At 27.5% G+C, this 72,089-nt stretch overlaps 8 protein-coding genes and 1 pseudogene across 8 annotated transcripts; 4 read left to right on the top strand and 5 right to left on the bottom strand.

Annotated features, from left to right (window-relative positions):
• Positions 1 to 9,188: 9,188 nt before the first annotated feature.
• LOC124910760 lies at positions 9,189 to 9,800 on the bottom strand. The gene has a single exon (XM_047451440.1). The coding sequence runs from the start codon at positions 9,798 to 9,800 to the stop codon at positions 9,189 to 9,191; it is 612 nt and encodes a 203-aa protein (XP_047307396.1).
• Positions 9,801 to 11,363: 1,563 nt separating this feature from the next.
• On the bottom strand, positions 11,364 to 14,552 carry LOC124910748 (annotated as a pseudogene).
• An 11,037-nt stretch (positions 14,553 to 25,589) lies between these two features.
• On the bottom strand, positions 25,590 to 28,122 carry LOC124920130 (protein SODIUM POTASSIUM ROOT DEFECTIVE 3). Its single transcript, XM_047460547.1, has 4 exons — positions 28,021 to 28,122; positions 27,324 to 27,930; positions 26,957 to 27,032; positions 25,590 to 25,930 (listed from the first exon to the last, which is right to left on the bottom strand). The coding sequence occupies exons 2-4, from the start codon at positions 27,921 to 27,923 to the stop codon at positions 25,773 to 25,775; spliced, it is 834 nt and encodes a 277-aa protein (XP_047316503.1). The 5' UTR covers positions 27,924 to 27,930; positions 28,021 to 28,122; the 3' UTR covers positions 25,590 to 25,772.
• Positions 28,123 to 45,642: 17,520 nt separating this feature from the next.
• Positions 45,643 to 47,789, top strand: LOC124920129 (ankyrin repeat-containing protein At5g02620-like). The gene is made up of 2 exons (XM_047460546.1): positions 45,643 to 46,728; positions 46,822 to 47,789. Exons 1-2 carry the CDS (start codon positions 45,988 to 45,990, stop codon positions 47,701 to 47,703), a joined length of 1,623 nt encoding a protein of 540 aa, XP_047316502.1. The 5' UTR covers positions 45,643 to 45,987; the 3' UTR covers positions 47,704 to 47,789.
• A 1,953-nt stretch (positions 47,790 to 49,742) lies between these two features.
• LOC124920128 (protein CANDIDATE G-PROTEIN COUPLED RECEPTOR 7-like) lies at positions 49,743 to 51,296 on the top strand. The gene has a single exon (XM_047460545.1). It carries the CDS (start codon positions 49,803 to 49,805, stop codon positions 51,129 to 51,131), a length of 1,329 nt encoding a protein of 442 aa, XP_047316501.1. The 5' UTR covers positions 49,743 to 49,802; the 3' UTR covers positions 51,132 to 51,296.
• A 2,219-nt stretch (positions 51,297 to 53,515) lies between these two features.
• LOC124915082 lies at positions 53,516 to 55,369 on the bottom strand. Its single transcript, XM_047455737.1, has 4 exons — positions 55,052 to 55,369; positions 54,425 to 54,600; positions 54,056 to 54,251; positions 53,516 to 53,985 (listed from the first exon to the last, which is right to left on the bottom strand). Exons 1-4 carry the CDS (start codon positions 55,140 to 55,142, stop codon positions 53,753 to 53,755), a joined length of 696 nt encoding a protein of 231 aa, XP_047311693.1. The 5' UTR covers positions 55,143 to 55,369; the 3' UTR covers positions 53,516 to 53,752.
• Positions 55,370 to 56,913: 1,544 nt separating this feature from the next.
• LOC124910732 (pathogenesis-related protein 1C-like) lies at positions 56,914 to 57,884 on the top strand. Its single transcript, XM_047451414.1, has 2 exons — positions 56,914 to 57,213; positions 57,318 to 57,884. Exons 1-2 carry the CDS (start codon positions 56,914 to 56,916, stop codon positions 57,882 to 57,884), a joined length of 867 nt encoding a protein of 288 aa, XP_047307370.1.
• Positions 57,885 to 60,256: 2,372 nt separating this feature from the next.
• Positions 60,257 to 61,308, top strand: LOC124920127 (E3 ubiquitin-protein ligase SGR9, amyloplastic-like). The gene has a single exon (XM_047460544.1). The coding sequence runs from the start codon at positions 60,269 to 60,271 to the stop codon at positions 61,115 to 61,117; it is 849 nt and encodes a 282-aa protein (XP_047316500.1). The 5' UTR covers positions 60,257 to 60,268; the 3' UTR covers positions 61,118 to 61,308.
• Positions 61,309 to 66,435: 5,127 nt separating this feature from the next.
• On the bottom strand, positions 66,436 to 68,789 carry LOC124920126 (probable serine/threonine-protein kinase PBL7). Its single transcript, XM_047460543.1, has 4 exons — positions 68,567 to 68,789; positions 67,816 to 68,009; positions 67,541 to 67,730; positions 66,436 to 67,445 (listed from the first exon to the last, which is right to left on the bottom strand). The coding sequence occupies exons 1-4, from the start codon at positions 68,667 to 68,669 to the stop codon at positions 66,724 to 66,726; spliced, it is 1,209 nt and encodes a 402-aa protein (XP_047316499.1). The 5' UTR covers positions 68,670 to 68,789; the 3' UTR covers positions 66,436 to 66,723.
• Between the last annotated feature and the right edge of the window lie 3,300 nt (positions 68,790 to 72,089).

Below are 72,089 nucleotides of genomic sequence, written 5' to 3'. Positions count from 1 at the left end.
TAATTTAAATGAATTGATTTAAATTATACATTTGGATCAAATTTCACCCTTTAATTCACGTTTGAATTTCATGTGAATTTGATTTAATTTTATTACACACATTCTAATTTTCATTATTAATGTAATTTATAGAACTAGTTTAAAAATTCCAACAATAACTAGTAACCTGTCTTTTCTATTACTTGGAATAACGAGTAATACACCTGGGCTGCTTGTTGCGCTAATATAAATGGTTCATATTTATTGTACGGCTGCATAGGATTTATGTCAACTAATTTATATTTTTGTATGAACATTGACTCCTCTAATAAGGTGAAATCAATAACATTTAAATAACACTACATGAAGATATAAGCATAATAACATTTAAATAACACTACACGAAGATATAAGCATAATAACATTTAAATAGCACTACACGAAGATATAAGCCTAGGTACTTCAATTCAACAATTTCATCTAAAAAGCCATAATAATCATTATTAGAATGCACATGTACTCCATTATTCATTCTAGATTTATTTGATCAATATTCTCTAGTGTGCTAAACAAATTCATTAATAAAATACATGTGTCAACTAGTCGCTACACACTTTAAGGGATCCAAGGTTGCATTAGCATCATCCCAAAGCCCACAAAGAACATTCGACGTCACCCCCTACAAAGGCCATTTTCACAAGAAGATTGTAGCAGAGAAGATTCATGCTAAGGTTTGAAAATTCGATTAGAAAGAAAGTGAATAATGAGAATGCAGCATGAAAATTTTCTATTGTGTTTGCATAAATAGTTGAGTTCCGCAGGTGTGCAACACCCCAACATCTGACCGGTTTCACACAATTTTTTGCCTTCGCAAGACATACAATCTGGTATCGACCTTATTTCTAAACAATCTTGAAAATTCATTGTCAAGTCATAATTCATTTCGAAACACCCCTCGCATAGCTTGCATTGCGTTTTCCGTTTGATGGTTTCTTTCGACTTGAGATGACTAAGGGAAATGGAGTAGGATTTCCGAGTTCTTTGGTTTTATGATATTTTGTTTTCGAGATTGGACCACTCTTAAGATTTGGCCATACCTTATTTGGTGTATTATTTCCATTGAAAAGAAAAAAAAATGAGAAGATTATATTTTCATTGGAATGATTGTGAAAAGAAGACATGTGTATTGGAGAGAAAAATAAAGAGTACATGCAATATGATAATAAGACCAATATGAGAGAAAGAGGAACATGAAATAAACTTAATTATATAATTATATAAATTGGTGAAATGTTAATTATATCTTCAACACTGGTTTTATTTTAACTTTTTTGATAAGATTATTTTTTTATTAATATATATATTTATAATATATCTACTGAAATATTTATATAATATTATTATTTAAAAAAAATATATAATTTAAAATTATTAATCTTATTAAAAAAATAAAATAAAATAAATATCTAACTAAACCATATAACTAATGATAATATGAAATAAAAAAGTTTCAGATAATAATTTATTTTGAAATATTTCAATATTAATAATTTTAATTTATATATAAAATAAAAAATTATTTTAAATTAAGATTATATAAATATTTAAATAGTTATTCTAATTAAATATATTATAAATAAAAACTATTAATTATTTTTAAAATGAGATCGTTTTTTTATTATTTTAAAATAAAAAAAAATATTATAAATATATTATATATACTATAATTATTAATCTAATTAAAAAAATTAAAATAATTAAAAAATTATAAAAAAAAGTAATATAGGGAAGCCAATGGACAGAAAAAGTGTAACATATAAATAATTTGAATTTGGTGGAAAATTAATGAATAGTTTAGGTATATAGAAAATATCTTAAGTTATATATATATAAAAATGTGTATAATACCATAATACCTATATAAAACACATATCAAAGTTATAGGTACAACAAAATAATGTTTCATTGGTTGGACAAATATGTATAACAATATTGATATAGTAATAAATTATATCAATATTTTATTATTTTTATAATTTTATATCTTCGTACAAAATAGTAACTAGCCTTCATAAATACAACACTATTCTTATATTACTTAATTTTTTTAATTATCATTATATTTTTTATTAATATTATATATAACTTATTATTGTATAATATATTAAATATATTTTATTTAGTTTTAATATTATTATTATAAATTATTTATATATATATATATATTTAAATAATTTAATAATTTAAATAAAATTTATTTATTTTTATAACTATTATTTTATTATTTATGATTTTCTATATTTACTTATATAATAAATAATAGAAAGAATATTAAATTTACCTTAAATTTATCCCTAATTTAAAATTTTCTTGTTTATTTACTTAAAGTTGATATTTTTTTTCAAATTTATTAAATTAACTGTAATTAAATGACTTGTTAAATTATTATACACGTGGCTTTATTTATTTTTCAATTAAATTTATTTACCATACATATCCTAACCTAAGTCAACCAGCGTATCTCTTACCCACTTACCTCCTCATCTCCCATGGTGGCTCTTTCCGGCTGGTATCGTTTTTGGCATTATAGTGAACCCATCGCAAGCGTATTATTTCTTCAACGTTTCAGAACCAATGCTTATTCTCATACCACCATAGGTAAAGACATGAGCGGAGCTGGGATTTGAAATCCACCCGGGCTAATATTTTTATACAAAATCTATCCGGGCTATCTTGATAATAATATCAAGTTTTAATATGAATGTTATCTTTTAACGACGGGAAACTCGTCAATAACGACGGGGAAATACCGTCGTTATTGTAAAAATCATACAAAGTATTTTAGGCTATCCGGACTACATTCCAGTAGCTTTGTACATGGATCTGCCCCTGGGTAAAGATCATGTTTGTGAAGTTAAATGATCTTATTTCTTCTAGAATGGTTTAGGTACAGTTGATTGTTGGGATATATTTCTTAAATCGAAAATAGTTTGTGGACAAAAACAGAGTTCTCTATTTTTTTTTTTTTTTTCTGGATATTAGTTTAGTTGTAGATCCTTTAGAGAAGAAGGTGTGTTTGTTAATTTGTTGGGGACCAAATTCATATAAATTGTTTCAAATATATTGCATATCTGAAACTAAGGCGACTACCCGAGCTAATGATAGAGGCAAGAACACTTTCCGGCCAAGTCCCATTGGTCAAGTAAACTGTTTTGGAATAATATTTGATCATTTCTGAGATCAGATTATATTCACAAATCATATCAAATTATCAATGACATACTATTGAGATAAGTACATTTATTTAATTAATTATTAGTTTATACTAATGATCTTTATTTTCTTATAATGACAGATTTAACACTTACAATTTCAAACAAGACTTTATAAAGTTTATTTATCTTTTTTATGTTGTAATATTAGTTCAAGGACCTATTTGTATTTTTACAATATGAGGGATCAGGATATGTCCCGATCCCCAATTCTAACATTTGCAATGCAACCAACACATTTGGGTTTTTGATCTATCAATATACACCGATCGTTCTTCGTCTTTCTTTCTTCTTGTTTCAATTTCTTGATTAGAGTTCAACACATACATTTATGTGGGATTCAACAAGATAATCATGAGATTGAATGTTGGAGGAATTTCAATTCATCGTCCGTTCAAAAGTGATGACTTTTTCGTGATTGGTTCCTCAATCACCTACGGTTTCAGGGAAGAAAACCCTCCAAAAGAAAGAAGAAGAAAGATATGAAAAGAAGAGAGGAAGAGATAGAGAAATAAAGAGGTTAATTATTATGATGAAGAGATAGAGAAATAAAGAAGTTAATTATGTTAAGGGTCTGTTTGATACATAAATTTAATTAGTAATTATTGAAAAATAAATAAAGTCACGTGTAGAAACGTAATTGAATTATCGTTAATTTAATAAATTTGAGAATTTTTATCAACTTTAAACCTATAAACAACCTTTTTTAAGTTATGGATAAATTTAAGAAATGATCACATACATCATGGATAAATTTAGTATTCGTCCTAATAAATAATATTATTTATTTTATATATTATTTTTATTTTAAGTTTATTCTAATATAATTATTAATAATATTTAAATTAAATAAATATAATTTACCTTCTATAATATAATTAATTTTTTAAATTTTAATTAAAATGACATATATTATTAAATAATAACAATATAATAATAAATAATATTATTTTAATATAAAATAAAAATAATAATAATTTTAAATTCATAATATATAACACTTGTACAATTTCTTATCATTTATATATATAACTTATAATACCCTATACTATTTATACTTTTATACAACTTATACTTTTAATTATTTGTACCACTTACTAAACTCTACGTAAATTTAATATTGATATATTAAAATATTTTTAAGTACCAAAATAATATTTATAAACTAATATATATATATATATATATATAATATTTATTAAGAAATAAATAAATTTAATAATAATTTAATTATATAAAGTAAATTTTTGAAAATCAAATAAAAGTATAAATATATTATAATTTTATTCAATATATTATAATATTAAGAAAAGATTCAACCAAATTTTTTATTTCTTTAAGTGGTGAAAAAAAAGTAAAATTAAATGTCAATCTTTACTATTATTATTAATGATAATTTTGGAATTTCACCATCAACTATTATTTATGGGTCTCTTTTAGCTTAGTGCACATTTGATGAACTAAAATGAGAAGAATTCAATATATAGAAATATTTTAAGAACTTGAATTCTTCAACAAAATGACAAATTAAAAAAGTAAAAGTTTTTTTTATTGATTAAGTCTAAACTAACTAATATTTATTATTATTATTTAATTTGAATTATATTATTAATTTATAAATAAAATTATAGATGCTATCCAAGACCTTTTTGAATCTCCTTTCATTTTCTTGTATTTATTTTAGTCTCACTTAAAAAAATGACAAATTAAAAAGAGTAAAAGTTTTTTTTATTGATTAAATCTAAACTAACTAATATTTATTATTATTATTATTTAATTTGAATTGTGATGCTATGGAAGACCTTTATGAATCTCCTTTCATTTATTTTATTTATTTTAGTCTAACTTAAAAAAACTATATTTATGTTTACTCTAATTAACTTTAATTTTTGTAACTAAATTTAATTTTTAATTTTCGTTAATTTTTAAAAATGTTGAGTTAAAAAAAAAAAATTTATAATAAATATCTTTAATTTTGTGTAACTTGTTTTAAAACTGATTATGTAGATTAAAATAAATAAATTAATAATTACTTTTAATATATTTTTTTTTGTCTTTAAGTTTATAAACTTGACACGGTCTTGTCGTATACATAGATATAATCTCAGCAATAAATTGACAATTTCAAAGTCTAATTATGTTTTTTTTGTAATTTTAATAAAAAGATTGAAGATAAGACAATGTCATCCTTACTTCGTAATTGGTTATTTTCTACCGCATTATAATTTATATATAATAATAAAGATAATTATAATATAGAGTTAGATAAAATTAGCATAGAATTCATTTATGGTTGAAATAATAAATTGGGACTTTTTATTAGGAATTAATTATAATTTGAGACTTTTTCTTTTGAACCTTACCATTTAAGGCTTCTTATTGAAAGTCCATTGCAATTTAGGACCTCTTCTTTCGAACCTCACAATTTAAGTCTCCTTATTGGAATCAACTGCAATTTGGGACCTCTTATTTCGAGCCTCGCAATTTGAGACTCCGCATTGTCATGTTTATATAAAATAGAGTTTTGTCCTAAAGGACACGAACTTTCGTAAAAAGAAGTATTACGTGACCACGTTAGTATTATTTAGAATTAAATGTCACTATTATTATTTTTAATTATAAAAGTCACGTAATACATTTTTTTTATGGACATTCATGTCCGTTAGGGTAAAATCTCATTTTGTACAAATCTGACAATGTGGAGCCATAAATTATGAGATTCAAAATAAGAGGTCCCAAATTGTAATTGGTCTCAATAAGGAGCCCCAAATTGTGAGGTTCAAAAGAAAAGGTCTCAAATTACACTTCAATATGAGCCCCAAATTGTGAAGTTCAAAAGAAGAGGTTTAAAATTACAATTGCCCCCAATAAGGAGCCCTAATTTGTTATTTCATCCATTAATTTATATAGAATTTTTGGAGAGATGTCCTGCTATATGTGTTTGTATTTTTCCAATAATAATTATAATTTTAACCCTCAAGTTGACCAAAGTCTAGCCTAGGGCTGAGTCGAGCTCGAGTAGAGGTCTACTCGAGCTCGAGCTCGAAAAAATTTCAACGGCTCGAACTCGAGCTCGAGCTCGATCGAGTATCAAAATTAAAGCTCGAGCTCGAACTCGAACTCAAAACAAGTACTCGAGCTCGACTCGAACTCGACTCGATTAGCTTGAATTTTACCGAGCTCAAGAGCTCGGCTCGAGCTCGACCTGATTAGTTCGATTTATAGCTCGAGCTCGAGCTCGAACTCGACTCGAAACATACAAAATTAAAACATATCAACTAAATAGTTTCACACTTTCAATATATCAAAAGATCACAACAAAATGAATAAACATATAGAATTATTCATTTCACCTAAAACATAAACATTCCATCAAAATCAAATAGAACACACAACATTACACATTAAAACATTCAACTTAAAACATAACCATTCTAACTAAAAATATCTAAAATCCAAAGTCCAAACATACAATATATTAAATTAGTCCAACATAAAACAACCAAACTTACTTAATCAAAACTCCAAAGTTCCCAACATTCCAAAGTCCAAACTTACTTAATCCAAACTTCCAAAGTCCAAACTAAAAAATAACACCTTATTTGGATTCCGGAAGACAAATTTCTTGATAAGTTTTATCTCTCTGAAAAAAACAATATATAGTTAAATTAATGTTCAAATAATAATATATGTTAACGTAAAATAAAAAATATTAAATTTCACTTACCCTCGTATTTTTTTCACTCCATGCAAATGTCGAAGCCAATCTCCTCCACATAGAAGAACTTGCACCGTCTCTGGGGAAAGTGATGAACGATAAGAATCAATGACCCTCGTCCCAGCACTAAATGTTGCTTCGGAAGCTACCGAACTTACTGGAATAGCTAAAATATCAGCGGCCATTTTTGATAACACTAGATATTGTAGTCTATTCATTTTCCACAAATCTAAACATGAAAAATCTTTAGGCTTCTCTCAAATTTATCTTCTTTTTTATGCAGTTTGTACTGTGTCGCAAAAGACTTGTTGTAGACCCTTTGCATATTGATAAAAAAGAAGAGCAATGCTTGCACTTTGCCTTTTTACTTCCATCCGCCACTGTAACCGATTCAAAATCATTCCAAACACTTGAAGTTTTTCTTTTTTTATTAATACGGAAACCTTCTTTCTCATGTTCTTCTGGATCTTGATTTTTTTGTGATTCTTCCCCAGCATGCGAAACAATTGTTTCATCTTGTTGAAGTTCATCACCAATTTCATTGCTCTCAATTTCATCTACAGCTGCTACACCATCTACGGACATAATTGATCTAAAAGCCACCAAAAAATTCATAATATATGATGAGTTAGAATTATATCATATGACAAGGACGTAATGCAAAAACATACTTTCTAATTGTAAATATAAACGAAGCAGCATGAGAGATTACCTGTTGAAAGACCGAATATCTGTAAAAGGAACCTCACGAATGGTGTAAAGATTCTTATTTGTGTAATATTAGAAAATTTCATTAAATGCAGTATTACAGACCTTTGATTTGGGACAGTATTATAGTATTACAGAAGTGGTCTTTAGGGATTTAGGTATTACAGAGTACAGACTTAAATGCAGTATTACAGTATTCATATTAGCAAGATTCCTAAATGCATATATTAAATTGAAGAGAATCTAGTTCTTTGTTGACAGATCGGAAGTATAACATATCGAATCTATGCAAGATCAAAAGAGAATAAAGAAGAAATTAAAATGAAAATAAAAAAGGGGAAAACGATAAAAACCTTTCGGTGCTTTGCATTGAGCTCCTTGGTGATGTTTGCTTTCTCGTTTGATGAAAACCTAGTTCTTTGTTGGCGGCTGTCCGAATGAACTATGGAGGAGAAGAGGTTAGGGATTTTGGAGGAGAAAGGTTAGGGTTAGGGATTTTGGACTTTGGAGGAGAACTGGAGAAGAATGAAGAGGGAGGGTGCCCGTTAGGGATTTAGCCATTTAGGGTATAAATTTATATTTTATATTTTAATACTCATATTTTATATTTAATTAAAGTATTACAATTTTTTATATTATAAAAAGTAAATATAAAATATAAAATATAAATTAAAAAATATATATAAAATATAAAATATAAATTAAATATAAAATATATTAATATAAATTATATATATTCGAGTAGCTCGTCGAGTACTCGAGCCGAGTATATAACTACTCGAACTCGGCTCGATTATATAACGAGTCGAGCTCGAGCATGCTCAAGCTCGAGTTTGACCGAGCTCGAGTCGAGCTTTGACCGAGCTACTCGCGAGCAGCTCACGAGCAGCTCGTCTCATTTTCAGCCCTGACTCTAGCCCACTTAAATTGCACTAGACTAGAAGGAATAAAAATTGGACAACGAATTAAACACATAATACACAAACATACTCAATTAGGCACCCAAGTGTTACCTACCTCAAGAGGCCCCGAGTTTTGGGTTGTCCAAAAAAGATTTTATATGTTTTTATCTTGAAATATTATGAATTAATATTTTAAAAATAGAGTATATTTAACTATCTTATTTTTTTTTTATTAAATGTGCTGTTTTAAAAGTGGGCTGCCATAGTTTTATATATGTTTTTTTTTTACAAATAAATTGTCTTAAATAAACATATATTTATAATTCACTTACATATTCCTAATTTATAACTATTAAAGTCAAAACATCATTTAATCAATGACATGAAAATGTACATAGGTTTTTTTTTACGAGGGTTATTGCTCAAAGTTGTTAAATTTATAAGATAACAATAATGATTGGGAAAATACTTGATAACCAAAATACTAAATTCATTGCAAAAGAAAATAGTAAAATGAAAGATAAGTACCCATTCCATTAATATAAAACTGTGAAAATAAATAATAACTTGATCAAAAATAGAAATGAAGAGCTTATGATGCATTAATAGTCATGAACTAAAAAGTTGACGAGGTTGGAACTGATTGCAAAGGGTAAGATAACTGATATACAAAACACGATCTTTAGCACCACTTCGATGTTTCCGATAATGTTTGCATAAATACTTAAGCTCCTTAAGTGTGCAACACCCCAACATTTGTCCAAGCAAAAGAAACAACCAATTGATCTCACTTATCTCCTTTGTCTTCACCGGTTTCGCACAATTCTCCGTTTGACAAAACTCGCAGTTGGGTAAAACCGGCTTCATCCATTCTTCGGCTGCCCTCCAGTACATATTAGCTTTATTCCTTGCAATGAACTTCTCCACAATTTCAAAATTGTTTTTCAAGTCAAACTCTACTTGAAAAATTTTCTCACAATGTTTGCATTGTACTTCACCTTGGATGGTCTTGATTTGTTTGAATTTTAAATAGCTATATGAATGAACTATACCTGGCAAAGCCTTTGGTACTGGATTATTTCCAATGGAAAGAGAAAGAGACAGATTTAGATGATCATCATTGATTATACCTGGCAAAGCCTTTGGTGGATTATTATTTCCAATGGAAAGTGAAAGAGACAGATTTAGATGATCATCATTCATAATGTCCAAAGCTGTCATTATTGAGATCTCAAAGAATACAAAACAAAGACATATAGATAAATCTATCTATATATATATATAAAGATAGATGACTAATTCATACTTTGTGTAACGTTATTTTTGGCTAACGCAACAACAAAATAAAAATTACGTGTTAAATCATAAAAAAAAAAAAAACCTGTTCAACCATCCAAAACAATTATTAATTAAATATATAATTGATAAATAATAATATTATTAATTTTAATTATAATATTTTTTAATTTGGAAAAGAAAAATAGTAATAATTTTAAAAATATTTTAAATGTATTAATATATAATAATAAAATCAAAATAATAATTTTAAATATTGAATATTTTAATATCTTAATTAATAAATTAAGTCATAATATATAATAAAGGGAGTAAAATGATAGTTTATTAATTTTGATTATTTAAATAATTTAAACTTAAAAAGTTACCGATTTAAAATAATAGGCAAATTGTCTAAATAACCCTCAAATTACTTCGATCGTTTACTTTTAGCCTTTAAAATATTTTTGAACACAAATCGCCCCTAAAATTTTAGAAAGGGACACTAATGGTCCTTCTGTCAATTTTTTCGTGAAACATAACGGTTCTAACTAAAAGCCCTCCAAATATTATGATAATTTACTTTTAGCCCTCCAACTATTTTGATGGTTGATTTTTAACCTTTAAATTACTTCTTCCAAAACTATCAACATATTCAATTTGGACTCTTTTTTATTCTGTTTTATGACCAAATTTGAAAATAATTTGTTCTATTACAATCTTTAAATATATATATATTTTTAAATATTGATAAATTACAAGTTTTAAATAATTGCAACTTCCTATTCTAAGTTTTTTTGATTTATACAATAATATCAAATAAGATAAAAATGTGAATGTGATTAAATAATTGCAACGTCAATGTCAGACTAATAATATTCATTAAAAATACTAAAAACATCAATAATTATCTTTTACTTAACTGTAATTAAAATTGTAAAAAACTATTGTTTAAAACATATAAAGAGTAGTAACACACTGCAATTAAGAAGACATGCTCTTGTAATTTATAATATTTTTGTACTAAGCCTTAAAATATTAATTTTTCAATCATATATTTCATCCTTTGCTTTTGACTAGTCACTGCAGTTAAAAATACTACAGTTAAAAAAATAAAAAATCTACCATATAATGTGAATACATTCAACAAATCAAAGAAATATATTTAGGTATACAACAACAAGTACTTACCGTATACTCGATTGGAACCAAAATTGTAATTTTTAGGTTTAATCATCCAAGCCATTGCTCTGATACTATAAGCTTTATCTCTTGTCTTTCTTTAACCCTCTAGCATACCCTTCTCTCGCACCGATCTCAAGAACTCAAGCAACTTATGACTTCTCTAGTAGACCCTTTTTTCTCAACTAAGGTTTCTCCTTACAAAGAATGATGCAAAGATATGAAAAAGAAGAAACACTATATTAGGTAGGTAGGTTTTATGGTTTGGACTAAAAGATACGACCAAAATGGATGGATTCATAAATACACAATCACAATAATCATTAATTAATCAATGTCAAGGAATTTCATTCTCCTTCTCATTGTATATCTGAAGTTTCTCTTTCCACCTTTTGCCCCTTGTTATTTCTGAAACTGAAACAAAGGTCATGTGAGGAGGAAGTTCTTCTTTTTCTAAATCCATTTCGCCAATTAGAACCACATTCTCCCCTCGAATAATATATAGACATAGAGGAATGTCACACTAAATATCACCAACTATAACTCGCTCACAAGCACCTTCCAGCACCGCATTTGCAAATTGGTCAAAGGAATAAAGTATGCCCATAAGCTTTCTTCTATCTCTCAACAATACAATTAACTACTTATCAAGATAGCTTGCAAGATATGTTGACAATTAAAAATCTTTTGGTTCTGCCCAAGAAAATTTAGCAATGTCCTATAGCAACAATATAGATTTGTATTTGATCGAGGATGGCTTTTGAGGTAATTTTGTACTGGAGCGATGATTGATTTGAAGGTAGATTTGTGCTCGATTGAGAGAAGATGGATCTTAAGACTCCTACGGGATCTTTAGCAAAAGATGAGACTAAGAACTAGGAACAGTTTCCCAAACTAACCTTGTTTGGCGTTCTCTTTCCCAAACTAACCTAGTTTGTTCATTTATTCCCAAACTAACATAGTTTACTATTTAAACTCAGTTTTTTTATTTTTTATTTTTTATTTTTTTTACATTTCAAATTTATTATATATAGATATATATATTTAAATTATTATTTATATAAACTAAATTATTTATATTTTGATATATATTTTAAATTATTATTTTTATAAATTTGATTATTTATATTTTGATATATAATTTACATTATTTTTTTATAAATTTAATTATTTATATTTTAATATATATATATTTACATTTCAAATTTATTATATATATATATTTACATATATACGTGGCAGTATGATTTTCATCCCCATAAATTTATTTATTTTACTATTCAAATTATTATTTATATTTATTGGGTTGTCTTTTATTAAAATAATTTTGACAACTTTTCATTCAAATTATTATTTATATTTATTGGGTTGTCTTTTATTAAAATAATTTTGACAACTTTTCATTGTGATATAATTTCACAATAAAAAATTTATCAATTTTTATTGTGTTGTATTCCTAAAAATATGTCTTAAGTTAATGAACCATTAAATATTTATATTAAAATATAAATAATTTAATTTATAAAAAAATAATTTAAATTATATATCAAAATATAAATAATTAAATTTATAAAAATAATAATTTAAAATATATATAAAAAAAAACTGAGTTTGAATAGGTTTGGGAATAAATGAACAAACTAGGTTAGTTTGGGAAAGTGAACGCCAAACAAGGTTAGTTTGGGAAACTGTTCAAGAACTAGAGCAAAGGAAAGAGATGGTTCTGTATTTTTCTTCTGTAGATTTGTAGAGAGAAAGAGAGAATGATGTTGAAATGAGGGTTTTAATTAGAAGTCGTTGTGTTGTAACGAAAAAAATTGACAGAATGGACTCTGGTGACCCTTTTTAATAGTTTGAGGGTCATTGGTGATCTTTCAAAAAGTTTAAGGGGTAATTTGTTTTAAAAAAATGCTTTGAGATTGAAAAAATAAGCGATCAAAGTAACTTGAGGGTCACCTAGGTAATTTGTCCTAAAATAAATAATATAGCAAAATTTTAAAACATGAACAAATAAGATGTGAATAAGTCAGTATCTTTAGTAACCTAATATACCGGTAAAACAATTATAACTAGGTAAGATACTATGAGTTTGCACGGTTATAATTATAAAATAAAGATAAATAAGACATAAATAAAAAATAAATTTATAAAATTATTTTATTCATAAATAATTATAAAAAAACAATTAAAAACATTACATATACCTTAAAATTTATCTTTCACATTATAAAAAAATAATTAGAATGTTAACATAATTTTCAAAATCATAATATACTTTCATTTAAGACCTTAATGTGAATCAGTAATTAGTAATTGATGTCTTAACCCGACTTTTAACATTTTAGCTAACATAATTAGTTTAGTTAAGTAATTTTTTTTAGGAATAAAATAACATATTTTTAAATATAAAAATAATCATTATTCTTCAAATATTCAAACTTTTGATATATATATATATATATATATATATATATATATATATATATATATATATATATATATATATATATAATATGATTAAAGATAAAAAAATATATATAAATTGATTATGAGAGATAAGACAATCTATATAATAATTAAGAGTAAATTTATGAGACAAAATTAGTATGATGAATGACTTGTATAAAGCTCTAATTTTATGACATGTTATAGAAGTCCAAAATGTATAATACACTGTGTTAGGTAGAGAATCATATGTATAACTCGAAACTCATTTATTTTCCCATAAATAAATATATGTTTTTATATATTTGTTATTGTTGTGTATCTCCATACATTTATTCTCATTAAAGTGTAAAATTTATATTCTCTAAACATGTCTTCATTTTTATGTTCATTACTTAACTTTTTTTTTTTTTTGAAAATTCACAGATAAAAATATAAATAAAATATTATTTATATATAAATGTTTTTGAAGAAAACTAATATTATTCAAATTTAATTAATTTTGAATTGATTTAATTTTTACAAAAATTAGTTTTAATTAAAATATAATATTAATATATATTTTTAAATTTATCAAATATCTAAAAATATAAAATTCCATTTATATAAGTTTGAAATTTATTTTTTTCAAATATTAAGTTTTAGATAATATTACCAATTAAATTATATAAAATTTTACTTTGATATGATATTACTCCGTGTTGATTTACTTATTTAGAAAAAAAAACAAAAAAAAAACACATGTTGAGTTTATTTGTGTTTTTTATAACTATATTAATTTTAACTATTTAGTGAAAATTGATATTTAACAACAAAAAAAAATTAATAAATAAATATAATTAATTAATTAATTATTAAATATATAGTTAGACTGGGTAACTCGAGCATCAACTCCTGGAACTCCTTCACATACTCCTTGATGATCCCTTTGTGCACAAGTTGACTCAGCCTTTTCCTAGCCTCGTACTCGGCATTCTCTGGAAAGAATTGACGTTTGAACTCGGTCTTGAAGTATTTCCATGTTTCCATCCTCAAGGTCCCTCGTTCAATATCTCTCGCCTCATCCACCATAGTAGTGCCATCTTTTGTAGGAAGAAAAATGTTGTCTCCAACTTGTCATGAATAATAAATAAGTCTCAAATTTTCTTTATCATTTTAAAACTTAACATGATTAGTTAAATATATTTTCAAACATATATAATTTTTAATTTTTTTATTATTATTTAACTTAAGTTATTTTTACTTTTTATAATTCTTTTTAAGATTTTTTATTTAATTTTATTTATTTAATAATATATTAATATATATATAATTATTAATTTTATATTAAATAATAACATTAATTATTATTTTTATTTAATGAAAACAATTTTATAGTATAATACTTTTATTAAAATTATACAAGACAACTATAAATTAAAATAACAATTTTTTATTTAAAATTTAAAATATGTCAAAATATATTTTTTAATTTAATTATTTAATAATATATATTACATATTTATTATATTATATATATATAATTAATAATTTTAAAATATGAATATTAAAAGACAAAAAAAAATAAGTTAAATATATTTGAAAGAAAAATAATATAAATAATTTTTAATTTTAAAAATATTAATATTAATTCCCTTCTATTTTAATATTATTATTTTATCAAACATTATACTCCAAATTTTAACTTTTTTTTTATTAATCAAACATCTCATTTCACATTTATTCATAAATTTAATCAATTTTTTGTCTAGTATTCTTACTCAAACCAACTCATTGAATTTATATATTTTAACCACTAATATATTTTCACGTAACACTTTAAATATTTTTAATAAAGTTGAATTTATGTTTAACATAAACAAAAAAAAAAATTCTGAAAATAATCATAAATTTTAGAAAACTTATTAAAATAAACATTCTCATAATTAAAATAAATAAATATCTACAAAAATAGGAAATAATGAGTATTATGATCATTAGTAGGGGATAATGAGTATTATGATCAATTTTAGATATAAAATGTTAAAACAATTATTTTTTGACCTAAAAGATATTATAATTTAGCATATTAAAAACAAATAAGTGCATAATGAAAAAAAATAAAAAATAATTTAATACATAAGTTAAAATGACAGTATTCTATTAGATGACTCAAGGTTTAATTTGGACCATTCATCTTCACAATTACACTTTAGGGTAATTCGACTAAAAACTATAAAATGTGTAAATATTTGCATAGATTCTTCACTAACCGGTGTATGAAGATTTAAAAAATATGCATAAATTATTTAAAAATAATATGATCATTATTAGGAGATAATGAGTATTATAATCAACTTTAGATAATGTCAAAAACATTATTTGTTGAACAAAAGATATTATAATTTAGCATATTAAAAATAAATATATGCATAATGTCAAACAAATTTTAAAACGAATAAAGAATAATTGAATATATAAGTTAAAATGACAAAATTTTATTAGATGACTCAACTTTTAGTTTGGAAAAATCATCTTCACAATAAGTTCTTAAGATAATTCGCCCGAAATGTGTATAAATTATTTAAAAAATAATAATGGAAAAAAAGTGTATTTTGTTATCCTTAATTCTATTTTAGGATAATTCGCCATGAAACTTGCATTATGTTGGTTTTTTTATATAATGATATCTAAAAAAACTGTAAGAAAATTTATTGACGTAAAAGTCTTTTACCATTCGATCTGCAAAATTGTCACAAATATTTAAGCTTTTTAATATTTCCAAATTTAATCAGCTCTTCTATAAAAGTAACGAAGATTGAAAACGTGGACCTATATTATAGAAGAAAAAATAATTGTAATATCGTTAAATACGTTAAATCAAGTGACATATTAAAATATAATCAAACACGTGAAACTGACAATCTTTTAATGTTTTCTAATCTTCATACAATCATATCTGATAATAATGATAAATCAATAGAAAAAAATGAATGATCTTAAATTTTACCAATTTAGTAATGTAGTCAAGATTTACGGATGCGAATCGAAAGAGTTCATTATAAAAAATATTTCATCGTCATCATATATTTCTCACTCCCTTACAAATTACGATTTACTGCAACACCTTATATTATAGGAAAAACAATATCTTTATATTATATAATTTTAGACTCGCATGTCAATAATAATTTTATCTACTTAAGTTATTTTATAAACAAACTGAAGTGGAAAACCAAATAAAAATAATTTAATCAAAAAAAAAATTGTTTAATGATTTTTCTAAGAGACACATTTTATCACATTCTCATATACAACCACTATTATCATTTTAATCTTATCTCCTCTTTTAATTTGTTATCCCCATATATATACCTTGACCAATGATCATTGTCATTTTAGTCTTATATCACCTATATATATATATATCCACCATAATGACCATTGTCATTTCAATCTTATACTAAGATATCACCTTCAATTTCTTCTTTTTATATATATATATTCACCATAATGACCATTTTTATTTTAATCTTATACTAAGAGATATTTTATTCTCATACATATACGACCACTATTTTCAAATTCGTATTAGGTAACCCTTTGACAGCTAGACCAATGTAATTTCAATTTAAAATTTTGTGTATACATATATATATTTTAGTTAAGTTTTTAAACATAGAATTTAATATATAAAGAGAGAAATGTATATATATATATAATAATGTTAAAATATACAATAAATATATATTGATATAAAATTATATTAAATTGTATTATATATATATATATATATATATATATGATAAGAGAGAAAATAAAAAAATATATAAATGAAAGAGAAATGCAAGTTAATATATATATATATATATATATTATAATTTATATATATATATGATAAAGAAAAAAATTAGAAGTAATAGATTACAAAGGAGAATATATATATATATATATATATATATATTATAAGGATAAAATATATAAAAAAATTAAAATAAATAATTTATAATAAATATGAAAAGAATTTAAAAAATATATTAATAAAAATAAAAATATATGAGTTAATATATAAAATTAATTATAAAATGTATTATAGACATGAAGAGAGATAAAATATATAAATTAGTTATGAGAGATAAACATTTATATATATATAAATAAATAAGATGAGAGAGAAAAAATAATAATTAAGAAGGAAAATTAATATATAAATGAGGAGGGATAGCATAAAAAATAAATTAATTATAACAAAAAATAAGATAAGAGAAAACAAAATAAATTAGTTACGAAAGAAAATTAATATAAAAATGATGAGTGATAATATAAAAATATAAATTAATTATTAGAGATACAAAATTAATTTTATATATATATATATATGAAAGAGAAAATAAAAACAAAAATTAATTAGAAAATATATTATATATAGGAAAGAGAAATGCATATTAAAAAAATTAATAGTAATTGATTAGAAGGGAGAAAAAAATATACTATACAATATGAAAGAGAAATTTATAATTTTATTATGAGTATTAAACGTTATTATATATTATTATTAATATGTATATTATAAATATTTATATAAAAAATAAATAAATATTTAATATTAAATATAAAAATAAATAAAGATTTAATATTAAAATGATTAATAAATTTATATAAAATTAATGAAGAAAAAAATATATATGTGAAAGATAAAATAATAAAAATATTAATTAGGAAAGAGAAATTAGTAATTATTGAAGAAGAGATAAATTAGTAATTATTATGAAAGAGAGTTTAAAAATTATTATTATTTATATTACATATAAAAATATAGAGAAATGATTGTGAGGGAATTTGATGAGGGAATGACTTGGGGCATGCTTGATACGTGGTTTTTATACTCAGGAATGGGAAAGTGAATGAAATGAGATGTTTAGTTTGTGGTTTTGATTCCAGGATATTGATTTGATTCCCGGATACTCAGGATTCATCCAATCCTCTCTATATTGTGAGTAATGAATCCCATTCCGTAGCGATACATTTTCTCTCTCATTATCTCCACCCTCCTATTTTTTCTCTCATAATTATAATTATAATTATAATTTTAATATCATATATATTTTATAATTATATTATACGTTATTTTATAATTAACATAATAATAAATTTTTATTTATTTATGAATAAATAATTTCAATTATTTAAATAATATTAAAAAATTATTTAAAATAAAATTTCAGTGATAATTACAATAACTAATAATAATATAATTAATTTTAAATATTATATATTAATAATAAAATTAAAATATAAAAATATAAAACTAAAAATAAAATAACAATTTATATAAAAAATATTAAAAATTAAATATGAAATATTTTAATAAAAAATATTATTAAAAAAATTATACATGTTAAAATATATTATTAAATAAAATATTATATTTAATTTAAAATATATAATATTTGAAAGACTTTTTCTTATATTATTTATATTTAATATATAATTATTTATTTATAATTAGTAAAAAATTGAAACATTCAACATTTGTTTTGTTAGAAGTATTTTTATTTTTATTTTTAAAAAATATAATTAATATGAAAAAATATTAGATATTTATATTTTATTAAATTATGTCACTTAAATATTTTATATATTTTAAACATTACAAAAATAATAATATTTTATTTTTTTAATTTAATAAAATAAAATTAAAATTAATCATAATTTTAATAACAAAATTATATTTATAACTTTTCTCTTATAAATCCAAACGTTATCAATGAGAATGAGAATGATTAAAACTCTTAATCAAACACTACACTTCTATCAATCATACCCATTCCACACATCTATCAATCCCAATCCTATTCTCATTCCTTTATTTGAACCAAGCACCCACTTGGTATAGCTGAAAAAATCAAATAATTTCCCTTTTTTTCTCTCTTTTCTCTCACTTTTACATTTTCCAACCAATGAAGGTGATGTCAAGTCATTTCCTAACCAAATTTCCTCTCTCTATCACTCCTCATAAAAATAATATAAAAATTAATATTTATTTATTAATAAGATAATATATATTTTATATAATTTGTGTTAAAAAATATATTTATATAAAATTAATGAAAAAAGAATATATTTATATGAGAGATAAAATAAAATAAAAATTAGAAAAGATAAATTAATAATTATGATAGAAAATATAAATTAGTAACTAAGACAGGAGAGAGAAACTCATCTAAAATATATAAATAAATTAGTAAAGAGAATGTGTTCTAACATAATTTATGGATGATTGTGGAGAGAGTATATTCTACCCCTACAACATTTTAAATTATGCGTCATTATATATAGATAACAGCTCGTTAATATTATATTGCCATAAAAGTATTAGTTTAAACAATATAAAAGTCATGTGATATTATGAGTTTGTATTAAATAAACGGATGTACATTTCTCAAACAAACCCTTTTATATTGAAAAATTTAATACTATTAAGATAGTATGCAGAATTGGTGAAGACAGTTTTTATCTACCTTTCAAACATTTTTTCTCATTATATTCATCTTTTTACTATACATTTCTCTCTCTAAATAATTAATTAACCTATTAATTATATATCTTTCATACTCAATTAGAGGTCAAACGGGTCAACCCATGGCGGGTAGGCTTACATACCAAAACTTATCGTTTGACGGGTCGACGACGGACCGACCCACCATCCCGAGGCTGAAAATCTCCAACCCAAAGTGGGTTGCGAGTTAGACGGGTCAGCCCGCGGGTTGTCTCACTACAAATAAAAATAAATAAATATCAATAATAGTTCTAGAAAACATAAATTCAAGAACATTACCAAATAGTTATAATACACACCAAACTAGAGTTTTATCTATCATTACACATTAATTGACCAAATAGTTTAACAAAATAACTAAAATTTGAAAATTTCATAAAATAAAATTTTCAGTAAAGTCAACATTCTTTAAATATCATCAATCTAGATATAATCAATGTCAAATCATTCTCCTTCATCGCATTTCTCTTCAATGTCTGCATCAGCATCGTAGAAAACATTTTATCCTTGCTTGGACAATATTAATGTAATTATTATGTTGTCTTCTTCAGTTTTATCTACATATGAAATACACAAAAATGAAGGCAATTAAAAATTCAAATCAAAATAAACTAATATATGAAGTCACAAGTCACAAATAAGTTAAGAACATAATTAAAATTTTGTAAATAAAATTACCGATAGCATATCTATGTAACCAATTGCGAGTACAAATAAGAGAAATAAAGCAGAACAAATAAGTAGCCGGCGATCAATCGGCGAAGTATTGAGTAATGACTGTTGTAGTCTGGACCAAGAACGAAGAGAATAAAGGCGGAACAAATAAGTAGTTGGTGGTCGATGAGTAAAGTATTGAGTATTGACTATTGCAGTGCTGACGGGAAGAGAAAAAACTAGGGTTATGCGGCATATGCCTATAAGGCTTAGGCTATGAATTAGATTAGATTTTTTTGTCAACCGCGGGCCAACTCAAGCTCGACCCGCCTAGGCCCGTGACCCGAGCGGGTTGGCCCGTATAGGCCCACTTCCAAATGGGTTGTTAATATTTTCAACTCAACCTGTCTAAATTGCTTGGCATGTCGGGCAACCCAACGGGCCTAACCCAGATTGACGGCTCTACACTCAACTCATTAATTACTTTATTATATAAAAATAAATATATATAATTAAAATTAATAATGCATATATTAAATAAAATATATTATATAAATATTAATATAACACATATATTATATTTTTACTTAATTTTATAAATAAAATATATATAATTAAAACTAAACATTATAAATAAAATAATTCAAATAAATATTATAAACTAAAATAAAATAAATTAAAATATTACATAAACTTTGATATTATATATTAAAATAAAATATATTATATTATATTAATATTAAAATAAAATAAATTACATAAATATTAAAATAACACATATATTTTATTTTTACTTAATTTTATAAATATAATATAGAAAATTAAAATTAATTATTCTAAATTAAATAATTCAAACAAATATTATAAAATAAAATAAAATACATTACATACAACTTTAAAATTATATATTAAACTAAAATATATTTATTAATAAGATAATATATATTTTATGTTTACTTCATTTTATAAATATAATATATATAATTAAAATTCAACATTCTAAATTAAATAATTCAAATAAATATTATAAACTAAAATAAAATATTTTTAACCCCCGGAGATGGTTCTCTCATAGTTTAACACGTGTTTGGACGACACGAGGGAAGACTCGAGGTTCGATGCACTTCAACCTTGGTTTTGAAAAAATATATCTAAAAGTTTAGAAATTTATCCTATAAAAATAATTAATTTTATTCAATTTTTAATTATCTGAGACCAAATAACAATGTAATTAAAACTTAGTTTAAATTAATCAAACATAATTAATTTAAAAGATTATTTATATGAAAACAGAGTATACGTACTTTATATTCGAGTTTGGGGTTTGTTTTTTGGTTACGCTTTGCGCTATGTTCTTCGCCCGTCAAAAGACAGTTTTATTTCTTAAGTAAAAGTCTGGTTATTGAAAGATTTATTTATAACATTTATTTTTTCTTTTAATTAGTATGGATCATAACTCCTATCCCTAATCACAATCAATCGATCTCTACACAGATCAATTTCTCAAAACTGTTTTTAGGATAAAATTTGAGATCTTTTGAATTAGGCCAACGCATAGCCAAATTCTTGTTCTAATAGCTTTGAAATGATGATTATAGTCAAATACAACCAAAACAAGAACATCATTCAAACTCTATAATAACTTTTAAAACTGAAATTTAAACTTTTTTTTAAAAATTTCAGTTGGATCAAACATGATCGGGATGTTGATTTTATAATTTAGAAATTATCTTAACATGTTTACAATGATGTTATGCAACTATTTGATTCAAAATTTAAGCCAAAAATTTCAAGAACACGATTTTCAAAATTTTCAAATTTTAAAATCATATTTGAGTTTTTTCTATTTAGATTGAATTGATCAAATCTCTTTCGACAGAAAGATTATAAATCATCTAGGGAATGATTTATAACAAAGAAATCACACAATTGAACCCTAAATGTGATCAACCCGATCAAACTTGAAAAAAAAAACATTTTCAAATCACAAATCTTATTACAACGGGTCTGGAAGCTTATCAACGATTGTTGAACATTCCAATGATGTGTAGGAAGCTTTCCCAAGTCCTGGATCGAAGCTTTGATCGTCAAAAAAGATTTTACAAAAATCCAGTTCGCTAGAGTTCATTGATTCTTCGATTACAACTGTAATATTTGGCGATCGTTTGATGGATTGGAAGCTTAAGACTTATGTAGTATTTATACTTAGCTAGGTCGGTTAATTGAAGTCAAATTCCACTTCGATTCTTCTATTGAAGCTCTTCTTCTTCGTTTCTCTTTTGTTCTTAGTAACCTAGGTTAGTATAGGACTTGACTTGGCGAGGATAAGACGTGCACATGGTTATTTTTTTTAGGGATAAGGATGGTTGTAGCCGGAGACCAGGTTTTTGGAAGAAACGTCGGTGTCGATCGTGTTTTCGACGATCTCCTGCATCGGTGAAAAAGAAGGGTAAAACGACGTCGTTTCGTTTAACCGAAACGTGGAATTTTGGCATTTCGTCCGCGTCTAAGCGTTTTCGGCTAACGGGGTTGACGTCCCGTTAGTTGATCTCTTGTGGCCTCAGGCGCGCGTTCGCTTGGTTACAACCGACTACAAGGATGATTTTGGCGCGTTGGATGACGTTCATTTGATGGATGCGGCTCCTACTATATCTAATTTTTCTGGTTTCGTCCACACCATATCATCAATTTTTATTTCTATAAAAAGATTATTTGAAAACGAATTTTAACCATTTCTTTTATTTTTCTTCACCAAAAATACCACAAAAAATAATTTTGAAAACATAATAAAAATTATGTTTATTATTTTGTTTTTGGGTATTTTGAGTATTTATTTAATGATTTTAAGCCATATATTATAAATAAATTAGGTTTAAAATCATAATTAAATAATTTCAATTTTTTGAAGTTAATTTGGGTAAAATAAATACAATATTTTAACCTTAAATTATTTTTGAATTTTATTTAATTATTTTTGTTAAGATTTAATTATTACAATTATTAATAATTAACACTAATTTGATATTTAATCTCTTTTAAAGTTATTTTGAATTAAAAAATTCAAAATATTATTTTAAATTATGATAAGTATGCTAAAATAATATAAACTACATAAACTTTTATATTATATTATATAAATATTAAAATAACATATATTATATTTTTATTTAATTTTATAAATATAATATATATAATTAAAATTAAACAATTCAAATAAATATTATAAAATAAAATAAAATAAAATACATTACATAAACCTTTAATATTATATATTAAAATAAATATATTATATTATATTATATAAATATTAAAATAATACATATATTACATAAATATTAAATAACACATATTTTTATTTTTACGTAATTTTATAAATATAATATATATAAATAAAATTAAACATTCTAAATTAAATATTTCAAATAAATATAATAAACTAAAATACACTAAAATAAAATATATTACATAAACCTTTAATATTATATATTAAAATTAAATATATTGCATAAATATTAAAGTAACACATATATAAAATCCTAATATAAAAACAAATTTATATTTATATATTAAAAAATATTATTTATTTAAATAAATTAATATAATTAATTTTATAAATATAATTTTTCTGAGTGTTATTAACTTATTATTATTTTTATATTTAAATATATATAATTTTAAAATTTTTAAGTATAAAATATTTAATTATATATAAATTAATAATATATAACTAACCTTTTTCAAATTAAATTATTATCCAAAATAGTTATATTTGTTTTATTTTCTATGGATGGTATTACAGCCTAACCTCTCAGAAAAGAAAAGTGAAGGTTACAAAAATATCCAAATTTCAAACTGAGATTAAATTCAGAGATAATGTTTCAAATGGGCTCTGATGAAAAAAAAAAGTAAAGAAAAAGAGGCCCGTTTATTTATAGTTTGATGGTATTGTTATAACTTATAAATGAAAAAAAAAAAAAGAGACTTGTATTTTTTTAAATTTCAACTTAATCAAATATATTTCATTAATTCTAATAAATTCAATTCATTAATACAAATATTAAAATATCCTATATATTAAAAAATATTATTATATAATTATATATTAATATTTTTTTAAATATTTCTATAAAAATAACTCATTTAATCAAAATTACTGCCAATCAAAAATCTTAAAATAAATCACTTTATTTTAAAAAAAATATTTGCCAACTTATCATTGAGATTTCTTATTAGAGTAGATGGTGATTTTGGACTAATTCTTTTAAATCTCACCATTTAAAATTATTTATTATTAAAATTATAATAAAAATAATACTTGTTTTAAAAGTTTTAAACATTATTAACTTATTATTTATGTGTTATTTATAAATTAATAAATATTCATATCCACGTTGTAAATTTTGACTATCAAATATTGAGAGTTGTAAGACTTCATTTGTTTTCAAACATTTTTTTTTTCAAACACCCAATATAAATTGAGTAACCATAAAATATCCAACTTTTAAAAATACATAATTGTTTGTAATTATTTCAATATTGAAATTGATGCTAATTATATTCTTTTGGTAACGAATGATCACTCACTATAACTTTTGTTATCATAAATTTTTCATTTTATGGCTCAAGCCAAACGATAGTTTTCAGATTGGTACTAATTGTAACATGTAATTCTCCAACAATAAAAACTATTTGTAACTTCTAATTACTAATTGCATATCAGATGCTAACCCTTTTTTTTCTAAAAAAAAAAATTACACTCTTTAGTGTTTGATTAATAAAAGCAATAGAATCCACCTTATAATCAACCAAAACTTATGTTTAAAAAAATTGACTCAACCTATTAATCATTTAAACCCTAATTTAATTGATCCATCTATGATCTATCCCAAGAAACTAGCCAATGCAAGTCTTGAATGGAATACATAGAAGGGAAAAGACAAATGGATCAAATGCCCAAGTTTCTTAATCCACATTTAGTCAACAAGAAAAATAAGAAACATTCCTCCAATCCTAACACAATAATTTACCAATAATTAACAACAACCAACAAGTTATGCTAATCCATCTAGAATTGATATTTATTATTTCTTCACATCCAATTATAAGATGGGTCCTGCCGTCGTTGTTGTCATCATCGGAGTCCACAATTGCGCGTTCTTCATCACCTTCGCAATGCTCTCCACCATTCCCATCGGAGTCACATCCCCTACCACAGTTACTTTCTTCGCCGCAAAGTCTATGTTAAAAGAGGTAACACCTATTCATAGTTCAAACCCACAAAATCAAAATTAGGTCAATTTATTGAAAATTATTATATAAGACAGCTTGTGAAAACTCGAACACATATGAGTTTTGGCGGTGAAGACTCGAACCCATCAACTAAAAATATGAGTTTTGGTTGTGAAGACACGAACCCATCAACTTAAAATTATGAGTTTAAATTGTGAAGACTAGAACCCATATAACTTAAAATTATGAGTTTTGGTTACAAAGACTTGATCCACTTAAAGTTATGAGTTTTGTTTGTGAAGACTCTAACCCATCAACTTAAAATTATGAGTTTTGGCTATGAAAACTCGAACGACTTAAAATTATGAGTTTTGGTTATGAAGAGTCGATCAACTTAAAATTATGAGTGTTGGTTGTGAAGACTTGAACCCATCAACTTAAACTTATGATTTTTTGTTATGAAGAGTCGATCAACTTAAAATTATGAGTTTTGGTTGTGAAGACTCGAACCTATCAACTTAAAATTATGAGTTTTGGTTAGGAAGAGTCGATCAACTTAAAATTATGAGCGTTGGTTGTGAAGACTCGAACCCATCAACTTAAAATTATGATTTTTTGTTATGATGAGTCGATCAACTTAAAATTATGAGTTTTGGTTGTGAAAACTCGAACCTATCAACTTAAAATTTAGAGTTTTGGTTATAAAGTCTCAAACCGATCAACTTAAAATTATGAGTTTTGGTTGTGAAGACTCGAACCCATTAACTTAAAATTATGAGTTTTGGTTGTGAAACTCGAACCCATCAACTTAAAATTATGAGTTTTAGATGTGAATACTCGAATTCATAAACTTACCATTACCAATGAGCTTGACTTCATAACTAAACTAAAAGTCTATATACCCAAGATAACAATATTTTGGGTTTTGGGGGTCAAATTTACAATTTGTAGTGGACCATGTTATATTTATTTACAGTTTCTAAATATACTTATTTGTTGTGAATATATATTTATAGAGAGACATAAAAAAGAAAAAGAATTTAATGGTCCTGACCTTGCATTCTAGAGATATGCTTCTTCAGCTTGCCTACACATCCCCTACAGTGAAGTGAAACCCTCAAGACAACGACCTGCCAACAAACCTCAGTTATAACTTTTGGATCCATCTTTCTTTCTTTCTTAGCCAACACAGACAAATACTAATGGTGAAAGTCATGTATGTATGGCATCCATGGAGGCAGAGCAACCCATCAAACACTTAAGAATGTTAGATCAATAATGAATTCAAACCTATTTCAAGAAAAATCCTTCTAATATATACATAAAACAGACATGAATCATGTAAATTGAGCATCTAGACTCCAATTTCCATTCCATAATCTATCAAATCTATAATGAAGATAGTGAAAAAGAATCAAGACCTGGTCAGGGGCGCGAGAAGGAGAAGAAGAAGATGATGACGATGAAGAAGAAGAAGAGGAAGGCAGTTTTGGTACAACTACTGCAAGTAACTCGTCGGGTTTCACCACCTTCTTCTCCGGCGGAAGCAACGCCGGAACAGAGTTGAAATCCATCACACCATCATCCAACAAACCGGAATCATCCAACAGATATCTCGATGAAGTTGGAGGACTGATAAACTTATTTGTCTTAACAATTGCCTTCTCATCATGATCTTCAACATTCTTCTCCTTCTTCTCCTTCTTCTTCTTCTCATTAGTCAAATTCGAGCTCTTCTTTCTCCCTTTCTGAAGTTGATTATAGGGTCTTGGATTAATAGGAGATTGTTGAGAAATGCAAGGAGTAAGAGATTTTCCGATCCTTCTAGCTCCGTCGCGAATAATGGGATTGTGACGGTCAATTGCTCTGCCTCCTCCAGCGTCTTCGGTTCCAGCGAGTAAGGTTATGGCTGTGGCCGAGGAAGACGATGAAGTTGTAGACGATGAAGGAGAGATTTCATCAGTTCCTATGAGAATGGCGGTTGATGCTTGTGAAGCGCAGAACAAATCGATTCCTTTCATGGGTGGTCTGCAATGTTTTTGAAAGACAAATCTCAAATTGAATTGTTTACAGAATCTCTGTATTCATCTTAAAGAGAGAGAGAGAGAGAAAGCTTACTGTTTGTATGTACTCCCTTTCTTTATGGTGTAACAGACATGAGAGAGAGAGAGATTGTAGAGAGAGAAAGTATGAAACGGAAAAATGATAGAGATGAGTGATGACTGAGGGCTTGTTTGATCTTTGGTTATTAGGGTTTTTTCTGGGTTTTGTCCTAAAAAACCTTGTTTGATGAAATTTAAAAAAAACTAGTTTTTAAAGTTAAAAAGTCAAAAATATCCTTTAGTTTTAAATATAAATTAATTTTATATAATTAAATAAAGGGTAATTTTGGTATTTATATATATAAAATGATTGATTAGATAGTTGAAATATGGATGAAAGGATGTTTGGGTTTTAGGATAAAATCCTGGAAAAACCCAAAAAACCAGTTCATCAAACGAGCTCTGAGAGAGAGGTCCACTGAACTTCTCTACTTCACGTGGTTACTTGTGTCAACACTTCTCTCTTCATTCTTTTCATAAAAACACTTTCAAATTCTATATAACAAATTAAATTATTCTATATATATATATTTTTTTAATTAAAATAAAATAGCCGTTTAAACTCAAAACACTTTCAAATAAACGTGAATTTATAATATTTTGATCTTTTAAATTGATTTTTATCACGAATTATCTTGATGGGTTATAACAAATTAATTTATTAAAATTAAATATAACAAACTTTCACTAAAACTGTATTAAATTGAACTGAGATTTACTTATCTTGTGTTGTGTTAGTGTTAGGGTTAGCTTGATTTAGTTTATACTCAAGTTTATTTATCTTGTGATAATATTAAGTATGTTTGATAAGATTCAACTTATACTTAACTTATTTATCGTCTAATAGAATGTTTAATAATATTCAGTTTATTTAATTAATAGTTAATGTTTAGTAAGTTTGAGTTGGATTATAAGGTCAACTTATTTATTTTGTATATTTATAATATTATTTAATTATTAATATTATATATATAATATTATATATATTTAATAATTTGATTTTAATATTAATAATTTATTTAAATTAAATAAATATATATATTAAAATAAATTATATGAATATATTAATTTTTATAATTTTTTATTAATATATATATTAATATGAGTATATTTTTATTTTGAAAATATATATTAAAAATGATGAAAGTCGTTTAAGTAACACAACAAAAAAAAAAAAAAAAAGTAAAAAATGTTAATAAATAGGTTATCAAGCTCGTAAATTTTTGAGACAAACGATTATCTCTAACGAATTCTACCGATTTTCAAGAATAAATCTCAAAAAATCATTATAATAACATTATAAATTATATGTATCGGACGACTACGATCAGTGAAATTTCAACGATTTTCTCAATCAGATAATCCGACAAAAAATAATTAGAATGGTAACACAATTATATAGTCTGCCATATTCATATTAGCCCTATAATCAAAATTTGTCAATTATGAATGTATTCTTGTTTAAGAATTATAGTGATATTATGGTTGGGTTTGGTCTCATTTACACCCATAAACATTATATATATATATATATATATATATATATATATATATATAAAAGTTAAGTTTTTTTGGGAAAATATAATTAAGTTATGGTTTAAATTATTATCTCATATAAATTAATAGGTATTTGAAAAGAAATCATTAAAAAAAATTAATGAACAAGTGAATATATATATATATATATATATATTAATAATTTTATATAAATATATAAAAATTAGAAAGATTGAATAAAAATATTAAAAATAAATAAATAGATAAGAGATAATGAATAAAGTAAATAATAAAAAGCGATAAACAAAATATTGAGATCATAAGTTTGATGAAAGATGTAGAGAAAAAATGTGTTTAAATGTAAAAGATATTTAATTATAATTTTTGCGTTAAATTTAAAATGCTGAATCAAACTAGCTTTAGTCTGTTAAGATGTTAATCTTTTATTTGAAAAAAAAATAGATTATATTATTAGTTAATATTCGGAGTGATCTGACATGAGTAATTAAAAATGTTAAAAACAATTACTACTTATGAATTGAGATTTGACCGTTTGTTCTTACCCATGACCACAAAAGTGGGAAAGTGTCCTATTCTTTCAGAAATTTTAATTTATTAATAACAATTAATTATTACTAAGATACAGGAATCACTGACATTTTTAATTAACCATTATTATAATCTATAATTAATTAAGAACCTGATGAATTAGTACATTAGTAGTTTATATGTTGGTATTTATGTAACGTATATATATTTACTTAAGATATTATTAACGTGATTAATGAGAGCATGTTCCTATCAGTTTCAAAATTTCTCTATAGATTTTGTCAAGAGTTTAAAAATGTACAAAGTTGAAGGTTAATATTCAAGGGCCATTTATTTATTTAATTTGTTATAGTTTATGTTATATTAAAACACTAGCATTTAGCCCGTGCATTTGCACGATTAATAATATAAAAAATCGTGAAAAAAATTAAGGATAATATTGTTAATTTTATTTTTAACCGTTTTAAGTTTATGGGTGGGTCAACCCACAATCCGACCCAAGTATCAATTTACTCAACATCATATTTTATATATATATATATATATATATATATATTTTGTGTTGAATTTAAAATATAAAGTCTTTACATCTTAGTTGGTTAAAGAGTTTTACTTGTTTTTGTTAGGTTGCAAGTTTGAAACATACCTCTAGCATTTTTAATTTTATTTTTAACCGTTTTAAATTTAAAGGCAAGTCAACCCACAATCCGACCCAAGTATCCAAATTAACCACAGCTCTCGACCCGGCAATCCGGACACTTTAAAAATTAAGCATCATTATATATATAGATTAGTTAGTTAAAAAGTTGAACCTATATTAATATTAAAACGTCCCGCGTTTATCAAATTTTGGTGTTTAATTTAAAATATAAAGTTTTTGTAGCCTAGTTGGTTAAAGAGTTGTACTTGTTTTGTTAGGTTGCAAGTTCGAAACATACCTCTAGCATTTTTAATTTTATTTTTAACCATTTTAAATTTAAAGGCGGGTCAACCCACAATCCGACACAAGTATCCAAATTAACTACAGCTCTCGACCCGGCAATCCGGACACTTTAAAATTTAAGCATCATTATATATATATAGATAATAATAGTTTTGTATTATGTTTAACAAACAATATGTGATATAATTGGTTAAATATATTATGTTAAAACTTAAGGGTTGTCTAGACATTTTTTTTAAAGATTTGTTAATTATAATACAAAACTATTTTATATTTTCAATATAACATATAATATGAGAAGTTAAATAAAATTATATTGAAAAACAACTCCAGAAATTTAATCTTGAGTTTGAGACTTGTTAAAGACAAAAACCTCAACTTAGAATAGAAGATGAAGCTTTATCAACAAAAAAGAAGCTAAGTTAGAGACGGAACTTAAATAGAATATAAAATGAGACAGGAATGTAAGATGGACTAAGATTGTAACAATAATATTTATTGAATTTTTGATATGAAAAAAAGGCTGTGAGTGATTTATTAAGCAAAGAAAATATGTTATTCACGTATGACTATGATGAGCTTGATTGAAGCAACGAAAACATATATTATTTCTAAATACATTTCATATTAAGGTGGAGAAATTTACCAATATTATAAGTATATTGAAAATATCATATCGTAATATATCGAAAATATCGATTTTTAAGGTACACCAACAAAAAGATAAGGTATGGTACCAATATCGAAATTATTGTTACGGTAAAAGTATGAAATTTTTAAAATTTTAGTATATCAAGCTATACCGAAATAGTATTTATAAATTAAAATATATATATATATATATATATATATATATATATATATATATATATATATATATAATACTTATAAGGAAATAATTAAATAAATTTGATATTAATTTCATTATAAAAATATAATTTTGAATAATATTAAAATATAATTATAATGAAATATTATTCATGCAATCTCTACTTTACCGAGAGATTGATTTTTTAAAGTTAATATATTTTTTATGTATTAAAAGTATAATACCTACCGAAATAAGGGTATATCGAAATCAAGATAAGGTAAATGTATGAATTTTTTGTATACCGAAATTAATTTATATCGAAATTAAGGTATACTGAAATCAAGGTAAGGTAAATATATGGATTTTTTGTATATCAAAATTTTAGTAATGTATAAGGTATGGATAAAACATTAAGGTATACCGTACCGACTCAACCTTACATATTATGCATTCACTATAGGGACGGATCTATATAGGGCTCGGCCTACCCCGATTTTTTTTTTCTTTTACGATAAAGATGTTAAATTACGCCCTAATTTTTTTTAAATAATTCAATGTATGTTTATCTAATTATTTAAAAAATGGTCAAGTTTACCTTTAACTATTTGTTTTATTCAATAAAAATAAAAATTGTTATTTTTTTAAGTCCAATTTAAAACTATTTTAAGCTCAACCAAATTCTGAATATTGGATCTGTTCGTGTGTGTACACTATTGAATAGTAATCATGTAATAATAATTTTGAAAAATATGATCTATCTTAGATTAATAACTTTGAAAAATATGATCTATCTTAGATTAATAATTTTCTATCTTACTTCCAATTTAGTGATGAATTTTCTTTGTGAAATAATGATTTAGTAAATCTTCTATTTTTATTTATTCTTCTTATGCTTGCTTAATGGTATTTCAATTCTTCAAACACTATCATCAACATCTCTTTTACCGGCTTCAAGGGTGCTATAGGTGGAAAATAATTTATCATAATTTAATATTATAATTAATTAAAATAGTCTAGTTAAAATATTTATTATGATTTTTGTTGGACACCATAGTAATAAATGTTTTTAATTTTTGGTAGGGTATATAGTTGCCTGACTCCTCCCCCCACAGTAGGCTAATTTTCAACTAGACAATACAATAAAATACAAAAAAATAAAAATAAAAATTATGATAATATATTTTTTGTTCGGGACGAAACCAGTTCGAGTTTCGAGTTGTTTAACCTAACTAATAAGTAAGTAGAGACAAAGTAAACCCGTCAATTTATTTATAATTTTCGTAAAGAGAATTATGGTGAGGGTAGCTACATCACCATTGATGAAACAGTGGGTAAGAAAATAATTGATTTTCTGATGCCAATATCATTTCCATGGTCCCCACGATACGGTCATCAAACTCAATGTTCATCTTATGAAGTTAGGAATAACATTTATTATTATTAACTATATATGATCAAACTTTTTTCAATTTTAAATTTTGTGGGATATTGATGCGGTGCGAGTCGAAGAGGCGTTTATGCGAAAGTTGCAGCATCCGAAAATATCTCGCAAGTGTCAGATTTCGACGATTGCCTAGTGTTTTTCGGGCGAAAACGTTTAGGGGCTCAAAATCGCATTTTTTATTAGTTTCGGGTGTTTTTTGCAATTTATTAAAAGTTGTTTATTTCTTTTGCAAGCTAGGGTTTGAGTATTTAAAGGATCTTAAAAACACTTTGTTAGAGGAAGATTATTAATCAGAAAACGAGGTTTCCTCAATATCTATCGACTTTCGGTATTCGTAAGAATCAACGAATCTTGATAAAGGTTCATCCTAGCCACGCACGCTGCATCAGTTGGTATCAGTTTCCAGTCGACCCTGAGGTATGCCGCCCCGAAGACAGCCGCGCAACCCTACCCCTGGTGCTGATGATGGTGACCTTGCTGAGTTGCGACGTGAAAACGCTGAGTTTCGCCGTGATAACGACGATTTGAGGCGACAGGTTGAATGGTTGACGCAACGGATGGATGCATCTATGCACATGCACCACCCTGAAGATGATGTTACGGTGACAGATGAAAACCCTCTCGGTGGTCTTCGGAATCGATCCCCTGAACGCCCCAATCATCGCTGGGAGCAGGCTTTCAGGGTGGACATCCCTAAGTTCGATGGTAGTCTACCACCAGAAGAGTTTATTGATTGGCTTTCTCAGGTTGAAGAGATTCTGGATTTCAAGGAAGTTCCTGCAGATCGTCGTGTACCCCTTGTTACGACCCGCTTACATGATCGTGCACAAGCATGGTGGCAACAGTTGAAACAGACACGTGTTCGTCATGGTAAGGCAAAGCTCACGAATTGGGACAAATTCAGGAAGCATATTAGGGCTGCGTTTCTACCATATAATTACGAACGTAACCTGTACCAACGGTTCCAGAATCTTCGTCAGGGTTCTCGTTCTGTGGATGACTATTCCACTGAGTTTTACACCTTTGTGGCTCGTGTTGACCTGTCTGAGTCCCCTCTCCAGTTGGTTTCTCGCTATATTGGTGGCCTTCGCTTCCAATTGCAGGATATTTTGAATATGTTTGATCCCTTGACTGTTTCTGAGGCACATCAGCGTGCTTCACAGGCTGAGAAACAGCTAGCCAGGCGCGGTTCGGGTAGCTTTGGAAAACAGGTTGTCCCCACTAGTGGCATTGGTTCTTCTTCCCAGCCGGCCCATCCCACCCTAGCCCCCCCTCGCGGCACTACAGCCCCCCACAGGGACGTCCCGGTGGCTTGCGTTGTTTCAATTGTGGTGAAGTTGGCCATCGCCAAGCAGAGTGTCGCAACCCAAAGTCCACCAATCGTGGTCTTTTTACTGAGGTGGATGATCCTGACTCTGCTCTTCCTTCAGATTCAGCCCCAGTGTATGATGTTTATGATGATGAGGCAGCGGAGGAGTATGTTTCTGGTGATGTTGGCCCCCTTTTGGTGATTCGTCGATCATGTTTAACCCCTTGTGCTCCTGACAACGAGTGGTTACGCAATAATCTGTTCCATTCCACTTGTACCATCGGTGGCAAAGTTTGCACCTTCATCATTGATGCTGGGAGTTGTGAGAATGTGATTTCTGAGGTTGCAGTTTCGAAGCTGGGTCTGTCCACTGAACCTCACCCCAAGCCTTATCGCCTGTCCTGGCTGAGTCAAGATTGTGTTGATGCCAAATCAGCCCAAGAAGGGTGCTGCCCCCACTCATCATGCGTCCCCCCTGCCACCTTGTTGTCTCGGGGTCCTTTTCAGACCGCCATGGTTGAATCTGGCATGGTGTTTGCTCTATTTTGTTCGCTAATTACCTGTGGTGCTAGTTCTGAGGTTCCTATTCCAGTGCAGCCGCTGTTACAGGAGTTTGCAGATGTTTTTCTTGAGAATCTGCCTTGTGCCTTGCCTCCTTTGCGTGATATCCAGCATCACATTGACTTGGTTCCAGGTGCTGCCCTACCCAACCGTCTTCATTACCGCATGAGTCCCAAAGAACATGACGAGTTGCGTAGACAGGTGGAGGACTTGCTGGCTAAGGGACACATTCGAGAGAGCCTTAGTCCCTGTGCTGTCCCGGCCCTTCTTACCCCAAAAAAGGATGGGTCTTGGCGTATGTGCATTGATAGTCGTGCTATCAACAAGATTACAGTGCGTTATCGGTTTCCTATTCCCCGGTTGGATGACTTGTTGGATCAGTTGGGTGGTGCTTCTGTGTTTAGCAAACTGGATTTTGTCCTTGGGCTGCCACGTAACCAGCGTGGTTCTGATTCGATTTTTGTGGTGGTTGACCGATTCTCGAAGATGGTTCATTTCATTCCCTGCAAGAAAACCTCTGATGCTGTGGCTGTTGCACAGTTTTATTTCAGGGATGTGTATCGCCTTCATGGACTTCCTGCCTCCATAGTTTCTGATCGGGACACTCGCTTTGTGAGTCACTTTTGGAGGAGTCTTTGGCGTTTGGTTAATACTCAGCTGAATTTTAGCAGTGCCTATCACCCGCAAACTGATGGCCAAACTGAAGTTGTTAATAGGTCTTTGGGGAACCTTCTGCGCAGTTTAGTTGGGGATCATCCTAAGGCTTGGGATCTGAAGCTGCCTCAGGCCGAGTTTGCTCACAATCATGCTGTTAATCGCTCCACTGGTTTCAGTCCTTTCCATGTGATTTACGGGCTGTCTCCGCGTGCTCCTCTTGATTTGTTAGCGCTGCCCAGCAAGGTGCGTCCTCATTCCACTGCTGCGGATTTTGTTGGTCAGTTGGCTCAGGTTCATCAGACCACTCATGACCGCTTGGTTGCTGCTACTGCCAAGTACAAGGAGAAGGCTGATTCGAGAAGGCGTGCTGTTGATTTTGAAGTTGGTGACTTTGTGTGGGCTATTCTGACTAAGGATCGTTTTCCAGCTCATGAATATAGCAAACTTGCTGCTAAGAAGATTGGTCCTGTTGAGATTGTGGAGAAGATCAACCCCAATGCTTATCGTTTACGCCTTCCCAGCCATGTGCGTATCTCTGATGTGTTCAATGTGAAGCATCTTGTTCCTTTTGTGGATGAGTCTTCTTCTGATGAGGATGATGCGGTTCCAGATTCGAGGACGAATCTTTTCTACCCTGGGGGGAATGATGCGGTGCGAGTCGAAGAGGCGTTTATGCGAAAGTTGCAGCATCCGAAAATATCTCGCAAGTGTCAGATTTCGACGATTGCCTAGTGTTTTTCGGGCGAAAACGTTTAGGGGCTCAAAATCGCATTTTTTATTAGTTTCGGGTGTTTTTTGCAATTTATTAAAAGTTGTTTATTTCTTTTGCAAGCTAGGGTTTGAGTATTTAAAGGATCTTAAAAACACTTTGTTAGAGGAAGATTATTAATCAGAAAACGAGGTTTCCTCAATATCTATCGACTTTCGGTATTCGTAAGAATCAACGAATCTTGATAAAGGTTCATCCTAGCCACGCACGCTGCATCAGATATTGACTTTGATACATACATATCTTTGTAATACATATCAGATATATAAACCCTAACAAATGATCATGATGATGATGATGTAGATGAAAAAAAGCGACAAAAAAAAGGGGGTTGAGAATCATTGAGGAATTAGATGCAGATTCTGAAGAAGGAATAGATGCCCATTTATAATTTCTTTTTTTCTATCTATTTGAGAAAGAATTAAAGGTTTTAAAGCTACTTTGGTTCTATCATGTATATGGCGGCCGCCAATAGTCATACAGAATCAGATGCCTCTAACAATTCACTTTTGAATAATTTACCCTCTTATTTATTTTAATTGTAATTTCAAAAAGCAAAGAGAAATAAAAATATAATTTTAGGTTCGATTTCTAGAAACAAATTGAGGTGGGTTTGTGGGCCATTCTTCTGAAAAATAAAATAATTAAATTGCAAAAAAAAATGAGGTTTTGCACCAACCATCTTAGGTTCTAGAATAGAATGATATACTATTAAGAGCTTGTTTGATTTTTGGGTTTTTAAGTTTTTTAAAAGATTTATATGTAAGATGTATTTATTATTTCATTTATTTTTTTTATCTATTAAAATATCAAAAATATATTTTATTTATATTTAAAATTATTTTATCACTTTAAAGAGAAAAAAATAATTTAAAGTATTTTGGTATTTAGATTATTTTAATCAACAGCATTCTTAGAAAAGAAAAGAAAAAAAAGCTCAATATTTGAGTTTTTTTTTTTTAGTTTTACCCAAAATTCAATATTTTTTTCATTTAACTTTATTTATATCATAATTCGTTTTATCTATTAAAATAGCAAAATAATGTTATTAAATTGTCATATTTCTATCTCAATTATTTAAAATGTATAATATTAAATCAAATAAGAATTTAACCTAAAAGCTCTATTAAAACCAACAAACTCATACAAACTCTAAGCTAGTTTGGTGTGAGTTTTTTTTATAAAATATTAGATTTTATTTGTTTTTTTATAATTTTTTCTCTATTATGATCTTTATCAATTTAACAATAAAATTATTCAATTCCATCAATTAATATACTAAAATTTGTTAATTTATATATAAAATTTTAATTTTAAACATAAAAATACAGTATAATAATTAACCTACTTCTTAATAAATTTGAACAAAATTTTAAAAACTCTCAAATTTCCTAAATAAATATGCCCCCTTCAATTAGTTGTGTCTAGATTTACAATTAATTGTCTAAATAAGAAATTCGTTTGGATCTTTTATTAATTTAAGTATAATTAACTATTTATAAGAAACATATATAATTGAAGTATATATCACAGTTTAGTGTTAAACCCATATGATTGTGACATAATCCAGTAATACTAATAATTAAGGCAATAAATCAAATTTAATACCCAATTAACTATTTTTTTTTCTTTTTTGGCTGAATACCAAATTAAAGACTAGTATCATTTCAAACTACCAAATTGTGATTGGCTTCTTTTTCCTTATCTCTCTCACTTTATTTTACACAAATTTGATTAGATCATTTAGGCCATGTTCATTTAGTCTGGGTTACTTGAATAAGCAACTAATTATTTGAAAATAATGTTGTTTGATGCATCCTTTTAAATAACCAGCTGATATTTTAGGTATAATGACACTATATTATCCTTTATAAAGTTTTTATTTAAAATAATCTAACTCAATAATGTAATAAATAGTTTTAAATTAAAAAAAAATGAAAGATATTTTTCAAAATAAAACAATTGATAGAATAATAATTATTTAAAAATAATTTAAAGCCTTGTTCAATAAAAGTTCATAATCAAATCAATAAAGTAAATTTATTGACAAGAAATTCATTATATTCAAAATATTCTCTATTTCTTTTTTGTTTTTAATATTTTTCACAAAATATTTTTAACTTTTCATAACTCAAACGAAAGAAATTATTTAAATAATCTCAATCCAAACAAGTCTAAGACCACCTCCAATTCAAAAACTAATTATCAAACTCAAAATCTCAAAATCGTTAAATGTCAAATTAAACAATAATTCATTTTCAACTCAAAAATTTATTTTTAAACTCAAAAGAATATTATCGAAATATTTTTTTAATACCAACTTTTTAACTTTTTTAATACTACCTATTTATTTATCAATTTTACAAATTAAACCTCCAATATTATTGGAACTCACACACATTAAACAAATTAATTATAAATTAATCATTTAAACAAAAAGTAAACATATAAAAAAAATTAAATATCTATAAATTATATAAAAAAATTAAACATATACAAAAATTAAATATATACAAAATAATTATATAAAAAAGTTAAGTATTTAAATTAACATAGTCTAACAATTATATCAAAACAATCATTAATTTTCATATCATGTCAATAGAAGTCATTTAAAAGGCATAAATGTCTTTTATTTCTTCACCAAAGAGTAGGTGAGCTTTGAAATATGATTAAAACTTAGATTTTAGCTTAGTTTTTATAATTAATATTAATTCTTTAAAGATTCATTTAGCTTGAAATTTCTTTGACAATTTTTCTTTAAAAAAATGTTACTTTACTTACTTTTCTTTCTCCATAAAATTGTAAGTATTTTTGTCAAGACTCAAGATTGGGCCATATTTTAGAAGAGAAAAGTGGGCTTTATGCTCAAAGCCTTTTGCATATTGGACATAATCTTAAGTTTCTCTATGGTATGCGTTTTTAATTAATTACTATTAGCTTGTTAATCTAGCTAAATGAATTGGCCCAATTTTAAATAATCACTAAGTCATTTATTTTATTTATAGTTAGACTACATCTATCCAAGCCTACAAAATAAAAAATGTACTTACCATCGGTCTTCACTTACAAATTCTTAAAATCAAAAGTTACTTTAAATTCTAAAAAGTTTATTTAAAATAATACTAAATTTATATATATATATATATATAATTAAATATAAAATTAATTTTAAAAAATAAATAATGACACTAAAAAGAATAATAGTTACAAAAAAATTACATGAGTAAATAATAAATTATTTTTGAATTTATAAATATAAAATTCACAAAAATAAAATAAAATATAAACTCATCTGATCCTTAAATTTTAAATAGTAAATTTTAATTGGTAAACTTTAACTAGCTTAAGGTCTTGTTCTCTTTGGGTTTTTTAAAAAATCTAACAAAAATCAGTTTTCCAATTAATCACTCCTCAACAATCACATCACTCATTTCATTAACCAAAATACTAAAATACCCTATATTTTAAATTATTATTTTTTATTTTATTCATATATATCAATACCCTTTAAGTCTTTTTACCAAAAATAATCATCATCTCCTCAAAATCATCACTCATCATTATTTTTTTCTCCCTCTAGGTTTTTTAAAAAACCCCAATCCGAACAAGACCTAAGAGTTTCTCCCTCGTCAATTTTTCAATATTAAACTTTTTAATAATAAATTTCAAATTTTAAATAAATGATGATCACACAAAATAATAAAAATATTATTTCATCAGATTTCTGAAAAAAAAAATATCGATCATTTCTGTTTGAATATAATGAAGGACATCATGACTAGTTGAATCTGACATTTTGTGTTTTTTTTTTTGTAATTTTGTTTTTTAGTTTTCATTTTATGGATATTTTTTTCTTATATAATATTGAGCATATTTATAAAAGTCTATATAAAGTAGAGTGGATAGTGGAATTTATTTTCATTTCACAACTAAATTATCCTGTGATTATTGTTAGTATAGGAAGATATTTTAATATATTTTTTAAGTTTAGCATTGTGTTTAGTTAAATCGGTTTTATATCTCTAATATTTATATTCCGAATAATATCTTTAATCGTTGGTGAGTCGTTAGTTGCTCATATCTTTATCTTGTGGGTGATTCTTTCTCAAATTTGTGTCCATCAAATTTTAGCAGCAAATGAGACAGAATAATCGAATATAAAGTTATTTTTCATTTTCTCAATAAACAGTAATTAATTTAATATTTAATATGGATAACTTCTTACCACTATCATCTCGTTTGTATAAATTTTTCACTATTTCAGTCATATATGTAGATGGTCTATTTTTATTTGATATGATGACATTTTCTGACGTCGTTTACCAATAATCGACTAAACATAATTTGAAGTGTCAATCATAATATTTGGTAGTGATTTAATAAATTCGTTTTTTTCTAAGAACTGTGGACAAAAATAATAATCGTTTGATTATTTCCCGAGTTTGTAAATTATTTATATATTTTGATATCTAGATCATCGATTTTTTTTATTATTATTTTGATTTGTAAATGATATGTATTGTTTTACTAATGAACTTTTTAGATGTAAACAATTTAATTTATATATTGAAAAGTAAATAAATATTTTAAATAATAATCAAACTTCATAAATAAATAAATAAAAATACACAAATTTAAATTTTATTTAATTTTTATTTTTTAAAATAATTTTAATTTATCTTTCTGATATTATATAGTGACCTAACATTGTCAGTGTAATAAGTTTTGTTGAATTTAATGTGGTGATGAAAGAGATAAGTCGAGTACCAATAGAATAAATACACCCAAAAAAAAAGAAGACAAAAAATTGGGTCCCACAATAGTGGCGGGCTTGACCCAATAGGTCAACGGCCACCAATTCATGCTGTGCACGCTTTATTATCTTAACTACACGTGGCAAATCTAGAACCGTTGGTTTTCCCTAGGTTAGGACCTCAACTTTTATAAAATTTATTTGAAAAGGACTCAAAGTTTTTATTTAAAGTTTAAGTATCGTTTGGATTGAGGTTATTCTAATAACCTAGAGGGGAAAAATAAATAATGATTGGTGATGATTTTGAGGAGATGAGAATATTTTTGGTAAAAATTACTTAAAGGATATTGATATATAATAATAAATAGTAATTTAAAATAGAAGGTATTTTAGTATTTTGGGTAATGAATTGAGTGATGTGATTGATGAGAGGGGAAGTGAAAAGATATTTGAATGGATTGGGCTATTTAAATAACCTCGACCAAACAAGGCCTTAATCTTAAACATGAATTCACATTCAACAAATGAAAAACCTGAATAGAAAATACTTATATTCTTGATTCTAGAAGCTAAGACATGAACTTTATAATTTATTGGTTGAGAAACCTGAATAGAAATTATTTTATTGATAATTTTAGATAGTAAAAATTTACTTATAATTGTTAAATAGTTATAAAATAAAAAATTTAGTTCAAATTATTCCTTACTTATATATTTGTAAAATTAAAAATTTAATTTTTTTAACTTAGAAAATTAGCAGAATTAAAATCATAACTTTAATCTATATTTAAAACGCTCTAAATGATCCTGTTTGAAAAATACTTGAAATTGGAATTAAACGAATAAATTATATTAAATTATATATATATATATAATTAAAGTATATTACAAAGTATTATTTATCTAATTCAATACTCAAATAAGATAATGTAAAGAATATAATTTTAATTAAATTAAAAAAATTGCCCAAAGTCATATCTAACTTCGGAGTTGGGCAAATCAGATAGGGCGTAAATCAAGGATGGTGATTAACCCGTTAGACGGCAAGTATCGCTCGTCTAGTTAATTGGTTGAGTAGATTTACGGGATTAGTCGCACTCCAAAAAAAACGGAAGCCAGCGTTTTAAAAAAAATAAAAAATATATAAAAAAAAAAAAAAATAGAGGGATGTGATTTTGATTTTTTTTAAATCATTTTTTTCATTTAAATTATTTTATTTACAATATATTATGATTTTTACAAGAATATTAGTTATATATTATTCTTATTTATATAAAATTAGTAATAAAATTATTTTTTTAAATATTAAAAAAAGTTACAAAATTAATTTAATAATATTATTTAATTAAGTATTACCTTATTTTTGAGTTTTTGTAAATATGAATTTATTTTATTTATATAAAATTATAAAATAATTTATAAACTAATAAAATCTTAAGATCATAAATCTAAATTAGTAATAAGTTAACTAATTTAAAAGTTTACTTAAAATTTTAGATTTTATCATTTTTATGAAATTATAAAATCATAAAATTTAAATTATAAACTCAAAATCTTATATTATTTGAATGTTCATCAAATAAAAATTTTGAATTTGAAGAATTCCTTCATAATTTATGATTTTGGAATCCAAATCCACCTTTGATAGTAATCTTTGATAGTAATGTAATTTATAGGGGTGAGTAAATGAGTAAAATTAATTTGTTTTTGTCCGATTCGTATTAAATCCAAATTAAATTAATCTAATCCGTAATTCAAACCATCTCACTAATATACGGATCAGATATGGATTTGATTAAATATGGTTTGGACAATCCAAATTATAAGAAATATATATATATCGAAATATATATATATATATATATATATATATATATATATATATATATATATTTATAAAAGTCAACTTGAAATTATTTATTAATATTTTTTTATAATTAATTAATTTATTTTATTTATATTTAACTAAAAAATTGGAATCTTAAAAAAAATGATAAATAAAAAAATAAAAAAATATTGACGAAATAATTCAAAAATAAGTTAAATATATATTATATTAAACTGAAATTAAAAGAAAAATAAATTAAAGGTATTTTTTTATTTAGATAGTTTGGATAATTTGGGTAATCATAATTATATCCGAATTTAATCAAATTCTAACTCAATTCAATCCGATCCGATCTCAATCAAATCCAAAATATTCCATCCGAATTAGTATTTCAGATTCGGATCGGATTGGATTTCGGATTAATCAACTCAATGCTCACCCCTAGTAATTTATTTAAATTAGAAATTTTAAGATGTAATGGGTATTGTTTGTTGTCTTTCAGGGTCTCTTCAGATCAATAATATTCCAAAGTTTTTAATACTACATAACAAAAAAAACAACCGACAACTTCTGAACTAGCTAATGTGCACACTTATGGTATAATTGACAGGATCTTCAATATATTTTAAAATTATGAGTTTTAAAATTAGTTTGATTTATAATTTATAGATAAATGAATAGAAACAATTTAATATAGTTTTTATTGAATGAATTGATTAGTTATTTTGAGTATTTATTTATATTACTAGTTATTGAGATAAATAAATAGTTATCTCTCTTTATGATGATGTGCCCAAAAATTATATTTTATTACTCTTTATTAAGAAAAAGTAATTTAAGTTGATTTTAACCTGTATTTTAATGGCTTGTGGACTTTTTCTATTGATCCTTAGAAAACTAACACAATAATTTATTAATTAAATTTAAAGGATAAAACTGCTTTTGTAAAGAATTTATGATGGAAAAAACAGATTTAAAACTGTGGGTCAATTAGCATGGACATTAATTTCAGTGATTGAGAGTCCAGGCATAATGATGAATGACTATGAAAAAGGAGAAAATATATTTTTTATTATTTATATTTGGGTTATTTAAAAGTATTTAAAATTCATTTAAAATGGTTTGACTATTTCATATCTTATTTACTTTATTTATTTATTTATATATATATATATATATAAATATAAGAATGGTTAATTTTAAAGACTTTAAATAGTCCGTTTAAAAGTTGTGATTAATTTATATATATATATATATAAAAGAATAAATTGATACTTGAATTGGTTAATTGATTGTTCATAAACTTAAAATGATTAAAATAAAAATAAAAAATAAGATAGATATGTTTTGAATTTGCAACATAATAAAAACAAATGCAATCCTTTAATCAACAATTAAACTAATAAAATTTTATATTTTACAATCAACACCAAATTTAATAAACGCGTGATATTCTTAAAATATAAGTTAATTTGGATATATATATATATATATATTTGAAGGTGGATACTTGGTCGACCCACCCAAAACTTAAAACGATTAAAATGAAAATTAAAAATGTTAATTTATTTTTTATTAAATTTGTTTTGTTTATATTTTTATCGGTATGTATCGCACGAGATTTTTTTAGTTTTATTAATTACATTATTTAAATTATCAATTAAAAAATATATACACTTAAAATAATATTTTTCAATTGTATATTATACTATTTTAACATGTTTGTGTACTAATAATTTATTTATTAATAATTCAAACTCAACAAAATTATTTTTAAATAATCAATGAATTAGGTTAATTGAATTTTGAACCGAAATAAGGACAAACAAATTATCAAATTGGGAATGTGAAGATTCAACCTCAATCATTAAGACATGTTACTTTATTCGACATTTAGTTATGTTTGTTAATAGAATTCTATATTATCAAACCAACTCATAAAACCTTATTTGATTTAGTTATTTAAAAAAGTTATTTGAATTGTGATTATAAAAATTAGATTATTTGTTGAAAAAGTATTAATATATAATTAAAAAAATTAGAGATTATATTGAAATTATTTAAAAATTAATATTTTCTCACAATCTCAATTACTTGTAAAATTGTAAAAAACAAGTTATTTTTGTTTTATTTTGATATAAAAAACTGTTATTTGAATTAAATGAAACTTTTTATGTAATTAGATAAAAATAAACTCAATAAATAATTTTATTCTTTTAAAAACAAAATATTAAAAACTAAATTAAATTAAAATTTTTGACATAATTGAAGTGACAGATGTACTTACTAAAATTCTAAAAATCACGAATTCGATATTATTATGTAAAAACTGAGTTCGATACTATCTATATAGAAACTTAAATTACGAGTTCGATACCATATGAAGAGTTCGATATCAACTTAGAAGGGATATTATTGCTAAATAAATAAAAGGGAATACCTAATTTTGCTAATTTGCTGATGACCGACCATATATAGTAGCTTGTTCAAGACAAGTGAAAACAGAGTATCATGGATCCTTAAACACAGATAATTTCATTCTCTCTCTTTCTTATGCCGAAAAGATTTTCAATTTCTAATTCTCTTGATTCTTATACAGAAAAGGTTTCAGCTTTCTTTGTAATTTCTTCTCCAATCCGGGAAATCTATTGAGAAGCTCAAATATTTGGTCAAATCTTATGTTACCCAGGTGAGTATCTATCTCTATGATTCGAATCTGAACTGCTCAGGATTCTATGTCTCGATTGGTCAATTATTGAAGCATGATTGCCAAATCGGTAATTGGGTTTCTGATTAAAGACACTAATTTCACACGATTGGGTCTAATTTTGAGATATCCCAAGTAAAAAGTATATCTTGATGATGATGATGATGGGTTCTAATTCTAATTCTAAAAAGAAAACGATAACAAAGCAGTTGACTAGGAAAAAGGATGATACCCCTTTACATTCAGCAGCAAGAGAAGGGAATTTACAAGCTGTTGTTCAAATTCTATCTGATTCATGTGAATCTGATGAGTTCTTATCAATGAAGAATCAATCTGGTGAAACTGTTCTATATGTTGCAGCAGAATCTGGTCATGTTGATCTAGTCACTGAATTGATCAAGTATTATGATGCTTCCACCGCTGGTGTTAAAGCTAGAAATGGTTACGATCCCTTTCATATTGCAGCGAAACAGGGAGATTTGGGTATTGTGAAAGTTTTAATGGATGCTTTTCCTGAACTTTCATTGACATCTGATCAATTGAATACGACAGCTTTGCATACTGCGGCGGCTCAAGGTCATGTTGAGATTGTGAATTTTCTTTTGGAAAAGAATAGCGGATTGGCTACTATTGCTAAGAGTAATTCGAAAACTGCTTTACATTCTTCTGCTAGAAATGGTCATTTGGATGTTGTTAAAGCACTTTTGAGAAATGAACCAGGAATGGCGACTAGAGTTGATAAGAAAGGACAAACAGCTCTTCATATGGCGGTCAAAGGTTTGAATGATGAACTTGTTGATGTACTTTTAAGTTCGGATTGTTCTTTGTTGCAAATGGTTGATGGAAAAGGAAACATTCCTCTTCATATTGCAGCTAGAAAGGGTCGGAATCTGGTATGTTTTTTTTGTTTATGATTGATTGTTGTTATAATTCCTAGGTAATTTGTTCATGTTTCAGTTGGTTTGAACTTTGAATTGTTGAAACAGATTGTTAGATCGTTACTTAAACATGAATCTGGGGTGGAGAATCGAAACATCATCAACAAATCGGGAGAAACAGCTCTCGACACAGCGCAGAAAGTTGGGAATTCAGAGATAGCAAAAATTCTAATAGAGAACGGAGTTCAACACGCAAACTCACTCAAACCGAATCCAACCATAACACCAAGAGCTCGAGAGCTGAAACAAACGGTTAGCGATATCAAACACGAGGTTCACGACCAGCTCGAACACACTCGCCAGACGAGAAGACGTGTTCACGGCATTGCCCGACGTCTAAACAAGATGCACGAGGAAGGACTAAACAACGCGATCAATTCCACCACTGTCGTAGCTGTTCTGATAGCCACTGTCGCATTCGCAGCCATTTTCTCGGTCCCGGGGCAATATGAGGATGACCCGAGATCCGTTCCTAAAGGATACTCGGTCGGGGAAGCACGAATCGGACAGAGGGTCCCGTTTACAATTTTCTTCATATTCGATTCGTTCGCGCTCTTCATATCTCTGGCGGTTGTGGTTGTTCAGACTTCTGTTGTGGCGGTTGAGAGGAAGGCTAAGAAACAAATGATGTTTTTTATTAACAAGTTAATGTGGTTAGCTTGCGCTTTTATATCGGTTGCTTATCTTTCTCTTTGTTATGTGGTGGTTGGAGACAATGAGAAGTGGTTTGCGGTGGTAGTTATGGTTGTTGGGACGGTTATTATGTTGGTTACTTTTGGGACAATGAGTTATTGGGTAATTAGGCATAGAATTGATGCTTCTAACTTGAGGAATGTTCGAAGATCGTCGAGAAATAGTAGCAGGTTACAATCGTGGTCGGCGTCTGTTATGTCTGATTCCGAAATTCTTAACAAAGTGTATGCGATTTGATATGAGGAATTGGTTTGAAGAAGGGATGACAATACAAGTAATACTATAAGATTATGTTAAATGTAAGTAAATGGCAGCTTATGTATGTATGTTGTGCAGTTTGTTATGGACAAAAATAGTAATTAAACATTAACAAAGTGCAATCAAACATAGAACATTCAGGTTAAGCTAAGAGTGTTAAAACAATGACAGAATTGATCAGGTATTATCATTCTGGTTACATACATTGCTGGCTTTAAAATCATAAATGGTGGATGCTCAAGTAGATTGTGGATTTCTTTTATCTAACCTTGATTTAGCCCTTTATCTAACTTTTCTTTCTAGATTGTTGTTTCATTTGGTTTGAATTGATGATGATATTTTAATCCTATGTTGCTGTCTTGCATATGGTTATGGGAACAAAGTTCGTGTTTGATTCAGTGTTTGTGTAATAATATGCTATTGAATTTTGCATAATAAACTAATGCAAAAAATATAATAAAACATATTTTATATTTAAACACAATTTTATATTTATCCGGAAAATAAACTGAATATAAGTTTAATCAAACTTACCTAAAATTAACAATTTAACCAACCTCATATACATATTTGAAATATAACCTCTTATTGACTAATTGAAGTGTCAAAATTGAAAGCTGACATTTTATTGCATTTTTGAATGATTTGACTCATTTTTCTAATTTGTTTTTGCTAGAGTTCATTTTTATTTTCATAGTACTACACTAACATTATAGGAATTACTAAGAGTTTGAAATTATAGCAGATTATAAAAAATAGTTGAACTGTCAAAAATATTTATGCCTAAGAGACTAAAATTCTAAAGTTAGATTATCAGTAAAAACACCTTAAATTGAAATGATGATTGTATTTATTTCCTAATGAACTTTAAATATATTTATAGTTTTATACTTCAAATCTTAAAACATAAGTTTTACATTTTATAACTGAAACCGAACTTTATTATAAGAGTCTTCTAAAAACAATATAATTTAAAATTCTAAAGAAAATTAAAAAGTATGATAAAATGTATATAACTTATTAACTTATTATAACAACAACAAAAAAAAAAGTTAACAACTAGTTATTTGTTCGGACCATTGTGATTTTGTAATTTTAGTTTTTGATAAATAGTTGTTTAAGAACAAGGTAATTCAGTAAATACTTAAGTGTAAAAAATCTTCCATTCTTGTCTAGATTAAATATCTTATATTCAGCTTTTAGTAAAACCGTCATAAATTAAAATAAAATTCATAATTGTGCAAATAATTTTTTAAAATTCAAAATAAAACTAAGTTTAAAAAGAAATACATCCATTAGTTTTCTTCACATATACCTAATTTTTATTTTATTTTTATCTTGGGTTATTTTTTATTTTACCTATTTTTTTTTATAAATTCTCTCTTTAACATTATTCTCATTTTAACGATCAACTCATTTATTTCATCACCCAAAATATTAAAATATTTTTATTTTATATTTAAAAAAATTAATTTTAATTTTAAAAGGACAGTATAATAATTTAACAAATAAAAACCCAAATAACCTATTTTTTTTTTAACAAACAAATACTTATTTGTTTTTGACAAAATCCAAAAATCCAAAAAAAATCCAAAGTTGTGACAAGCCCTTAATATGAGTGTAATCTGTGTTTTATTGTTGTAAAGAATATATTGTTTTAGTATTTCTTGGTTTTAGAAAAAAAAATATTTTCTTTTGATAAAAAAGTTATATTTGTTATGTTTATAATAAAAATATGAATACAAATAATATTAAATATAATATAAAAATTAAATTATAATCTTAATCATAATAAAAGTTATAATGTAAATAATATATATAAAAAACATTTCAATTTGACTTCATAAAATTTTATAATAATAGTGACAAAAATAATAACACCTAAAAATAAATTAATTTTTTTTTCTTTGATAAAAAAATATTAATAAAAAAATTATTTTATTATTTTATAAAATTTAAATAGTAAATCCAAATTTAACCTAATTAATCCAAATTTGATTTGAAATGAGTTTTCGTCTTAATTCTTAGGTTGAGATTTTTCTCTTTCTCTCTCTAATCCATCAGTTGCATCTGCAAGCATGACGACCATGCCGTTCAAGGCGGCCGTCACCGTCGCCGTCGCCGTTTCCGTCCTCTGCCTTCTCTTCTCTCCGGCGATTGCAGAAATAAAGAAACTTCAGATAAAGAACGACGCCCGATCGATGATAATGTTCGAGAAATTCGGTTTCACACACACAGGTCAAGTCTCCATCTCCGTCTCTTCCGTCTCCGTCACCTCTTCCTTAGCAAGAGCCGACGGCGATCGTCTCGGATTCTTCCTATTATCAGATGAATCCTTCATCCAAGTCGCCATCGAGTTACAGCAAAACCCTAACTTATGCGTCCTCAATTCCAAGTATATTCAACTGCTCTTCACTTTCCGCGATCTATCTCCTCCTCCAAATTCAACTTTCACCAAATCATATCCCGTCACTTCTCCAAACGAATACAATCTCATCTTCGCAAATTGCGCGCCGGAAAGTCAAGTCACCATGGACGTACATACTGAAGTCTATAACCTAGACGACGGTGGGGTTAAAGACTATCTCTCCGCTGGTCTCACTCAGATCCCAACGATTTACTTTCTTTTCTCTCTATTCTACATTGTATTCCTAATATTCTGGATCTACACCTGCATAAACAATAAACTGTCTGTTCATCGGATCCATCTCCTCATGGCGGTTTTACTCCTGGCAAAAGCTCTGAATCTGATATTCGCCGCTGAGGACAAACATTACGTGAAGATAACCGGAACACCTCACGGCTGGGACATATTGTTCTATATATTCCAGTTTATCAGAGTTGTATTGCTTTTCACTGTGATCATTTTGATTGGAACTGGTTGGTCGTTTCTGAAACCGTTCTTGCAAGAAAGAGAGAAGAAGGTGTTGATGATAGTCATTCCACTTCAGGTACTAGCGAATTTAGCTTCAGTTGTGATTGGTGAAACTGGACCATTCATTAAGGATTGGGGGGCATGGAATCAGGTGTTCTTATTGGTAGATATAATCTGTTGTTGTGCAATAATCTTCCCAATTGTGTGGTCGATTAGGTCTTTGAGGGAAACTTCAAAGACAGATGGGAAAGCTGCTAGGAATTTAGCAAAACTAACCCTTTTCAGGCAATTCTATATTGTTGTGATTGGGTATTTGTACTTCACGAGAATAGTTGTATTTGCTTTGAAGACAATTGCAGCTTATAAATATCAGTGGGTGAGTAATGCGGCGGAGGAGATAGCTAGTTTGGCTTTCTATGTTGTGATGTTCTATATGTTTAGGCCAATTGAGAGAAACGAGTACTTTGTTATTGATGAAGAGGAAGAACGTGAGGCTGAGATGGCTTTAAGGGATGATGAGTTTGAACTTTGAAGATAAAGATAAAGATGTTGCTTGTTCCTGTCACGATTGTAAGTTTTGCTTTAGCTATTTTTATTTTATTTGTAGATGTATAAACAATTGGGGAGAAAATCTCTTAGCTTCTTGTTAAACCATTAATGCCTTCTTCAAATTTTGAAGAAAGTTGTTTTTATGTAACACCTATCCTAGCTCTACTTTCATCACACATCTCTATCTCTAGCTCTATTTTGAGAAATAGTTTTGAATTAAGATATAAAATTTAGATAGGTAGAATATGAAAAGTATGTGATGGAGGTATATAGATTAGTTTCATGTGGGACATTGATATTATGTTTTGGATGATGTTTTGTTTAAAGAAATTACGAGAATTTAAAGTTCTCGATAAGATCTCATTTTTCGGGTGGGGTGCGAAGGGTACTATCTTGGTCGGTCGATGTCTTTTGTGCTTAAAAGAGGTGGAGATAACCAATGCATCTTCTTTGGCATTGTAATTGGGTCATTGACATTTGGGGTCTTCTTTTGCATTGTAATTGAGTCATTAACATTTGGGGTCTGTTGCATTGTAATTGTGTCGAAGAAGGCACGATATACATTGTAATTGGGTCATTAACATTTTGGGGTCTTTTGCATTGTAATTGGGTTGAAGGCTGCCTTTGAAACGATATACAACTATGTATAAACCAGCACGATATACAACTATGTATAAACCGGCATGATATACAACGGGCCTGTCCTATTTGGTTTATTTTTAAATTAAATTGGTTTTTTCTCTCTTCTTTTCAATCTTTCAATCACTTCATACCTTTATTTAAAATATCATTTTCCTCCTACCAAATTTTCTAAATTTTAAATTATTAAACCCTATTACTCAGTGACACATTCCGTAATTTTTAATAACCGTGGGGACTTAAATGTCCCAAATCCTATTTTACTAAAATAAACTTATTCATATTTCATATAGTTTTTTTTGTCACTTTAACTAAAATAAACCAATAAACCCAATTTAGGACATGCCATATGTATAAACCGTAAAGAAGGTATAAGTTATATATATTATTGTTTGGTTGAAAATATATGACCTATCTTATATTATTGTTTTGATTGAAAGTATAAGATATTATATATTATTTTATATTATTGTTTATCTTAGTCCATAGGGACTGTAAACAAGATTGTTCCCTTCCAGCCTCCGATCTGGGTTTGCACTCCTTTAGCCTCCTTGACCATTGACTTGGCTGTTATATTCACGGACTTGACCGTCCCAACGCCTTAGACACTCATCCACGCATGAAATACCGTTCCATGTTCCAAAGGAAGTCCTCAACTTCTCTTGCATTCCTTGAGCCATTGAATGAAGTTGGCTTGGGAACATCTATCCGATGAGGTGCCACACCTCTATTTTCCATTCATTTCACCCAATCTGACATTCCATCGATTAGAGTCTCCCCATCATTTCCCTTCGGAGTGCGTTGATCATCGTATGGACTTCTTCTTAGATTGTCTCAAGTACTACATTCTGGATATCATTAACCTCCTCTCGAACCAATCCAAGCACTTTGTCCCGAATGCTACGATTCGAATTGTTAATGATTCCAATGACTTCATTCTCCAACTTTTCACCTGCCTCATCCAAAACCGTCAGCCTATCGGCCACCGCACTAAACATCTCGAGAGTCTTCTGGTGCTCTCACATGTCTTCCTCAAGTCGGGTCACCCGCGCTTCCATGTTGGCACTTATCTCGACGGACTTGCCCCTAGGGTCCATTGTCCTTCTGTTGGCCGTTCGAAACTTCGTGACTTTGGAACCTGAATCCATCTATTTTAGCACGATCTTCTTTTGTAACTTCGAATGCGAAAGCACAAACTTGACTCGATACCACTTTGACTTTGATACCACTTTGTCATGGACAAAAACTCGCTCACTCGAATAATTCATCGTCTCATGCGGCACTAGGCCAGATTGCCTCAATACTAGCTAGTTAGCCTATTAGAAAATGTAAGAAGAATGAACATTTTGAGAGAGAAAGAACTTGGAGAATATAAAGTTATATTATGTGTTACTTTCAGTTGATTGTGTTGTAGTGTATAAAACTTGATTATATACAAGTGAAGAGATCTTTCTAGTTGTAATGTATAACACTTGATTATATACAAGTGGAGAGATTTTCTAGATTCTTCTCCTCAGTTTTATAATGATTTCTGTTATCTACCTAGATTTAGGAATTATTAGAAAAATGTTCCACTATCTATCTAGGAACTCTAGCTTGACATTATAGTTCACTTCAGATACATTTTGTATAGTTTTAGGCAATGTTTCACAACTTTTAATTATTATATTTGAATTGCCATTAGATCAATATAGGATAATATAGTTAACCAAATGAAATATCAATGTTAGAAAATCAATATATGAAAATAAATTTATCAAGGTAGAAAATCAACTCAAAGTGTTTATATTACAAAAAAAAGAAGATTATCATTCACATTATAACCACCACCATATTTCTGTAGTATATCTGACCTACGTGATAGAATTACTTTGTATGATTACTTCCATCTTGGTTTCTTTCTATCAGCAGTATTAACCGGGGCTTAAACGCATTTTCAAAAGAGATGCAGGAAACTACGACGAATCATTGGAAATTGCCAAGTTCCAGTTCATCTTCAATATCATCTCCATCTTCAAAAAGTCTTAAGAACCGGGCCTGTTCTTGCTCTCTTTTTCTCTTCTGCCAGTATTTGTATGCAACTACCAGTCCAAGTATGAATACAATTGCAACTATTATTACTATAGTTGCCACCACAGCCCAATGCAGTCCTTTCCTCTCCTCCTTATTATTGCTCGGAATGGTTGTGTTATTTAAATCTATAAAAGACGCAACAATCTTAACTGAAACATTACAAATCATTGGAGTAACTAGATGAAAAACTCTTACCCTGTCCACGAGGCACACAATCTGGGCATAAGAATGTAGCGTTAAATTGTTTGTCCTTGAAATGAGTATATTTTCCATCATGGTCTATAAAATCAGATGGACAAAGCTCCCACTCATCAAATACATCATCTGAAATTAAATCTTCCTCATACAGTCCACACCTCTTGCACTTCTTATTCGGAAATTCTGTTAAAGGCTGAAAATGTTCATTTGAAAGCAACCAAAAACAATGTCAGAGAACTTTTCATTTCTTAAAATGTCCAGATGAGAAACCGGAAAAAGAAATAAAAGAGTTACCAAATGGTGCCTAACCTATTGCATTAAGATCAAAGTAAAAAAAGAAACAAAACACACATTTTGTTGTCAAACCTGCCAAGATTCTTCACCCTTGAAAATGTAAGGTTCAAGGACTTTGGTTACATCTGGTAATACAGTCTTATTCTCCCCATTGCACCGAAAGTAAACTTTCGGTTTTGATGGCAGCCATTCATGTTTACTAAAAATCTCTATGGAATTTAGTGTTACATCTGCTGAATAGACTAAACCTGGGCAACAAAAAACCATGAAAATGAGAGCCAAAGCTATAATGGGCAAAACAGAATGAACTTTTAAGTTCTTGACCTAGGTATATGCCCCTGAAATGTAGCCTTCCTTATAACTTCAAATGAACTATTAAAGGGAGAAGATTGGGATATTTCCAGTCCAAAAGAAAACCAGTTATCAAAGGTTATTCATTAAGGAGGAAGAGGTAAAACATATCTTCCATGAACAACTTTAGACAAAAACAAAGCTTGAAATATCACTAACAAGAACCAATCTTTCCAACAATTATCACTTGGGTTGCTACTTCAGATGTTCATATTACGAATTCAAGTACCCACAATCAAAAAAGGAAGTTTAGGATAGCTATGAAATGAACCCATAATAATAATTAGACTAAAACTACAGATTTAAAGTTGGGAACTGGAAAAAAAAACTAGGTTTTGTGAAAATTACCTGAAAAGCAGGTCAAAAGGATTGAACACAACAAAGTTGAAGCTTGAAAAGCCGTGGGAAGGACTCGAAGGAGCCGTCGCCCACGCGACATTGCAATTTGATCGTTCCTTGGTTGATCAATAAGGCGATCGTTCTGTGGAAATTAATCAAAGGAATCTAAACAGCAGGATACTTAACTACTCAATCGTTGGAATTCGGATACGAACGATTACACAGTGGTGTTAAGATAAGTGCAATTCCTTGCGGGAAGATGAAGAACGCTAAGATTCGCGCGTTAATCGGCAGGCGTCGTCGTTCACCAATATTTTTTTTCTGCATCAAGAAATAACCTACGACTGCTTCTAAGTCTAACTTGTAAAGTTATTTGAAAACTGTTATATTTTGTAAACATTACTTTTTTTTTTTTTTTAAGGTTTATGAAATATAGAAAAATAAAATTGAAATTTTAAGCACTTTCAAATAAGGATGCTAAGAAAGAATGTAAGACTTAGAAAATGGATTCACTCGTATAATTTTCTGGTTTATTATTTGGTTGAAAAGAAATCGAAAATTTTTTAACAATAAAAATAGACTACTAAAGATTATTCATAATGTCATTATCATGACGATAATCGAAAATTAGATCTGGAAAATCAGTGAATTCGTGTGAAGATCTTATTGTCTTTAAAGATCTTCGAGTTAATTAATTATTCTAATGTAATTAATTTGTACATAACTTTTTTTCATTTTCATGTTATGTTTTTTATCGTTTTGTTTAAACAATTTTTTATTAAATGAATTATTTAAAAAAGAAAATAAGGATAGTAGGGAATTATGTATATTTTTAATTAAAAATCTGACAATTATCTGAGGACTATCTTTTCTACAAATATAAACATTTAAACGGGGATACTTCTTCTATTAAGTCGGTACAATAAATTAATTTGATTCTATCAGTACATATATTGTTTATGAAATAATACTTATACACAAAAGTGAAGCATCACCTCACTCATTTGTTAGATTTTTTTTCTTTACACTGTAACGTTGTTACCATACAATTAAGCATTTAAAATCGAAAATTTACTTAAAATAATTAACTAATTGTAAGTTTCATAATTTAAAAAAATATTAATTACATATAATTAAGTATTTTTATACTTTTCACCATTTAAAAAATATATAATTAATTAAAAAATAATAATAATTAATTAATTAAAATTTTATATTTATAAAATTAATTATAATAATTCATTTATTTGAATAACTAATAATTTTTTTATAAAATATAAATTCACTCTTCTATAGTAAAATCCTATAAAATTGTAAAGTTAAAATTATTTATAAAAGTTAAGATTTTAACAATTCAAAATTTTACTTAAATAATTTGTTCTAAAATCTTATAATAAGTAAAATTTTAAGACTTAATTCCAAATTTTAACAATTTTAAATTCTAAAACTCACCAATAATTACCATTGAAAGTTGTACTTTTATGGGAAAAAAATGAGAGAAAATTGATGCAAAATATTAGAGGAAACATGGAACAAAAAACCACTAAAAGATATAGAATTTGGGATTTTAAATCAAATAATTACACAAGCATAAATATTTCTCTAATGCATATGAGAGGAGGATGTTTAAAACTTGTATTAATACTATATATATGTATGCCATATTTAGACTAATTTGATTATTGGATTGAGAGAAAATAGTCTAATTATAGGATAGGCTATATTGATACATGCCCTGCATATTGTGAAATCCCACATAAGAATAAACCAACCAACCAACCAATCTTTATCTCCTTTCCCACATTATTTCCTGAGGGAGAGGGGTGGGCAACAACAAAAAAAAACAAAACAAAAAACAAGAGTCGTTTTCAATGTCGAATCTGCAGATCAGGATCTTCTTTGTCTTCTTTATTTGCCTTTGTATCTTTTCCCAAAGCAGCAGCGGCCAATTAACCCCAGATGCTCAAGAATATGTAGACGCCCACAATCAGATTCGTTCCGAGAGAGGGATTCCTCCTTTAAGTTGGGATCCTACATTGGCAACTTTTGCACAATACTGGGCTAGCCAACGAGCCGATGATTGTAATCCCTTTGTTCATTCACTCTCAAATTATGGCGAAAACATTATGTGGGAATTGTACAATGAAGATTCTCCCACCCATATTACACAGGTTTTAATAATAGAACCATTTCATTTCATGTATATTGAAAAATGATAAGAATCGTTAAGTACTTAATCTATTAAATAGACTGTTCTTGTTATTGTTGTGTTTAGGTATGGGCGGCAGAGGAGAAAAACTTTGATCTTGAGTTGCACAAGTGTATGTGCCAGCCTGAGACCAGCGATTGCATGTGTGGGCATTACACGCAGGTCGTCTGGAGAAGCACCACTCGGATAGGCTGCGGAAACTACACATGCAACAACCAAAAAGGATTCATAGTCGTATGCTCATACGACCCACCAGGAAATTACGTCGGCGAGAATCCATTTTGGCCATTGGACTGCGGAACTCCTTCTCATCCACCGCCACCACCAACCGAACTTCCTCCACCACCACCAACCGAACTTCCTCCACCACCACCAACCGTACTTCCTCCTCCACCAATGACGACAGAACCGCCTACACAAATGACGACACAACCGCTTCCATTGATTCCGGGGCAACAAGTATCTATTCCATCGTTGCCAAATATCATTGACCAACAGCTGCAACAAACTCAAGAAACTCAAAAACCAATTTTTACAATGCAGAGTACCCAACAGCCGAATCAAGCTCGCACTGGCAGAAAAAGGCGTGTGCACAGGAGGAATTATAGGAGACCCCGTACGCCTAAACCCTAAATCCAGGACTTAATTACCACTTGTATAAATTTACCTTCTGATTTTACTACTGGATTATATGTATATACATGTAATTATGTTCATGTAGAATAAATATTCATTTCAGTCAATTAATTATATTTTTTAAACACATACGATGAATATATTCCCTCTTTTAAGAGGAGATATCTTTAGCCTTCCTAAGTTCTGACTAAAAAAGGAACACAACGTTTCTACAAAAACATAAATATACATATATCTTCATTTACAACTTTTAACTATTTTAGGCTATCTCCCTTTAAAACAAAATTGATAGAGTTTGAAAGTAATTTTTTAGTGACTATTCTTATGGCTTTACTAGCATGCGTTTGGTTCAATTCGGCGTCTTATCCTGTCCTGTTTATTAGGGTCGAATTTTCCGTCTCGAATTTTTATAATTCGAATAATACTCTCAAGTTGATTTTAAATGAGAATAAAACCATTGACATTTAGTCTCTTAAAAACTATATTTGTCACTTGAGCTAACTTAGTGGTTTTTCAATAAAAGTATTATTGAGATTGGTCCATATAAAAACATTTTTTTTAGGTATTCTCTTATAATTTGTATGATCTCTATTTCGGTCATATATTGAAATGATTTATTATTTTTGGCATAATCTTTTACCGCGTTACTTTTATTTGACGCTTAGAATATTTGGTAAAGATTATTCTGATACTGTTTCAGTAATCTAATCATTTTTTTCTACTATAATACTCATCTTTTAGAAACTCAAAAGACTTTAACTTTAACTTTGTAGTGACCCTTAACAAACCACACATGTTCATTGAATTTTTTTATTACTTTGTAAATTGTTCATAAATTTGATATTTAAATAATCAATTAATTATTTTGAGTTTGTAGATGTTAGTTGGTATTATTTACTAATTAATTAATTTTATATATAACTCACAATCAAATTAAAAAATATATATTTAAGATTACATAATTCACTATTGTAATAAAGTTGGAAAAATAGTGTCTATCAAAAGTCATTTGTGCGTATATAGTATCTAAATAGATATTATGTTTACATATAGATCCCTACATTTTATTTAGGATTAGGAATAATAGATGGAATCAAATCGGACTTATTTTTTATCTATCTCCTTGTTTGAGACTTATTTATTCATCTCTTTGAGTTTCTATTGAATCGAGAAATATATTTGATTCATCATTTTTATATAGATATATAAGGCATCCAACAAATTTTCATTGAGGCCCAAAATTTGAATAATGGTCAAGACAGTGTGCCAGTGGAGAACACAATTTTTATGTATAATTTCTACTTAAAAAAAATATCATAAGTTGAAATAGGAACATAATAACTTGATACTTCTTAATACTTTCTTAAAATTCTAAAAACTTTTATAGTCATAGTACTTTATGATAAATGCATACTACATGTAATTAATAATATTATTATTCTAGGAAATTAAGAAATGGTGAGATCTACTTTTTATTATTCCTTGTGCTTTTGCTTAATTATAGTTGAAGGGTTTGTAAAAACCAAAGCATGATATTCCACTTCAACTTTGATCAAATCAAGCAGATTCTTACCATTTATCCGACATTGGAGTATAAACTAAGGCTCTATACTCTACACCGTCTCTTTTAACAATAATAAACATATACAAGCATAAAAGAAATTAAAAAAAACATCAATATTTGAATTCTTCAAATAGAGATGAGCACATATAATGTGCCAAAAATTTCAAAACATTAACTTTATTTTGAACTCTTAAAAATGATCCACTATCGTGAAGACTCGTAACTCAGTGAAAGATAGCATTAACTCGTGTACTCTTTACAGCTAGAGCATTTACAAAATAAAATAAAATTTACAATACAATTAAGTTGAGGCCATATATTTCTAATAAAATATTGACCCAAATAGATAAAAAAAAAAAAAAAATTGTTAATATTTATTGAATCCCATCCTCTTGTTTGTCTTGAGGACAAAATTGTCACTTTTTATCTTCATAACACATAAATTATAGACCTTTTAAGAGTGTAGCAGTGTATTATTGAGATGTTGCTTTGTAGTCCATAATGGCCCCCCAATGGTTCTCTCTTTTCTAATATATGTTTGTTCTCTTTTGCCTTATTATATAGAGAGAAATGATACCCATCATTATTCTCTCTACCTTCTCCATTTTGTTTTGTTTTTCTTTAAACAAAACATATCCAATTGTCTTTATCCTTGAACATGTTTTTACTGAGAATTTAACATTCTCATGCCTAACATTGATTGAATTGACAGCATTAGTTAGCTTTATTCCATCTCTATGTTGATTTAAAAGGTTTCTAATAATCCCCTATATATATTAAAGCCTGGCTGGCTGGCTGGTGCACATGATCCCATGATATGGCCGAGGAAGAAGAAAAAGACCCAAAAGCTACCGAATTCACAATCATAGCTACACTTTCATCTCTCTCCCCTCCCCAACTTTCCAACTTCACCATTTCCATCTCCTCACTCTTCCACCGTCACTGCTGCCGGATCACCGCCGTAGTCTCATCTCCCTCTCTATTCTCCTTAACCCTCCACCACCTCAACTCTCTCTCCCTCTCTCAAAAATCAATCCTCATAGCCCATCATCTCCTCTCTACTCTCTCCCCCCTATCTCTTCTCCTCCACCCCACATCCGCCGCCCCATCAGCAAAGTACTCCAACCTCCATAATCTCGACGCCGTCCTTCTCCTCCTCCTCCTATGTGAGATCCGGCAACACAACCCACTTTCACTAGAAACTCCAATATCAGATTGGCGTCAAGTTCTCTGTAAGTACATCTCCGGCAACATGTTGACACTATCCTACGCCGGACTTTCGAACATTACTGTGTTAAGCAGGTATGTAATGATGGTGGGTAAGTGCCGGAGGTTTTTGTATTTGATGGGTTTTTCAAGGAGTAAGGAAGTTGGGGCGGCGGCGGCGGCTGTGGTGGCACTGCCGTCGGTGGCTGTTGAAGGAGGGAGAGAATGTGTAGTGTGTAAAGAGGAAATGGGAAAAGGAAGAGATGTGTGTAAATTGCCTTGTGGGCATTTGTTTCATTGGATCTGTATATTGCCGTGGTTGAAGAAAAGAAATAGTTGTCCTTGTTGCCGGTTTAGGCTTCCATCAGATGATGTATTTGGAGAGATTGAAAGATTGTGGGAGATTATAGCTAATAAGGCAGCTGGTACTGTTGTTAATTGCTACAGGGAATGCGTATAGGAAAGGAATAAAGGAAATTTGGATGGAAGTTGGAATATCAGTGTCATATAATTATATATCATGTTAGATATAATTATTTGCTTAAGATCTTATTTTATACGACATCGTCATCATCAATTTATGCTTTTGTGATGGATGGAAATCAACATATTCATGATATAGGAACATTATTAATAAACACTTTTCTATTTATGTGAATTTGGTAAAATGTATTATGGATATTTTAAATATTTTATAAGTTCATAATAATTTAAAAAAATATATATTATATTTTTTAATAATATATTATAATTTATAACTAAAAAAAATATAAATTTAGAATTTTTAATATTATTAAAAAGTTAAAATAAAATCACTGTCTCAAAATATTTATTCTAAATAAAATGTATTAAAACGAAATTAGAATTTTTAATCTTATTACAAATTTAAAAATAATTTATTTAAAATTATCCTTAAATTTAACAATTATAATAGAATATATATATATATATATATATAAATTAAAACTAGTAATCTTATTAAAAAATATTTCAAAAAATATATTTTATAATAAAATAAAATATATATTATAAAAAAATATTATATAAGAAAGATGTAATTGACATAGTTGCTTCCACGTGAATCCTACCCTTAACCAAAAGTTCATAAATATGATACATTTGATTAAGTTCCTTTCTTTTTATTATATTGTTAAAAATTATAAAAATAATTGCAGTTACTTACTAGAAAGTTTTAAACTTATAAGCTCAAACCATATAAATATTTATTTTGATTTTTTTTAACTAGGAAAAGGGTTGGGGTGACTTATGAAGGGTGTGACCTTAGGTGTGTGCTTCAACCTTACTAACTGTACCTAAGTTTTGAACAAGAAAATATCAAGGAATTTATTTCCATTCAAATTATGTCTCAAAGTCACAACTTATTTCAATATATTTAAAAAACATTGTATTTCTTGTCCAAATTGAGATTTATGCCCAAAGCAGGTAACAAAGACTACATTATTAATCCGATACTAACTAATAAGTATCAAAAAAGTTTTGTCTAACAAATAATAGGTCTAGGATTCAATTCATATTAAAAACACGATTAAGTGAAAGTATGTTGTAAACGAGCCAAGCAAAGCCAAACAGTTCCAAACTCAAGCTCGGTTCGTTTAACATATATTCGGGATGGAGCTCAAACTTTTATTAGAGCTCGAACTCAGCTCGTATGTATTTAGTCACAAGCTGCTTGAGCTCAGCTCGTTTAAACTAGTTTACAACTTAGAAGAAGACTTTAAGTTATGTGAAGAGCTTGACATTTTTATGGGTATTAAATATTAATTTATTAGTAAATATGAAACGAGCCTCTAAACGAACATGTTCGCGAACTAACGAGTCAAAATTCTAAAAGCTTTAACTTGACTAGTTTAAATTTTCAAATTTTAAACGAACTCGATTTCGGCTCTTTAAGACTGACCAACGTCTATTTATTTAGATCCCTAAGTGAAAGATCATGAATTTGGTCATATTAGCTTACTAAATAAAATAAAATCTATTATTATTATTATTATAATAAGGAATGGGAGCAAGAAAAAGGGACAGTATCATTAAATCAGCAATTAAAAGGGCAGTTAGGAGTTTGTGAAACCGTTGCATACAAGGAAGAGGTAAAAGTTATTGTCCATTTTATGTTATCAGAAAGAGAGAGTCCAAATTCAGAGCTGTATGATGTAATCCCAATTGAAGGTAAGTTATGGGTAGTTTTCTTTTAAGCTAGTTTTCTACATTTTCAGTGTGGAAAAGATGGAAGAATTTGATGCTTTGAGAATTGTGGAGAGTCTTCGTGGAAGATTAATAGCAGAGAGAGCAGCTTCTAAGACTGCCAAATATGAGGCAGATCAAATGGAAAACAAGGTTCTTTCTCTTTCTCTCCATTTTGCATAACGTAAGAGACCTTTCCAAGATAATGGATTTTTTCTCCATCTCTGGAATGGCAGCTAATAGAGTTAGAGAGGCAGGTGAAGGAAGAAATCAAGTTAAGAAACAGAGTCGAGAAGAAGCTAATGTTCCTAAAGAAGAAGCTCGAGACCCTCAACAACTCCTCTTCAGAGCTCAGAAAACACAATTTGTATACAGAATTGGATCAGTCATCAAAGACAAATGACCCCAGGTAGGAAACATTTTCAATTTGTTATGAAAAAAGAGAATATTATTCTTTCCCTTTTTTTGAACTTTTTAGCACTTCTCCAAGTTCAAGGGCTTCAGAGAGAAAAAGTGAAGATGGAGAAGAAGATCATCATATTGATGATCCCATGGCATTGGTAATGGTTTCCAATTGCCAAATGCATCAGCATGCTAGAGAGAACATGATTAAGGTTGGATCTCAATTAAGGAAACAGTAATGATAGAAGAGCAGAGCAGAGCAGAGCAGAGCAGAGCCCATTTGTCTTCACTTAAAGCTAAGGATGATGAACCCTAATATTGCTAAGGATAATCTTATCGAAATCATCAAAGAGTATAGTAATAAGTTTAATTAGTCTGAAAGGACTTACCTGAATTAACACATGTGATGTGGATCAGGATAGAGTTTGAGAGAACCTATATATATATATATATACAACACCAGATATTTTAAAGGATCAGATTTTATCAACTGAATTAAACAAATAAGAACCCTAAAAATGTAGCAGACAAGCATACCTTAATTCTTCTTCTTCATCTTCCTTGTGAAAATGTTTGTCTTAAACAGGGATAACCTAGATTTCTTCATCATCATTCATCAACAGGCACAGACAAGTCAAACCTAATAGAAACTACATGATTTTTCAGTCCTAACCTTTCTCTTTTTGCTCTTCAGATATCGACCAATCTAGTTCCAAACCTGGATTATGATTCAGATATATACCAATGATTAAGAAGTACAAAAATGTGTGTATAGCTAGCATTAAGAAGCTGATACGGAAGTATTTCATAAAGAAAAACCAGCAAAGGAAAATCCATAAACTTGTCTATAAGCGTTTTTATAACTGAAGGATCAGAAAGACGAAAAGTCCACTAATCAAGCATAAGGACATGAATACTTATTGCGAAGAAAACATGAAAACAAAAGGAATCGATACACTACCTTTCAGTTCGAGATTCGCCCTTTCCCCGATCTGACAGCAGCTGCAGCAGCAAAGGCATTCTAAATCGCTCGGAACAGCTTTATCAGACAATCACTCTTATCGTTTGAACTCACAGATGCAATTCTCTTTCCTGCGACGTCTCCCTTACCTGCTGAAACCGCTACTTGTACAGATTGGAGTTTCTGTTGAGCCAATGATGGTTGAAGTGTTATTGTTCTTTAACGTATGGTCGTTTTCATCGTCGCAGTGGGATCGGATGAAGCTGATCTTCTAGCTTTCCATCAGCATTCCTATGATTCGCTTCCTGGCGTGTGATAATCGTTCTTGCCGCCATTGGTGGGGAAGACGACGTAAGAGCGGGATCAAAACGATTTACAATTTTAAATTTTAATTAAATAGTTTTAATTATCACGTATTAAAAATATATAAATTAAATTAAAAATTAAAAACCCTAAATTAACAATCTTAAATAGTAAAATCTTTTAGTCTTAAGCGCAGTTCATCGAAACCTTGGCCACTATTCATCACTAGACTTAGTCTTGTCTCAAAATTTTGAGCTTACTTCATCTGGATTAACTATTTGAGAAAAAAGACTAAGTATGACTGACTAACCGATTAAGGATGAAAATAAAGTCAAGAGGTCATTTTGTATATATGTAAAATGTATGTTTTACTCATATTGACATTATTTTGTTATTTAAATAAATCAGATATCCTTTGAATGATTTGTTTTGTAGACTAACCTAATTTGATGTAAAAGTAGATGATTTATCATTTCATTTTTTTGGTTTAATGTGGAATGAGTTAATGTTATGCTTCAAATTTCAAACCTATACATTATACATTAAGGTTGAGAGAGATTATAATTTTTTTTTTTATTGTTATTAGCCTATCCTAATTATGTTTGATTTTCAAACTTACACATTCTAATATTACAATACTTCTCACTTAATTATGATAGCCTAATAACAATGAAAAATAATAATTATAATCTCTCTCAAACTTGATGAGTAAGTTTGAAAATTAAAACACAACACTAACTCATTCTAATATTAAACTGAAAAAATAAAACATAAAAAATAAAATTATTAATTAACAATGTATTAATTATCCAAATCATATAAAACTATGTCAATCTAACAAACAATCATTCAAAGGATATCAATTTCATCTAAAGAACAAAATAATGTTAGTAGGAGCAAAACATACATTTCACCTATGTACAAAACTGAATTCTTGACTTTATTTTCAATTTTTCATCCTCAGTTAGTCATACTTAGTCTTTTTCTTCAAATAGTCAGTCGAGATGAACTGCGCCCAAAATTTAAGACAAGGCTTCGAGTGATGAACTGCACCCAAGTCTTCGAGTGATGAACTCGCACAAAATTTAAGATAGAGCTCAAAAGATAATTACATCAACATCGAGATGAGGAAGAACCCAGAAGAAGAAGATAAATAAGAGAAAAATAGATTTTAGTCTTATCAAATTGTTAAATATGTGAAAGCTTGAATTCCATATGAATCGATTAAAAATTCTAGCATCCAAATTGTATTTAAACTTGTTAAGAAGTAACTAAACTTTTTTTCCAAAAAAAAATGAATAAAAGAGTTATGAAAATGATGTAATACTTTAAATAAAATAATATTTTACAATTTTATGAATATATTAATAAATTTAATAATATTTATTGGTTCACTCTAATTTTAACCAATCTCAAATATTTTTATATAGAATTAATAATTTAATTCAGAATATAAAAAAAAAATCTATATCAGATAAAGTCAAGATAAAGTCAAAATGACACAATAATCTGAATAATAATTTCAAATTAATTTTTATAATAAATAAAGTTTAAAAACAAATTTATTATAATATTTAATTATTAATCGGACATCACATTAATGCAAATAAGTCAATTTATTAGTAAATTTATAAGTCAACTAACCCCTAAGCTTTTTTTCTTTCTAATCCAATCATACTTAAAATATTTTTGATTGATTACATGACTCAATACATTAATTAAAATATTTTTTGTTTAAAAAATAAATAAAATTCTAATTAAAAGAAAATAATATAAACATTCAACTCACCCTTTCTCACTATGACATGACTAAGAGTAATGCAAACTTCTTATAAAAAGAAAGAAAAAAAATTAAATTTCTAAACATAAAGTTAAACTCACAATTAGAATTTAGAAACAATATCAAATAAGTATGTCAAAAACAAGAAACTGCATATTGCAAAATATCATCATTGTTTATCTCTTACATAACCCAACAAATCACTGAATATAGACAATAATATAACTCTGTACAATCAAACAACATAAATTGCTAAACCTTAGGTAAAAAAAAACAAAAATTGTCTCAATAAACAAGCCATAAATACATACATACATACACACAACCATTTCATCAAAATGTAAATAAATATTACTCTTTCTCCAGGTATGAAAACAAGAAAGATTCATATGTATCCCCACAACTCGAAAACAACAACTTACATAAGTTTTCTGGTTCGGTCTCTTTCGTAGCCACTACCGCTACTGCTGCCACCGCTAGTAAGCCTCTTTTCACGGTTTCTAGTTGGAGTTGAAGGAGACCAATGTCCGTTTTGAATTGGCTGAGTTTCAGGATCATACTTTTGAGAAGCAAGATAACTCAAAGCCGTCACAACATCAGCTATAACTGGCCTCATATTCGGTTGTTCTTGAACACACATAGCTGCAACCGCAAGAGCTTGATATAAACCCCTTGACGGATATTGACCTTGAAGAAGAGGATCCGACATCTGACAGAATTTCCTTCTATCTTTAAACAAAGGTCTAGCCCAAGCTACCAGATTATGTTCTCCTCCAGTTTTTGAATTGTCAATAGCTTTTCTTCCGGTTATGATCTCTAAAAGAACAACTCCAAAACTATACACATCCGATTTCAAAGTCAACTGACCTGTCATTGCATATTCAGGAGCACAATATCCATACGTACCCATAACCCTAGTCGAGACATGGGTATTGTCTCCTACTGGCCCGAGTTTGGCTAAACCGAAATCAGATAGCTTGGGATTAAACTTCTCGTCGAGCAAAATATTCGAGCATTTTAAATCTCGGTATATAACAGGAGGGCTTGCTTTGTCGTGTAGATATTCTAACCCTTTAGCTGCCCCGGCTGCTATTTTCATTCTCGTGTTCCAATCCAGTCGTTTCTTGCCAGGAGAAATATCTGAATGATATAAACATCTGATGTTATTATTATTAGTTGAGACTGGATAAAAGGAAAGTTTGGTTTTTTTCCTTGTTATTTGTAATTAACCTTACCATGAAGATGATCTTCTAAACATCCAAGTGACATGTATTCATAAACTAAAAGTCTTTGATCTCCATCCGCACAGTAACCAATTAGACTAACGAGATTTGGATGATGAAGCAGACTTAACATCAACACTTCAACTAAGAATTCTCTGTTTCCTTGTAATCCATTCCGATCGAGTTGTTTTATTGCTACAACCTGTTAAATCAAAACATCAGATTTTCTCCATATTGTGTTTCTGTATTGAAAAACAAAAAACAAAAACCATGGTATAACTTGAAACCTGATTAGAACTCTCCAATCTCCCTTTATATACTCTTCCAAATCCTCCTTCTCCGAGAAGACATTCTCCCCTGAAATTCTTAGTAGCAGCAGCAAGTTCTCTAAATGCAAATGTCTGGGCTGCAATATGTGTCGACCCTCCACCATCTTTCGCAGGCTCCTTAGCTTTGAAAGAAGAACTTGCATTTAGTTTCTCTGAAAAAGTAAACAAGATAGCTTGCTTGATGATAAATTTCAAATTCATGTTCCATCATATCTAATCCTATGAAAACTTGATTACACAATTCTTTTTTCTTTTAATTAAGGAAAATTAGCCTGATACCCACAGCCATTCAAAGCGTTTCTAGATGGAATCGAATACTTGATTGCACAACTCTAACATGTATTTAGCTCAATCTGATTCAGAAGCTACTATGTAATCACATACAAAATAGTTGACTCCACAATTCATGAGCTTCACAACCTAAACAAATTTCCCTAAATCTTGACAATAAGAGTATCTGCCTTTCTTTTCTCTTAAAAGTGGAACAATAGCAAATGCAGAACAGTGAAAATTGTTCAATTGTATAATTCACCCCTTGGGAATCAAAAAGGGAGAGAATATACACTGGAAATCATCAGATCCAACAAATTTTGGTTAACCTAAATATGAAATTAGAGGGATAAAAAAACGGAAAAGGAGGATCACAAATCACGATAAAGAATAATATAAAAAATGGGATTGGTGCAGAATTGCAGCAGGGATATAATACCTGAAGTAGGCTGGATCGGATCAAGCGCATGCTTATTCTTAAACTTCTTCCGATTATTCTTGGCTAAGTGGTCCGATTGTCCAGAACAAGGAAACCAGCCCATCCGCGTACTCCGATGAAGATGAACGAGAGAGTGATGAGAGAGAGAGAAGGGAGATGGATTATCGTTAGAAAATGATGATGAAAATGTAAAATTTGTGCAAAAGAACACTCTTTTTGGGATCAGTAAATAGTTGAAGGTGTCGATTCAATTGCTTTCTCTCTAGACTTGGTCCTTGGCCTGCTTTCTATGCCAGTTGTTATTGTTTTTCTACTTTTTTTTTTTACTTTATATTCTTTTAAGTATTAATATATCATGTAATGAATACCACTATTTTATAATGCTTATTTATTGACTAATATAAATGATTATTTTTTGTTTAATTCAAATTTAATTGTCTTTTATAAAAAAAATACTCTAACTAACATAATAGAGATTGTTCAAATAAAAAAAATCGTGTTGATTTGTTACTCAAACTTAATACGTTTTATATGAAATTGAACATGTGATTTTTTTTTTCTTCTTAAAAAGTATTTTTTAAACTTGAGAGTTTAGGAGGTTAGTTGTTTGAGATTTTTAAATATTAAATATAATTTTTTAAATTAGTTGTTTGAGATTTTTAAATATTAAATATAATTTTTTTTTAAATTAAAATTTAATATATATAAAATAGAAATACTTTGATATTTTAGTTGAAATGGAATAATTTACTATTAAATTGTAATTTTTTTAAATAGTCATTACATAATGAAAATGTTTCGTCCCAATATTGTTTTCACCCACTGGTTTGAATTATGATTTGTGTAGTATAAAATTAAACTATGTTATTTTAGTTATTTGGGATTTTGTTTCAAATAAACAACGTCTCTTATTGACATTTTTTATTTTCTATATTACCAAGTTAAATGAAATGAATTAAATTTTAGAAAAATGTTTTCTCAATTTGCGACTTCTCCTCATCGACACATAAATTTACGTTTTTGACCCTTAAAGGGTGTGGCGATTATCGATTTCATCTTTAACTCTGAACAACCGAATTTCATTTCGTTTAATCTCCCTGAACAATTGGGTCTGCTCAAAGTCGCGAGAGATTGAACATAATTGAGTTCACTCGTTTGAGGTTGAAGATTAAATCGACAAGAGTGACCGCATGTAGGGGTCAAAATCTCGATGTATGTATGAGGAGGAGAAAGTTGTGTTGCGAAGAAATAAATTCATTTGTTTAAATCTAAATATCATTTCTTCTATCAACTTAATAAATTAATTAAAAAATTGTCAGTTAAAGTAAGACCATTTTTGTAAGACAATTTTTGTTTTGTCTCTTTGAAAAAACTCTCAAATGACAAAAATGGTAATAAATCAAAACTCAGGACATAATTTAAAATTGAAACTTCATGGGTAAAAACGATGAAAGTTTGAGCATCAAATCACAATTAAAATCATTTAAAACATAAAAAAAAATCTTTAAAATTGAAGCCACAAACCACACAAACATAACATCAAAGTAAAATAAAAAAAAACTGGTTACAAACTATGAAAATAAAACACAAATACAAAAACATCTCCTAACTCAAGGCAAATTATAATGTTCATTTGTTTAATCAAAAGCTATCATATTGATTTTGATAAAACATGGGAGTTAAAATTATATTAAATTTAAATAAGTCAATATCTAATCATTAATCAACTTTTTAGTTAAATTGTCAATTGAAATAATAAATTATTATTTGTAACCAAATTATTTATTTTTAATATTTTAAAATAATAAATATTAATTATATTAATTTATATCTTGTGGTTTTATTAAACCATTTATTTTAAACTGATTATTTTCATAAAAATAACTAAACTATTTAGAAATAACCAAGGACCAAACAAACATTATGTGACTTTGATCTTATTTACTAATTTTTAAGGTTGTCTCTAGAGGTTAGAATATTCTTCAACATGATTATGACAAAATAGAAACAAATATTTATTGTGAATCCATACAAAAAAAATATGTATTATCTTTATATACTAAAATAGTACCTAAACCTAACTAACATTTGTTCAATGTTGTTTATCAACAATAAGGAAATAAGCTAAAATTTGTCCTTTAGAACTCTAATGCCTTCTTTATCTTAATTTTTTTTTTTTTTTTTTTTTTCTAATGAGTTTGGTTAAGTTTAAGAAACTAGAGGCTTTTATCCACTTAATGTGAAATTCAAAATTGACTCAAAAAATTAGAAGGATGAAATAATATATTGAAAATGCTAAAAATAAATGACACTAAATATATAGTAAATTAAGATTTGTTTTTTTTGGTATAATTTATCATTATTGTTTCAAGTATAATAAACTATTGCTATTAGTAAAAAAAATGTTTGACATTTAAAATAATTATTTTATTACTCAATACAATTTTACTTGAAAATGAATTTATGTATACCTTGTTTGATGTGAATGATTTGTAATTATTTTTCAAATATTTCATAGTCTATTAAATTTAACTTTTTTTTTTAAATGTGATTAATTAAAATAACTTACTTCATTTCTACAACATTTTAAAATGTTTAATAATAAGGATATTTAGTCATTTTCATTCAAATAGAACACATCTACATACAAACAAATTCAAATAAAACTCCTTTACACTAAACAATATTTGTTTTTTTTTATAATATTAAAAAAATTAAACTATTTTTTTTTAAATGGTCCATTTTAAAAATAAAAATACATGAAATATATATAAGCCATATATTATTTATTTATATGATTGGGTGAACAATACACACGGTTTGGTCATTTGACCAGAGTCATAATTCATGAGTGGGATCCCTCTCTCATTCTGGCATTGACAATAACAATAAATTATTATATTATAATTCACCATGAAATTAAGTTGTAAAGATATAAATAATGTTTGAGTATGACCTATCTAGTTTTTTTAATATGCTAATTAATAAAAATTCTTTTAATTATTTGAAATTATTGTTCTTGAGTTGAGTAGTCTTGTCAAATTCAGGTTACAATAAATTGCAATTATGAATAAGATATTTTATTTTATAATTGGTTATTACATTTAGTGACAGTTATGTCCCCAATTAAAGTATTGTTTGTTGTGTAAATGGTTGATTTTTTTAAATTATTTTTACATCATATTGAAATTGTCAAATTCATTACAAAATTAAGAATGTGTATTAAGAAACTACATATCATTATTCTATTAGATTATTAAAAATGATGTTAAGGTCCTCAATGAATTAGAGGGTGAATCAAACTAAAAAAAGGAAAATTGAATAGACAATATTTTGAATTGTTTTTCTATATTTTAATTAAAGAAATTTTGAAGAAGTATTTAATGGATGACTAATATCTTTTTGTGATCTCACGACATCAATAGTGTTTTCACCTTTAACATTATATGAAATTAATTACTTCTTATTTTTATTTTTGTACAACTTTCAATTAATTGTTATAATTGTGCTTAATAAATTTGTT

Source organism: Impatiens glandulifera, chromosome 1 (assembly GCF_907164915.1).
Source record: "Impatiens glandulifera chromosome 1, dImpGla2.1, whole genome shotgun sequence".
Classification (NCBI taxonomy): Eukaryota; Viridiplantae; Streptophyta; class Magnoliopsida; order Ericales; family Balsaminaceae; genus Impatiens; species Impatiens glandulifera.
The sequence above is the reverse complement of the archived record's forward strand: the minus strand, read 5'-3'. Positions and strand labels throughout refer to the sequence as shown.

Excerpts from the sequence above, each read along its gene's own strand:
- LOC124920130 (XM_047460547.1), bottom strand. The coding sequence starts at position 27,923 with ATGAAAGGAATCGATTTGTTCTGCGCTTCACAAGCATCAACCGCCATT. Across the intron at positions 27,033-27,323 it reads CTTCTCGCGCCCCTGACCAG|GTCGTTGTCTTGAGGGTTTC; the intron begins GTCTTGATTCTT and ends GTTTGTTGGCAG. Across the intron at positions 25,931-26,956 it reads GCATATCTCTAGAATGCAAG|GTGTTACCTCTTTTAACATA; the intron begins GTCAGGACCATT and ends AACTATGAATAG.
- LOC124915082 (XM_047455737.1), bottom strand. The coding sequence starts at position 55,142 with ATGTCGCGTGGGCGACGGCTCCTTCGAGTCCTTCCCACGGCTTTTCAA. Across the intron at positions 54,601-55,051 it reads CCTTTTGACCTGCTTTTCAG|GTTTAGTCTATTCAGCAGAT; the intron begins GTAATTTTCACA and ends TTTGTTGCCCAG. Across the intron at positions 53,986-54,055 it reads TTGTGTGCCTCGTGGACAGG|ATTTAAATAACACAACCATT; the intron begins GTAAGAGTTTTT and ends CGTCTTTTATAG.
- LOC124920129 (XM_047460546.1), top strand. The coding sequence starts at position 45,988 with ATGATGATGATGATGGGTTCTAATTCTAATTCTAAAAAGAAAACGATA. Across the intron at positions 46,729-46,821 it reads CTAGAAAGGGTCGGAATCTG|ATTGTTAGATCGTTACTTAA; the intron begins GTATGTTTTTTT and ends TTGTTGAAACAG.
- LOC124920127 (XM_047460544.1), top strand. The coding sequence starts at position 60,269 with ATGGCCGAGGAAGAAGAAAAAGACCCAAAAGCTACCGAATTCACAATC.
- LOC124910760 (XM_047451440.1), bottom strand. The coding sequence starts at position 9,800 with ATGACAGCTTTGGACATTATGAATGATGATCATCTAAATCTGTCTCTT.
- LOC124920128 (XM_047460545.1), top strand. The coding sequence starts at position 49,803 with ATGACGACCATGCCGTTCAAGGCGGCCGTCACCGTCGCCGTCGCCGTT.
- LOC124920126 (XM_047460543.1), bottom strand. The coding sequence starts at position 68,669 with ATGGGCTGGTTTCCTTGTTCTGGACAATCGGACCACTTAGCCAAGAAT. Across the intron at positions 68,010-68,566 it reads TCCGATCCAGCCTACTTCAG|AGAAACTAAATGCAAGTTCT; the intron begins GTATTATATCCC and ends TTACTTTTTCAG. Across the intron at positions 67,731-67,815 it reads GATTGGAGAGTTCTAATCAG|GTTGTAGCAATAAAACAACT; the intron begins GTTTCAAGTTAT and ends TTGATTTAACAG.
- LOC124910732 (XM_047451414.1), top strand. The coding sequence starts at position 56,914 with ATGTCGAATCTGCAGATCAGGATCTTCTTTGTCTTCTTTATTTGCCTT. Across the intron at positions 57,214-57,317 it reads CTCCCACCCATATTACACAG|GTATGGGCGGCAGAGGAGAA; the intron begins GTTTTAATAATA and ends TGTTGTGTTTAG.